Source organism: Musca autumnalis, unplaced genomic scaffold, assembly GCF_047663935.1.
Source record: "Musca autumnalis isolate F117 unplaced genomic scaffold, ASM4766393v1 scaffold_4, whole genome shotgun sequence".
Classification (NCBI taxonomy): domain Eukaryota; kingdom Metazoa; phylum Arthropoda; class Insecta; order Diptera; family Muscidae; genus Musca; species Musca autumnalis.
In genome coordinates this window covers 50,698,688-50,770,776 of record NW_027411977.1, presented here as the reverse complement: position 1 = coordinate 50,770,776, position 72,089 = coordinate 50,698,688, and the positions used below count along the sequence as shown (strand labels likewise).

Below are 72,089 nucleotides of genomic sequence, written 5' to 3'. Positions count from 1 at the left end.
ATAATGTGACCATCAATTCTTCAGAACATTCTGAGACTCTAAAATGGTTATTTCACGTTGTTTAAGGGGTGTTTCATAAATACCTTTTACAAAACTTATTTCAAACAATGTTCACACAGGCTGTTTATTCTCATGTTGGGGATTTCAATGAATATTTACCAAATTGTTCTTGAAAAAGTTGCTATAAACAAGGCGATAGAGGCATTTTACAACAATATAATGTTCTGAAGAGTTGTGTATTACATTCCAGAGAATATTTTCCCAAAAGGTAACATTAAGAAGAATTTAACATTTTGGGAGATACGCTGCGAAATATACACAAATTATAGAATTTTTAGATATATTATAAAATTTCAGGCAATAAATGCAGTTTTTCGAGTTCACTATTCCTCCAAATATTTTCTTCTTGCTCTTATCTACAAGTTTGCTGCAGATGTCAAAACGAGATTCTTATGGGTTTCAGAGATACAGCCCCGATTTGTTTTAAAAAATCGATCTTTAACCATGTTTAGATGAGGCCATAACAACCGAACCCGATCTCAGAAAACAAAACCCAAATATGGGTTTTGCCTATTGGTCCTCTACTTTCATAAAATTCCTGACAGAAGTTGTTTGCACCCGATTGGCTCAAAAATGTTGCACAGTGTTATACAAACCCGCTCCTAAAGTTTCCAAAGCATCAAAATATAAGCACCACCAAAGAATGCATGAAGATTGTATGAAATTTACACTGTTAACTAGTATGCTCTGGTATTATGACCATTCAAGTGACCCTGAAGCGCTATAAATGTCGGATATTTTTACATTGCTGATTCAATGGATGCTCGAGGATTGTACCAGACCTTATTACAAGGTAATTCGAGGCTTCTACATGTAATTTGCCCCTTGGAATGTTGTGAAAACTATAAAATTTATGAGAAAACTCAGGAATTCGTATATTTATCGAAGCTCAGGAGCATATATTATCCACAAGAAAAACTTCATAGCGCTCTTGGATCCCAAAATTATTAGTCCCACTGTATTTTCTGGGGTTTCATAAACTACCAGACTGAAAAACTCAAAGAAATCTGCAAGGATCCGCCTTAACAAGCTATACGCGAAGTCTGACATTAAATAACGGTAATTAAAGCACAAATATGTATGTTCCTATTTTGTCTAAAATATATCATAGACAACCAGAGACATTCGATAACGCAATAAAATGTAAAATTTGTATTGCTTATTCCAAACATTTTATATAATAATTATAATTGTTCCACAAACATCCCAGGCGGGACAGGGGAGACTTCTCTCTCAACAATTTTATAGTACTCTTAATATTTCGTTGGGTGTATGTACACTTTTTCCCTATTAATTTTTCAATTTTTACATTATTTACCGTTATTCGTATTATGGAATATATTTTTGTTGTATGTAGTATTGTTTATTAGAGATATGAGGTAGAACTATGTACTTGGATTAAAACCCGAGATTTGTAGGGTGTATGTAGATTGGCTTGGTTGACTGTATATATTTCTTTAAAAAATTAAAAATTTGTATTAAGAAAGAAAAAATACCAAATGCATTTAGAAATAGTTTTTGGTGACTTTATCCGATTCGATCAATGAAAGAGATCAATATTTCGCGGGATTACATTACTTCTAATCAAAGGTAGCATAAAAACCCCGTACTGCATCGTATTTTGCATCAATTAATAAAACCTTGGAATTCTTCTATCATGATTCTAATACCTTTCGATCGTGGTTGCGAAATTTTGTAGCATGGAAGGTAAACAAAAACTATAAAGGAAAACACACTTATATATCACAGCGCTCCTGAACCAACTTTAAATGAAATGTGCTTACACCTAGAAAGTTTTTGCGGATTCTGAAACTACAATGTTCATTGATGAGAAAAATGAAAAAATCGCCGGAGCACTTTTTAAATTAATAGCGATTAAGGATCACATGTTTTAGAGTTTTTTCGGTTTTCACGACTTTGTTTGGAAACCGCATGATCTATTGAAATAGGATTAGAGCAAATGTTGTAGCTGCGAAAATTATCTACAAGAGTAACTTTTATGACTTTTTCCCAGGTTTTACCATTTTTATAAGAAATTGGGAGAATGAGCTGACTGTACGCCTCCTCACAAAACATATAGCAAAATATTATAGTGGATTTTAAAGGTGGAGATAATAGCTTAATTTTCATTAAAAAATAGTGTTTTAGGATGTTGTGGATTTCTAGTTAGCTGCATATTTTCTTAGTGCAATTTGTAATGCCAGTTCGGTCATATACTTGAAGTTGACCTAAGGTTTTAGTCATGATGCCCACCAGTGCCCACCTCGGGAATAATTTTCCAAAGTAGGTCATTGGTATAAGATTATTCAGTATTAAAATCAGCTGCCATCTAGTGCCAGACTATAAATGGTGGGTCGCTGACTACACCTGCCCTAGAATAGGGTTCCTATGGATATATTAGCGTATAACTCTGTTATCTGACCTTGTACATTAACATAATTGGCATTAGTGGCAAGACGAAGAAATCTTCTTCCAAATTTGATTTTTTAATCCGCTAAATTGGTTGGATTTTATGTTGTTTTGGAGATTGTTTTGTTTCCCCAAGCCTATTTTTGCATCATAAGATAATCGGGACCTTTGTTAATGTCATTTTGTGTTAACAGCATAAAACAATTCATACCGTCTACCCCCTCCAGAGGGAAAGGGGAGATAATGTTACGCTCGTGGTTTCTTAAAACACTCTTCGCAGCAGCACAAAGCTGTAACCGGCGCATTGGCTTGATTTTTACACTCTAAATATTTTTGGCCCCTTACTCCATACAAGTGGATCCACTGTGCATTTGGGTAAATACTCGAAATCGGGGGTGGCTACCCCCAAACGTGGAACTACGTTGACAAATTTTTGAGAGTATATTTTGTGATTGTAAAATTGGGATAATTTGGGAAAAATACCTTAAATCGGGAGGTACCGTTATAGGGGGCTATATCGAAACATGGACCCCATTTTCGATTCCTAAAGTTCTGTTGGTATAAAAATCATTTGAACCAAATGTTGGCACCCTACGTCATTTAGTTTGACAGTTAAATAGTTTTTACCCAACATTTGGGTTAATACTCCAAATTGGGGGTTATATGGGGGCTACCCCCAAATGTGTCCAAGGATATTTTGTGTATATTGAGAACTTACTGCGCCAAATTACAGCCAATATAATTGTAAAATGTGGCTAATTTGGGAAAAATACGTTAAATCTGGACGTACGGTTATATGGAGGCTATATCAAAATATGGGCCCATAACCTCCATTTTCAACTCCATAAGTTCCGCTGATATAAAAACCAAATTTTAATTTAATTAATTTAATTTTAATTTAAGCCAAATTTTGTCATCCTACGTCAATTAATTTGGCAGTTAAATAGTTTTTATCCACCATTTGGATAAATACCCGAAATCGGAGCTCATATGGGGACCATCCCCATACGTGGACCTAAGTTGACAAAAAATTGCAAGGATATTTTCTACTGATTGAGAATTCACTGTGCAAATTACAGCCAATATGATTGTAATATGTGGCTAATTGGGGAAAAAATCATAAATCGGGAGGTATGGTTATATGGGGGCTATATCAAAACATGGATTCAAAACCCCCATTTTCTATTCCTAAAGTTCTATTGGTATAAAAATCATTTGAACCAAATTTTGGCAACCTACGTCATTTAGTTTGGCAGTTAAATAGTTTTTACCCACCATTTGGGTAAATACTCGAAATCGGGGGTTATATGGGGGCTACCCCCAAACGTGGTACTACGTTGACAAATTTTTGCGAGCATATTTTGTGTATATTGAGATCTCGCTGTGTCAAATCACTGCCAATATGATTTTAAAATGTGGCTATTGGCAAAAACTACTTGAAGTCGGGAGGTACGGCTATATGGCGGCTATATAAAAAATGGACCCAAAACCCGCATTTACAATTCCTAAAGTTCTATTGGTATAAAAAACATTTGAGGAATATTTTGGCGCCCTACGTCAATTGGTTCGACAGTTAAATAGTTTTTACCCACCATTTGGGTAAATACTCAGGTATTTACCCAAGTATTTACCCACGTGTTCAGAATACTATAAAACTGCCAATTTTGAAACGATTTCACAACCGAAATCCAAGAAAAAGTTGTAAGATGCTGTGTTTGTCATTCAATATACAACTACTCAAATAAATACCCACACATTTGTATTTACCCGGTATTTACCCAATTTACCGGGTATTTACCCACTGTCCATCTCTAACTTAACTTAGCTTAACTTAAAATGGAAGGTGCTTACATCTGCGAAGTTTTTGTAGATTCTGAATCTACAATGTTCAAAGATGAGAAAAATAAAAAACAAAAAATCGATATTTAAACAAGTCCTATCAAGTCCGCAAGTCCTATCGAAATGGGACTAAGAAACTGTTGTAAAAAACTCTAAAAAAGTGAACTTTGACGGCGATTCATTTTAAGGAGGTGATACAGTCAGTGCAGTCTATATCTCAACAAGTAAAAAGTATCACTCGGCTCTGCCGACAGAGATAAACCTTAGCCTGTGTGAATGAAAATACTTTTTTCACGTATGTATTTAGGGGGGTTTCAAAATGTTGGGCGTATGAAATTCCTGACAACAATATGGACTAGGATAAAAGCTCAAAGCTTCGAGAGTTGCCATGCTCTCCAGCCACTACATATGGCGTCATAGGGATTTTTTACACTTTTCGGCCTGTTTTCTCAAGAAGTATGGACTAGCCCCTGATTAGAGAGCAGGCATTAAAGTAAATTTATCCGAAATTTTGTGTGGGAGGTACCCGAAGGAGTTGACAAATACAGTCCATATTCGGACATGATCTATACTTGGTCACTCCCTTCAAGAGTTATACAGCGCACAATTTTTCCGAACATTTTTGAACTTTTGTGGGTGAGATACCTGAAGGAGTGGACCGATATGGCTTATCTTTGAACTTAAACCAAATCGGCAGATCCTTTCGAGAGTTATCTTGAGCTTCAACAATTACACACGGCGTCACAGGGTTTTTTTGTACCTTCAGGCTATTTTCTCAGGAAGTATGGACCTGACCCTGATGAAACTTGTACCGTCGTATGGGAGGAAGTGAATACAAGTTGCTACAACAAAAAACGAAGCGATTCAAGGACAGGTCCTAAACTGAAGTTATCCAAAATTTTGTGTGGGAGGTACCCGAACCTCATCTAAGTCTAGTAAAATTTTCACGATGTGCAAAGCATGGACCAAATCCGTTTTTCCCTTCTAGATTAATCGGGCGCACAAATTTCCCGAACATTTCCAGAGGGAGTGGACCGATATAACTCATCTTCGAACTTAAACTAAGTTTGGGCGAAATATTGCGAAATCCAAATTTTGGACCGAAACGGTGTGGTGTACGTTTTACCAAGAAAAAAACTAAAAAAGACCTTGTCACTCACATACCTTGTCACTCAATATAGCAGATAACCTTTTGAAGTCTCTGAAACTTTAACAAAAAAAGACAATAAAATTCCACCATCCGAAATATCTTATCTGAAAATAGTTCCAAAAGTAGCTGGACGTATTGTGAAGTGCATTAATCCTCGTCAATGGGGTATGTAAATACCCTTTAAATTCATTACCTTATACATCGGGTTTCACAATCACTTATTCCAAGGTAGAACTATGCAGATTTACTCTTATTCTAAACCTGCCCAAAACACCCCCACCCTCTCTCAACTTTTTAAAATCTTCTCCAATTTCACTTGATTTTAGATTATGTCTTCGAGGTCGTCGCTTGGTCAATTAAAGGATTTGAACAAATACTAACAATCTATTCCTTTGGCCACATAAATCTAAACCTTGAAAAACAGATAATACAAACCGAGATAATAGTGTAAACGACCGTGATTTATTGGCAACATAGAGTTTTAATTTTGTTTGTTTCATTTTAATTGTTCGAATTAAGGTATGGAATACTCTAAATCATTAATTTATGCCTTCTTTATGATCATATTTCATTTGTAAACAAACATCATTGGAACTCCAGAAGTCGATAAATCTTGACAAATTCCAACAATAGCAATCTGTGGCCTATAACATTCATCAATTCGGCTTCAGCAAAATGTTCCTCCTATTGGCATTGATAAACAAAGAAACGATGGCACGTCTCGTTCATGCTCCACTGGGATTCTCAGCACAAAGTATTTCAATTTATAGATTTTGCATCCATTTAGCCTGTAATCAGGGAAACACTGAATTAAGAGAAAGTCAATATCACTTTCACTACACTCACTTTTTTCTGCTTTTTAAATGAGCATTTTCTATTTAAAATTCACTAGACTTGAATTTTGCTTTTTTTTCTCCTCACTCCATATCACTTATAGTGTTTTGTTTTGTTTTTGTCGTTTATCACTCCATGCTCATTCATATGTTCTATTCATGGTATGTCTTGATCTCTCATCTTTCGTATTCACCACTGAAGTAGATAAAAGGTGTATGTCTTGGATACATGGAATCACAGTGTAGAACATTTAATTAATTGCATTTAATTTCTTAAATACACTGGAAAAATCAATTTAATGGCGATTTTCAAAATCTACGCAATTTATTTCGTAGATTCAAACATTTTTTCAATTTAATTTATAAATTATTTTTCGATAAAAATATCGATAACAAATAGATATTGAAGTGGCAACTTCACTCACTGACATGACGTTTCTATATACGATATTTCATATTTTCCTTTGCACAGACTTTTAACTACAGCCAACATTGCTTTGGTATTACATTAAAAATTTTAATTCTTTCTTTCTTTTGGAAACACTTAATCAAATCACATCTAGAGTGCGAAAAAATTCTAAAAATCGTCAAAGTCTTAAACATAACCTGAATTTCAAGTGATAAATTGTGATATTATCATCCAACAATTATTCAATATTTTACACCTGAAGGTAAATTTCTTATTTCGGCCCAGAAAGAATCCTATTGTTAATCAAAGTGAATTTTAGGGAATCCATTAACGTAACAGTGAGCATAACCTGTACAAAACCAGACGTATTGAAAAAAAAACGTGTGTGGTAATAATTGCCTGATCCTGAATATTTTTCTGTCCGACTGTGGGAAAAGCAATTATATTAAATATAATTTCCAAAAACCTCCAAAACTCGACTGAAGATCACACTACCCGCCGGGTAGCTGTGGATCTGAAAATATTTATAGGGTGCCTTTTCCGACGCACTTTAAAAAATTCTGCCGCCTTTTGGCATATATTGGAGTCTCCGATAAGAATTTCACGTTATAACTTAAACATTGGAAGTTGCATAACCACATAACCTACATTCGATCCGCCATCATATTACTTTAACCTTGAAGTGATCTAATCAAAACCTAACCTTATTTGAAAAGGTTCAAAATATTTGGTCTGCTACGAAGTCCAAGTCCAAGCCTTTTGGTTATTGCCTATTCGGAAGACAGAAGTGCAAATAAATCGCCATTCTACTATTCCAATGTACTCATATCTGCCTGGAAACATATTCTAAGTCGGCTGATTTCCGTTTGAACTCCCAACAAAGTTTGCCAAATATGTCCCAAAGGAGTGAAGGTTTACTCTGACATAACCCCATAACCATCTCTGAAGTCCCACTTCTATACATGCTGCTTTGAGGAACGAAGACTATAAACCTGCAACTAAACTGAGCATGCATCAAAAATTGGAAAAATTCCATTCAACTATCAATAATTAGCAACCCCAATGACCATTAGGCAAATGGTATAGCGATGATGGAATATATGCACTTATTTAAATAAGGCTGATCAAATTCATAACCATAAAACAAGTATCGTTTAAATATTTTTCATTAAGTTAAAGTTGAACATGATATGCAAATTAGTAATATTTGATTATTTAAGCGTAAATATCTTTTAAAAAGTGTTTTACTGAATTCTTTATAAAACACTTGAATTTATCATATATAAATGTATAAAATTAAACATATTTAATATATGATTAAATATCTTTCATAAATGTAAATTTTATTTCTCTAAAGATTGCATATCAAGTTCAATTATTTTCAATTTCGATGATTAATTTAAATTTAATTCATTTATTTGCACGATAGATAAATTTAATGACATATCGCATGATAGAAAAACATCACCCAATCTAGAGTAATATTTTCACCTTCCACCATAATTACCTAGCAAACTGTACGAGCATCCAGAACTTGAGAAGGCCTTCATCAATTCCGGAGATTGTGGTAAGTCGTACAAACCAACGTATTTGTATTGTATAGATTAATGAGAGCAATTATGCAAATAAGAGATATTTCATTGTCGAAACTCAGTGTGCTCTCTTCAATCAGTGAGAACCCACTATAGTTTTTTTATCTCTTAATCAATAATTTAACATAATGCACTCATTTTATGCTCTTGTGTGGTGATTTCTATCGTTGTTTTCTTTTATTCCAACCTAAGTATCAATTAATTAGACATTAGGGGTATTCACTCTTAAAGATCTTTTTTTCCGTGCATAATTTTTAAATTTTAAAATCATTATTATGTATGCTAGTATTTTTCTTTTCTTCTAAATTTTCTTTAATATTAATATAACATATTGTCTACCTAACTATGAATTGAATAAAATCATGATAAATTTCAAAATGAATTGGTAATTGAATTATAAGACGTTTTCTTACATAAAGGGATGATTGTCTAGTTTTGGAGTGACATATAATAGGGGTCCATATAAATGTAGCCATTATGGACATAGGATGGAGTGGGTTTTGAGGCAATTTCTCAACACCATCAGAGAAATTGAATCTTCTATAGCTTTTATTTTAACAACCAAAGTTCATTTAACCATAACTTCCATTTCATTTTCTTTTATGGGGGTCATAGTTTACAGAATTATTTCTTGCATATATTATAATTGGTCCACCTTTAGATTATTCGATTTTTTCTTGTTAGTTTGTTTATGAGGGAGTCTAAAATAATATCTGTTTTGTCAAAATACATTGATCCTAGAAGGACAAGAACCCCCCTATCCCGACTGCAGCTACCTATAATGGCTCCCGCTGTCCTATCCTAGATCAAAGGTCCTGATGCATTGTGTACAATAAAATTGCATCCTAACGAAGGTTCCCTTCGGTACACTACAACGGCCAGACAGACAGACATGAAAGATTTTTGTTACATAGATTGGGAAAAAAATTTCATTCTTAAATCTGTTCGTGATACTAATTTTGGTTGTTGCGCGCAAAAGTTATGGCGGTTTCAATTCTGATAAAAAGAAAAAATCTTTAAAAGACTCTAATCATTATATTGAGAAACTCTCTTAATTAGGGGCTCCCTACATACTATATGTTTACTGAGGTCCCATAACTTTAGTGAAAAAGTTGTGCATTTTCGCGGAAATTAGGAAAGAATTCCAAACAATTGGTAGTTTGCAACTTGTTTTAATAAAATCCAACCTGCTTATGCCTCTGACAAATATATAAAAAATATGTACGTAATCTATACATCGCGAAGATTCAAATAAACCAAAACTATACAAATCCGTTTAGTGGTTTTCATATTATAGCGAAAACAAAAAAAAAAATTATTGAGGAAATTTATAAAATTTTTGTAAGAGAAAATATTTATTAAAATTTATTTTGTGAGTTAGTTGAACAAAATGTAAGAAAAATAGGTCGGAGTTTTTCTTCTATTTTAGTTAAATTTCACGCAATAAATCACATTTTTTATTCTAATCACTTCTCGAAAACACGCTAACATCTAGCAGAAGATATGGATATCTTTCAAATAAATGTTGGGTTCCTTTAAATGGGGTATAATCTTGAAATAAAATTGTGTCGGGTAATGTTCATTTTGAAATGCGTGTAAATCGCGAAATCCTCAAAATCACTTGATGCGCATGCGGCCGCTAAGATGTAGCATCGTCTGCAGTTTAGTGTGCAACAAACTGTATAACGCTTATATTTTGCACAAAGTACATACACTTTTTATGCGCATCCAATTTCACTATCAACCGTAAAAAAATACATCGATCTAAACATATTTCAATAAAATCCATCAAGAACCGTGGATGTAGCATCACACAGTATTTTTTGGATAAATCGGATACAGCTCCCATGCCACTAAATTTTTCAAACCGCTGTTTTCGCACAAACGCGAGTGATGATTCACTTTCTTCATTGAAATGGAAACGATCCACATAAAACGCGAATTAGTCAGCGATATTTTGAAAAACATTTTTCGCATTTTTCTGTGATTCATATGATCCGGATCGTCGAAAAACAAAAATATCGCGGGGTACCAGCACACTCAAAACGATATTGTAAATACTGTACCCAAAAAATAGGTTTTTTAGAAAAAATATCACACTAAATTTTGGCCTTTGGCAGTAAATTACTCTGCTGCTGTGTGGGCTACATACTCAATATACATATCAGATTATGCGAAATCGCGTGTTCTTTAATCCTATAATTGGTTTTTCGAAATATCCGAATGCGCGTCCCAGTTACATAAAAAATACAAAAAACACCTGAAATCCGGCTTCAAAATGTCAGCATCCATAAAAGGTGGATGCAGTGGAAATTTTGGAAAGTGATACATTAGAAGTGTAATCTTCATTTTGTATTCTCCTACTTTTACTTTGGACAGATGTCCGTCATTTGAATGGTTTAATCAGAAACCGAATAGCAATGTAAAAAACCTGTTTAGCTTCAACGTGTTTTTACCTATGTTTTTTCCTTTACGCGGTCGTAACTACCACGTAAATTAAATTTGTTTGCTAAATTTTTGAGCTTTGTACAAAAACATCTAAAATAATCCAGCAATAGTCATAGTTACTGGTAAACTACAATAGTTCGCGTATTATAATAGTGCAAACCTTGGCTTCATGGAAACTAAAAAATTTTGACTTTTCCTCATATACCCTCGTTAGCATAAATGCTGAGGTTATAAAAATGTTAAAACCCACAAAAATCTTGTGGAGAATATTCACAGCTACACCATTTACTCAAATCTATTTTTAATAGGACTTGCAGTTTCCAAGCAAAATCGTGAAAACCCTAAAAATGTGAACTTTGATCGCGATTAATTTAAAAAGCGCTCGGGAGATTTTTTTTTTGTTTTTTTTTTTATTTTCTCATCTATGAACATTGTAGTTTCAGAATCCGCAAAAAAATTCTCATGGGTAAGCACCTTCCATGTAAAGTTAGTTCAGGCGCACCGCGATGTTGAAAATGAGTTCCTTTATCTAAATGCTACATTGAAATAATTTGAGAGAGGTCAGGAGTTTGAATTACTGATTAAAAATTTAATTTAGATATTTTTTCAATTTTACACGCCTAGTACTATCCGATGATTACCAACAATTATTGGCACTATCCTTGACCAAAAGTATTACCTCGTGCAAACTTTTGTCAGCATTGAACTATACTGCGTCCTCTAGCGTGATTAGGTTTACACTAGCTACAATTAAAACTGAGGTATCCCAGTATTTACTACGCTCTAACTATGTTATCTGACCACGTACATCAACATAATTAGCATCAATGGAAATGTCCAGCGTTCCACTCCTAAATACAACCTACATTGGTTTAATAGTTTTCAGGAATAAAGATAACGTAATTTCATTAACAACTTTACCAATTATCACACAAATACCACCCAACCAAAATGGTTAAAATTTTACATTTAGTCTCCGCTGGTTTAATTTTCGAAAATTTAGTATTCCTACCAAACTGTCATTTCACAACAATGTAGCAAATAAATTAAGACATACAAAACATAAATGTGTCTACCGTTTCGTTCGCATTAATAAAGTAATCGAAAATGTACCCATAAATAAGAAAGACAAACGTGAACGAGAATTCGCGTGAACTTTTTTTTCGTCCAACGGAATACAAATAATAATTATTGGACAAATTTGCCATAATAAAATCCAGTAACTGATGGCTGTCAGCGTTTATCATGGTTTATGTTATTGCTGGCTCTTGAAGTTTTCCCCACACGCTTTCAGGCACACACGCCCCTTGGCTATATATTTGGTCAGTTATATTTTGCACTCATTTAAATTAATAAGCAGCAAATTTATGTTTATATTAACAATCGTTTATCAGATAATAAATATTTCTATTCAATGGAATATTTAATAATTTCAAAAGAACCAAAGAACACAACAACAATAACTATCAAATTAAAAAATTCTACACGCCAAAACATCTATGAAAAGCATATTAAAACAATTTTTCAAAATGCAAAATACATATGAAGACAGGCACTCTCAAAAGAACGATATGCTGGTGGTAGCTCTTAAACATTTTGAATTAAATCGATGAAATTCTTAACATGACAACATGAAATGGTAAAGTTTTTGAACATTTAAGGAAATCATTATTAAATATTCCAAAATGATACTTGAAACTTGTGTCTGGAGTTGGACGAATGTGAGGTGTCAAAATTAAATCAATGTGTTGTTTGTGGCATTTAAATACTTTTTATTGGTAACAATGGGTTGGGAAAAATAAAATGAAAACAATGCATAAAATATATAATTTATAACATATAAAATAATAGTAAGACCTGATGGGAAAGTTAAATGATGACCAGTAATTGGACGAAGATATTATTGCTTTATGGTACAAGGCATTATGTGTAAGTGCTTTATTCATTTAACACGGAGACAAGGAAAAAGAACAGATACATATATGGTAAATTTCAAATTTCCTTGTCAATACCATTGACAAAAAAAATTAAAATTTTTTTACGAGCACATCCGCGATTTTTGGGTCTTAGGTTAAGAAAAAAATTGTGGTTTCAAATATGTTCGCGTTCACAAAATTGGATTCTGTACCCAAAAGTTATAGGGGGTTTTATTCCCCTATAAAGAAAAATTATTTAAAAATTCCCTTTGGGTTTTAATAAGAAAATATATGTATAAATCGTTTACAGAATGTTATATCTATCCGCTGATGTTAAAATATTTCTAAATTTGTTTTTATTTTTGCGAAAAGCAACAAATAATGAAAAAATCTTAGAGTAAATTTAATTTATTCTAACTCAGAGCTCATATAAATCTCAAAAAAAAAAAAATAAATTTAAAATTTCTACAGCATCTAGACAACGCATAGAAATATGTGAGACAAAATTATAAAGATTGCGTTCATAAGATGCATATTGCAGCAACAACAAAAGACAAAAACTTATTGTGGAAATATTATTACAAAAATATATTTTTTGGTTTAATACGAAAAATTGAAGAAACATTTTTAGGAGTTATTCTACTATTTAACTAAATTTCCATACAAAAACCTTAAGTATTTTGCTAAAACTTCTTCGAGGAAAATAGTTTGTCATCGTGAAAGTATATTTACTAAGAATGATAAGCAATAAAGTTAAGAAGTACAGAGTAATATTGAAATCACAATCAAAGAAAAAACACAAAAGATAAAAAGCGTGTAATTCGCGAATCCGTTTAAATCAGTTGAGGTGCATGTGCTTTTCGGATACAGGGTGTCCATGTCTATCAATATGCGTGGATTTTCCCATGTTTCATTCAGCGGCCAAAGTGTGCCATCAGGTGCATCTTACTATTCAAAAAACATTCAAGTGGGCAAAAATTGCGCGATGTGCATATGATTATAAGGTGCATCCGATTTCAATGGCCGCCTATTAAAAATAGGTCAATATAAATAATTTTAGACAGATTCGTCAAGAACTGCGGATGTGCCATCACATCCTATTTTGGGATAAATAGGGATATTACTCCCGAATCTTTGTAATTTGTGACACCTCTTTTTGGCAATTATTATAATCGCGTATAAAGGATTACATTTATGTCAAAATAATCAAAGAAAATCGCGGTTCAATCCGCGGAATTGTTAAAATATATTTATTTTAAAGCCAAAAAATAAGTTTTTTCAGAAAATTTTGGCCTTTGGACTCCTATTACTAGGAAGCTGTACGGAGAACACTCATGAGATATACATACATCGAACGACGTGGAATCGCGAGTTCTACAATCCTGTAACTAGTTTGAAAATATTATCCAGTTGCACCATCTAATTATAAGAAAAATTCGAAAAACACTGAAATCAAAACTTCAAAATGTCAGCATCGATTTTAGTGGGATGTAGTGTATATGGCAAATAACAAAATTCCTTTGCAATTCCATTTGAAAAAAATTAAAAAAAATGTTCGCGAGCACATCTACGATTTTTGGCCGATGCGCGCAAAAGTTATAGCGGTTTTTATCCTCTTATAAAGAAAAAATATTTTAAAATTTCTTATTTTTTATATTGAGAAAATGTAAGCATATATCAGTAACAGCATTTGATATCCATCCGTAGATGCACCAAAATTTCCAAAATCTGTTTTTATTTTCGCGGAAAATCAAAAAAATTAAAAAAATCTGGCAATAAATTTAAATTATACTAACTCAGAGTCCGTATAAACCTCTAAAAACTAAATTAAAAATACGTACAGAAACTAGACAACGCGTAAAAAAATGTGAAACCAAAATTATAAACATTGGCTTTATAAATTGCATATTATAACAACAACAAAAGAGAAACAACTCATTGTTGGAAAATATTGTTACAAATATATTTTTCGGTTTGTTTCGAAAAATTAAAAAAAAATATTTGAGAGTTATCCAAGTATTTCGCTAAAATCTAATACATAAATTAAAGTATTCTGCTAAAACTTTATCAAAATATATGGTTTACCATCGTGAAAGCTTAACTGCTTACTGTGATAACTTATAAGGATAGGAAATTAAGAGTAATATTGAAATTACTATCATTTAAAAGATATGAAAATTAAAAAGCCTGTAATTCGCGCACTAGTTAAAATCACTTGATGCGCATCCGATTTTGGATAAAGCGAATCAATTTCTTTCAATATTTATGCATATTTCGATGTTTCACTCAGCGGCCATTGTGTGCCGCCAGTTGCATCAGGCACTGCAAAAAACCTTAAAGTTGGTAAAAGTCGCGCAATGTGCATACGATTTTGATGCGCATCCGGTTTCATCAGCGCCCATCAAAAATACGTCAATATACACCTATTTCAAATAGATTCTTCAAAAACCGCGGTTGTGCCTCCACATTCAATTTTTGGCGAAATACCCATATTACTCGCGTATCTCTGTTTTTTTATGAAACGTGTTTTCGCAAATATTATAATCGAGAGTAAAGGATTCCATTTATGTAAAAAATTTTAAAGAAAATCGCGGTTTAGTACGCGGATTTGTTAAAATATATTTTTGCTGATTTTCCGATCGCGGAAGGCTTCATTAGAACCGCCGCGTAAAAAAACTAAATTCACGCGGTTTTCAAAGGAAATTGAATGACAGTTGTAAATTTTGCACGCAAAAAATATGTTTTGTAAGAAAATTCCCGCATGAAATGTTGGCCTTTCGACTCCAATTACTAGGATGCTGTAAGGAGCACACTCATGAGATATGCACCAAACGACGTAAAATCACGATTTCTATAATCGTGTTATGAGTTTGGAATATTATCTTCTTGCGCGTCCGGATTATTAAAAAAATTCAAAAAACCCCGAAATTCCGGCTTCAAAATGTCAGCATCAATTTTAGGTGGATGCAGTGGATATATCGAAAAAACATACACAGCTATCTTATTGCCCATGGAGTATTCTGTGATTCATTCTTTGGGAATAGGTCTATAAAATGTAAGGTTAAGCCAGAATTCGCATGGGAACATAAAAAAACTTGTTGGCTTCAACCCATTTTTACCCATTTTTCTACATTGATGTCAACACAGCTTCCACGAAAATTAATTTTAATGGTCGACATTATGGTATTCCCCCTAAAACACTTCATTTTAAAGAATTGTAGTCATACTTTATAGAATATGTTAACAGTTCGCGAATTCTGAAAGGGTAAAACTCGGATTCATCGATTGCAAAACATTTTTGTTTTTCGCCATATATCGAAAAGTCATGCACTAGAACCATGTTTCCCAAGGGGTATTCTTTAGTTCTTTTTTTTGAGCACAGGTTTGAATTTTGCGTGGTTTGGCCAGAAATCAAGAAAGAACACAAAAAAACTTGTTTACTTCAACACATTTTTCCTATTTTTTATATTACCACCAACGCAGCTTCCACGAAAATTATTTGTTATGGTCCATATTATGAGATCTTAGCTAAAACACTTCAATTAATATAAATATATCCATATTTTATAAAATATATTAACAGTTCGCGACTTATTAAATGGTGAACCCAGGGTTTCGGAGTCGGAGTCGGAGTCGAGCAATTTTGCTGGAGTCGGAGTCGGAGTCGAAAAAAATAACTCGACTCCGACTCCGGGCAAAATTTTTTCCACGTTATAGAAATATAACATTAAATTTGGAACAAGGACAATTCATAGGATATTTACTATCCTCTGAAGTGTAGTCTATTCATCCCTATTTTGTTGATCCAATTGATTCGTTACATTTTTGCAAACAAAAGTAAAGTTCTATGACAATCGAATTAATATTGGACCTTTAACCTCTTTCGTCAGAAGTCTTAATGGTCTTCTCACAAAGGTTTATTTGTATTCTCATCTTATTTTTTTATGATAAATCATCCTTGTCTTCTATTAAGGACATTGTGGTCTCTATAGAAAATCTTACTAAATGGAAGTCAAGATTTGGGGGTGCAAAAATTCCTTTTCGGAAAGAAAGCATAAATTGAAAACCCCAAAGGATCCCATAGCTGAAATTTCTGAGTTATAAAACATTGAATTTTTTGATTGACCCCCGTCAATCATTGAGAAAATAGCTTTATGTCTCTGTTTGGAGATATTGTTTCATGTCGTATATGCTGTCCTTCTAGCTCAGTTCCTTCCATGTCCTTTTTGTTCTTGAACTCAAAAAGTAAAACAAAATGAAACTTTCTACAAAAATGTTATACCGAAAATTATATGTAGGTTTCCCATATCCAAGAAATCGATATTTTCAAGTTGTCATTGTCCTTTATCAGTTTTAACCTTTACATTCTCAAAAAACCCGTATGTTTATGGATTTCGGTAAATTTCGCATAATCTGTTAACCATATATGGAATGCGGATGGTAATGCTTCTGAATTAGGGCATCATAAATTCGATGTTTGTCAACGACAGATTCATAACACAGAAGTCTGACAAACGGCGAATTTTTCTTCTAGGATTCATTATTACTCAATGAGGGCTTTAGCTGTAGACATTCAAATAACCGGATCTGTCCGCCAGGAACAGACATAGTTCATGTGTATCCGAGTTTTCTATACAATCAATAGCTTATACGAAATTCAATGTAATACATAATCATAGAGTTTTCATGAGAAAGGATCGGGTAAAAGTGATAAAGGACAATGAAAACATGACAATATCGATTTCTTGTCCTAGTGGGCCGACCCTACATAAAATTTGCCTAGCAACAGTTTTGTAGAATATTTTCATGCACGAAATCCCATCGTGTGCAAATTTTTCAGTTCCAGAAAACATCCATCTGCCTACGTTCTGGGTGGTGTACACAATATATCTCAAATATTTCAATAAAATTATCCACTCCACACCAAAGTTCAAAATGTGAGCGCTGAATTTTAGTTTAAGGGGTGATCCCTAGTTAAAAATTGCAGAAAAAAGTAGAAAGTATAAGTAGCATAGAATATGTGGTCAAAATTGTAAGTCGATCGGAACAATATTGCCTCAGTATGAGCGTTGGATGGGAACAATTTATTTTATTTTGTATGCAGCATGTAAACTGAATTTTTTCGAAATCGGTCATAAAAATATATGACAATTGGTTTATTAGCTTTCGAGCTAGAGTTGGCACCGCAAAATGCTTTAATAAAAAAGTGTTTCGTAGACGGCCTCAAAACTTGGTAATATTTTTCTGTTTCAGATGAAGGAAAACAGAGAACAGAACAGAAACAATATTGATATGTTCGAATATATTTGAACGAATGCCTCTTCTGATGAATATGTAAGGAATAACTAACACATTAGCCTATATAGATCAATATATAGGAAAAAGTTAAACAATTGTGCACATTTTAGTCATATTTATTGGTATAGGAATTTACTCTCGGTGTCGACCCGGAGTCGGAGTCGGAGCCGGAGTCGTGAAAAAAACTCGTCTGGAGTCGGAGTCGAGCCAAAAATACCTCGACTCCGAAACCCTGGGTGAACCTCAACTTCAACGATTGTAAAACTTTTTTGAATATTACCATATGCTCTAAATATATCTTAATTTTAAGTAGATTTTGGTAACTACGAATTTCGTCTGCCCAGGTTCTCTTGCATTAAGAGTAGATGCAGCATTAGAAAACATTGTATCGAAACAGTTTTTTCAATCAAGGACAAACATTCAGATGTAGATATTAGGGTGATGACTTTTCAACTTTTTTCTCATATTATTTTCTGTAGCAGGAATGAATGAACATTAATTTCTAAAATTACGTTTATTCAATTTACAAGGTCTTTATAGCCTACACCACACTGTGGTAAGGGGTATTATGTCTTTGTGCATTTGTATGAAACATACAAAAGGAAACGAAATAGACCCATAGTTCTTTTTGGGGATATACATATAATCACTTTCTGAGTCGATTTATGCATGTCCGTCCGTCGGTCCGTCTGTCCATGTGTTATTGTTCGCAACGTACAGGTCGCATTTTTTGTCCGATTCAGCTGAAAATTGGGCTACAATTTTTTTAGCCATAGGAAGAACGCTATTGCTTTTGGTGAAAATCGGTTCAGATTTTGATATAGCTCGCATATATATATTCGCCCGAGTTTACGTATTTTCTGTACCAAACACGCTATATACGTCCAATTTTGAAGAAATTTTGAATGTGTTACTGAATTTGGTCTAGAAATAAGTGTGCCATGTTATATAGACATCGGTTCAGATTTGGATATAGCTCCCATATATATTTTCGGCCGATTTAACGTATTTTCTGTACCAAACACGCTATATACGTCCGATTTCAATGAAATTTGGAATATATGACTGAATTCGGTCTGGAAATAAATGTGCCAAATTATATCGAAATCGGTGAAGATTTGAATATAGTTCCCATATATATTTTACCTATTCACAGTGGTGTAGGGTACCATATAGTCGGCCCCGCCCGACTTTGATCCTTTCCTTACTGGTTTTTCTTTTTAAAAGTGTGACTTTTTATAAATTATTTCATTTACTTACTTACTTACTTAGCTGGCCCATTACAGAACATTTGTTCTATAGGCCGAACTAAGAAGAGATCTCCATTCCTCTCTATTTGTTGCTTTGCACACTGGAATACCGCACCTTGTCATCTCATCATCCACTTGTTTGCGCCATCTATTCCTTGGCCTGCCAATTCTGCGTGCACCGCCATGTGGCATGTATTCATACGCCTTTTTAGCTGGTTCATCATCGCTCATTCTTATGATATGGCCTAGCCAACGCAATCGCTGCATCTCGATACGTTTAACAATATTCATGTCGTTGTATAGCAGATACAGCTCGTGGTTCATGCGACGTCGATATTCACCGTCAACGCAGATTGGTCCATAGATCTTTCGAAGAATTTTTCTCTCAAACACACCAAGCACTGCCATGTCTGCTTGCGCAAGTACCCAGGCTTCGGAGCCATACATCAGCACGGGTAGTATCAGTGTTTTGTAGAGCGTTATTTTTGTTTGACGAGATGTGGCTTTGTTTTTAAACTGCTTACTTAATCCAAAGTAGCATCTGTTGGCCAATACAATTCTTCTTTTTATTTCACAACTGATGTCGTTTGTTGTGTTGACGGAGGTGCCGAGGTAGACGAAGTCTTTTACTACCTCAATATTATAGGAACCAACTTCCACAGTCGGTCCGAGCTCAATGGACGCATTGCGCGTCGACACCATCAACTTGGTCTTCTCACCGTTTACCGCCAGACCCACTTTAGCAGATTCTCCTTCGACCTTTATAAAGGTATCAGTTACTTCTTTTACTGATCGACCCATGATGTCTATATCATCAGCATAAGCAAGTAAGTAAGTAACATGTGACTGTTGGTGTAGATTTATTTTATTTCATTTAGTTTTTCTTTTATTAAAGTCTGTTATGCATTTCTATGGAATTTTTTATGTACCTATGTGTCTGTTGTTGCTTTTGTGTTTGGTATTTTTATGCCTTTTAATAAACCACCACGATTTATAAATGTTTGTATATGTTAGAGATAGCCAGTGAGCGCTTACAGAGAGTAAGTGAGCCTACATTTCAATGTGTTTTACATTGAAATTTACGCTCCCTTGCTCCAATAAGCGCCCACTGGTGCATGTGTTTGTTTTTTTGTGGCTTTTGGGTTTGTGTTGATATTATATCCTAACAAGTATTTGTTGCACCCAAACATAACGTTGTTTGCAGGACCCACACATAAGTTATGTTTGGGACTGACTGCAAACAAATATGTGTTTGCTGCAAAATATGTTTGGGACATATGTTAGGGAGGCCTTTTTTCCTCCGTGCGGAGACAAGGAAAAGAACAGATGTATGTTCTAAATGTATCTACATTTTAAGTAGATTTTGGTAACTCCGAATTTCGTCTGCCCAGGTTCTCTTGCATTAAGAATAGATGCAGCATTAGAAAACATTGTAGCGAAACAGTTTTTTAAATCAAGGACAAACATTCAGATGTAGATTTTAGGGAGATGACTTTTCAACTTTTTTCCTCATATCTATTTTCCTGTACCAGGAATGAATGAACATTAATGTATAAAATTACATTTATTCAATTTACAAGGTTACGCACAAAGTGCTCAAATTTTATTTTTGCGAAAAAATAAAATTTTCATCTTTTTTTAATGATATAAACTCGAAAAGGAAAGAAGTGGAAAAATGTTGAACATTTTTTTAATTCTCACAATTAAAAAAATAGTGAAAAACGAAAGGAAATGCTATTTTTATAATTATGGTAGCAAAGTAATAAACCATCCTAAATTATATGCTGAATTGTACTACACGCAAAAAAAAAAACGGCCTCTCTAACATATGTCCCAAACATATTTTGCAGCAAACATATATATGTTTGCAACAGTCCCAAACATAATATATGTTTGGGTCTGCAAACAAATATATGTTTGGGTGGAAACAAATATATGTTTGGGTGCAAACATATATATGTTTGGGTGCAAAGATATGTTTGTTTGGGTGCAAAGATATATATGTTTGGGTGCAAACATTTTATATGTTTGGGTGAAAAAAAATACAAACCCAAAAGGCACAAAAAAACAAACACATTCACCAGTGGGCGCTTACTGAGAGCAAGGGAGCGTAAAATTCAATGTAAAACACTTTGAAATTTGTGCTCACTTGCTCTCAGTAAGAACTCACTGGCTATCTCTATAGTATACACACAAATGTTGTGGTTTTTTATTGAAAGGCAAAAGAACAACAAACACATAGGTACATACGAAATTCCAAAGAAATACATACCACACTTTAATAAAAGAAAAACTGATTGAAATAATTTTTAAATAGTCACACTTTTAAAAAGGAAAAATATATAGAAACGTAGCTGAACGCTTCTCCTTAGTTGTGAAATAAAACAAATTGTCCTCATAGTTGAAATCATCAGCGGGGAATCGGCATCTAGAATCAAATGATTATGTAATGTAATAAATAAATATGGATATGCCATATTCCAAATATACATAAGTATGTATGTAATTACCAATATTAAATGCGAGTTCTTCCTTGTGCAATAAAATATTTCCATTCTCCTTATTGATTCAATAGTAAAATTTCCAATTATAAAATGTATTGGGCATTTAATTTACTAAAAAGCACAATTTCTTTAAGAAAACACAAAACACTGATTTATTCACTCACTTTACCGTCTTGACTCTACAAAGGCAACTAAAACACTGAAGAAAGAAAAAAATATAATTCATATCATTTCTTCTTTTCTTCTTCGCCAGCTAGGTTGGTTAACAACAACAAAACAAGAAACACACGAGTTTGACGCATACATGCCACCAAAGCCCCCTTCTTCGCTTCTACGTCTTCTATTATACAATACACACAACTCTTTATTATAAAACAGCATTCCACACCCGCAAGAGCACTGTTATTACTCTCGTTGACAAACATCCCCTCTCCACCATGAAAAAAATGTTCTAACATAAAAAATATGTTTTACCCAAACATATCAATTTGAGATATGTTACAAAATGTTGCAAACATATATTTGTTTGGACCCAAACATATTATGTTTGTATCCAAACATATATTTGCTTGGAACCTGTCCCAAACATATATTGGTTTGGATCCAAACATATTTCTAACATAAATTTTTCTGCGTGTACCTTTATGGTACCTACTTTTATAGTAGCTTCTCCGTTTATATTCAATTTAAGGGGGAAAAGGGAAGTGATTCAAAATATCGCGAAACTAATACGTATAGCAAAATATTAAAGTGGTATAAAAAAATTAAAATCAGCTGCCATCTAGTGCCAGACTATAAATGGTGGGCCGCTGACTAAAGCTGCCCAGAATAGTGTTTCTATGGATATATTAGCCCATAACTCTGTTATCTGACCACGTACATTAACATAATTGGCATCAGTGGCAAGATGAAGAAATCTTCTTCTACATTTACGTTGGCGGTACTTGCCTTCCTGGAAAAACGCTATAAGATCTATATTAAAAATTGTACCAATTTTCAGACAAAAATGTTGATTTTTTAATTCGCTAAATTGGTTGGTTTTTTTTGGAGATTGTTTTGTTTCCCCAAGCATAGTTTTGCATCATAAGATAATCGGGACCGTTGTTCATGTAATTTCGTATCAACAGCATAAAACAATTTTTACCGTATACCCCCTTCCAGAGGGGAAAGGGGGGAGAATTTTACGCTCGTGGTTTCTTAAAACACTCTTCGCAGCAGCACAAAGCTGTAACCGGCGTATTGGGTTGATTTTTACACTCTAAATATTTTTGGCCACTTTCTCCATACAAGTGGATCCACTGTGCCACGGGCTGAAAAATTATTCTTTAAAAAATCCAAGAAGGGCTGAAAAAATATTCTTCAAAAAAACCCTCGACGTGCTGAAAAAATATTCTTCAAAAAAACCCTCGACGTGCTGAAAAAATATTTATTAAAAAATCCACTACGGGCTGAACAAATATTCTTTAAAAAATCCACGAAGGGCTCAACAAATATTCTTTAAAAAATTCCACGACGGGCCGAAAAAATATTCTTAAAAAAATCCACGATGGGCTGAAAAATATTCTTTAAAAAATCCACGGCGAGCTCAAAAAATATTCTTTAAAAAAATCCACGACGGCCTAACAAAAATATTTTTTAAAAATATCCAAGACGGAATGAAAAATTATTCTTTAAAAATCCATGACGGGCTGAAAAAATATTTTAAAAAAAATTGAAGACGGGCTGAAAAAATATTCTTTAAAAAATCCACGACGGCCTGAAAAAATATTTTTTTTTTAAATCCATGACGGGCTGACAAAATATTCTTTAAAAAATCCACTATTATTGGTCTGGAAAAAATATTTCTTTAAAAAATCCACGATTATTGGTCTGGAAAAATATTTCTTTAAAAAATCCAATATTATTGGTCTGGAAAAATATTCCTTAAAAAATCCACTATTATTGGTCTGGAAAAAACATTCCTTAAAAAATCCACTATTATTGGTCTGAATAAAATATTCTTTAAAAATCCACGATTATTGGTCTGGAAAAAATATTCTATAAAAAATCCACTATAATTGGCCTGGAAAAATATTCCTTAAAAAATCCACTATTATTGGTCTGGAAAAAACATTCCTTAAAAAATCCACTATTATTGGTCTGAATAAAATATTCTTTAAAAATCCACGATTATTGGTCTGGAAAAAATATTCTATAAAAAATCCACTATAATTGGCCTGGAAAAATATTCTTTAAATAATCCACGATTATTGGTGTGGAAAAAATGTTCTTTAAAAAATCCACGATTATTGGGGTGGAAAAATATTCTTTAAATAATCCACGATTATTGGTGTGGAAAAAATATTCTTTAAAAAATCCACGATTATTCGTCTGGAAAAATATTCTCTAAGAAATCCACGATTATTGGTGTGGACAAAATATTCTTTAAAATATCTACGATTATTCGTCTGGAAAAAATATTTTTTAAAAAATCCATGATTATTGGTCTGGAAAATATTCTTTAAAAAAATCCACGATTATTGATCTGAATGTCGATGAAAAAATATTCTTCAAAAAAATTTACGTTTATTGGTCTGAATGTGGATGAAAAATATCCTTTAAAAAATCCACGTCCATTGGTCTGAAGGTAGATGAAAAAATATACTACGACCGTTATTTCCATATGTTACAAACTTTGGAGCCAAAACAAACTCATAACATCTTCCCACATAATTGTGAAGGATATAATTTTTTGTTTTAATCCGTTTGTAAAAACAAACCCAAAATTATCCTTTAATCTGCCTGAGGTACTGTATTTACGTGTATGTACGTGAAGTGTTGTTGATGAAAATGCTCTAAATTGTGGTCAATGTAAACTAGCTTATAACGCCAAAAAATGTAATTTCCCATGTAATCAACATGTGAACATACAAACATACATTTCAAAAAATTCTTAATGATAGTTTAAATGCTGACTTGGTATGCCATCAGAACTAAAGGCGATTAACCAACACTGTAAAATAAGACGCCTAAACAAGTGCTTAGCAAAGCAAGCAAATGCAACAGTGGAGTACATTCTAAATTAAACAGAGCTTAACTTGACAAGTAAACGTAGCGATTTTTGTTGATTTAGTAGAATAACAGAACAAAAAACAAAAACACTCACAAAACAAATTGCAATCTTATTTTAAATCGCATTTATTCAATGCAAATTACAATGAATTCTTACGAGTTTGAATACAAATTCTCATCGCGCTTGTTTCAATTCGTAACAGAAAACAAAAACACATTTCATCAAATTGAAGCGACAACAACAGGCTGTCCAACAAACAGTCCAACAAAAAACAACACATAGCATTTACGAGAAGTTAAAATGTGCGCATGCGTAACATCTTCGCGCTTCAACCAACACCAACAATGGTGATGGTGTTTACAGCAAAAATCTATCCAAAGAAACGAGGAATTGCGAGCACTCACCAACACCAGCGTAACCCGTGCACACGCTGCCAATGGAAGAGCAGATGGAAACGAAGCACAACAACAACAAGAGGAAAATATTCGTAAAGCATCACATCAAGAAGCTTTTGGCGGCTGCTGCTGCTGATGATTTGGGGAGAATACCACAACAAAATAACTGCTCCACAAAAGAAATAAATACAGCAACAACTTGTGTCAAGACTGTTATTTGATGTGATCAGACGGACGAGTGAACGTCGTCGTCGTTTTCGTCGTTAACTCCCGATAAAAAAGAACAGAAATCGAGAAGGAAAAGAAAATTCTAAAGAATTGAATATTTGAAAACCATAAAGTGGGTTCTAAGTGGATTCTTGTGAACAAAAACACAAAAAATTAAAAAAAAATAATTTTACAAATTTACAAATTTTACAATAAAAAATTTCTGATTCTAGGTTTTTCAAATTAACGTATAAAGTGCAGCTAGAAAATTGAAAATTTCAAGGTCTAACATATTGCTGTGTGTGGAAAAATCTTTAAAAATATATTTTTGAAAATGGTGAGTGTGACAAACGAAGAACTGAGGAATTATAAAATAAATTGTGCTAAGTATGAATATAAGAAAAAACATTTGTGTGGATCAAAGTGACCTTAAGTGGTTTTCAATACCAATTACATCTGTCTTCTGATCACAATGAACTCTTGAACTCAAAACAAATACCCATCATTGTAATATGTCCTTGCTTTCGCTGTGTTAACAAGTACTCAGCTCTTCTGTCGGCTTAACCAGCTTTGCATCATCGATTGTGTTAATGACTTTTTTGTAGACATTACAAAATCCAGTGCATCGAACTGACATTGAATGTTGCCATAAAAATGTGTGAAGCTTAAATTACATGACAGCATTTATGATAATCAATATTGGTTTGATATTCGATACTTCTGTGTGTTTTTGTTGTTGTTGGAGAAATCGTCTTCAATTTTTTTTTCGTTTGGAGTACTAGATGTAAGTTAAGTGGCAGTGACAGAACTGGTGTGATCTCAACGAATATTTGTCATAATTAAAATTCACATGAATATCAACTTTCCAATTTTGGTGATATTTAACAAATACATCGGCATTTAAGTGGGCGATTTAAAAAGTAATGTGTAAATTTGTAATCTCGATTTTTTTTGAAATATTTAAAATTCAAGTTGAATGTTCTATGACATGTCTAAAGTATGAACGATTTCTGATATTGGTTGTGGAAAATATGTTCGAGAAATGTTTTTTTTTTCAAAAAAGTGAATTTATAAGTTTAAGTTTATTATATGATCTACCAAATTTGGTGATGGCATGAACCACAACTCTGGAATTCTCTTGGGACTAATGTTTAACTTTAAGTACCCTACACTACTAAGTAGAGAGTATATTATAAGCTTGTTTTCGCAAAATACGTTGAATACCACCAAATATTGGCCCGTGACCCAAATTTTGATGTACCAATATTTATAACTCGTGATGAATCGGTCTTGTTATGAGGGTCCGTCTGTCATTATACCCTAGTCCACAAAGTGGGAAGTTTGTTTTAATAAAAATTCATGTAAAACCGGGAAATATTCGTCATATACCCCACCCCCAATGTTATACACCATTTTTATATTTCGACGAGATAAAACGATATAACGGTGTGTGTCCGTCCATTTGTCCGTCTATCCTTTATAAATTGTAATCAATCTCCAGGCCGCAATTATCGACCGATCGTCACGAAATTTGGTATGGAGGTCGGTTTCACATCAGAATAGAACATTTGTTTGTTTGTTTGTAATTTATGGACTCTAAAACCGCCTAACCGATCTTCATGAAAATTTGAGGGTATATTGCAATATCGCCTGAGAGTAGAATAGGCTATATGGATTTTTGAAATTCCGCGTCGATCTGGAGATATAGCCCCAGGATCGGAGGTACCTCCAAAAAATGTAGATTTTGTATGCTGATATATAACGAACGGTTACAGTCTATAAATTTATGATAAGTAACGGAATTTGGTATAGAAATAAATTTGCCAAACTATATTGAAATCGGTTCAGATTTGGATATAGCTCCGATATATATTTTCGGTCGATTTCATGGGTTTTATGCACCAAACACGCTATGTATGTTCAATTTCAATGATTGGTAGCTATCATATATATTTTCGATCCATTTTATGTAATTGATGCACCAAACACGCTACGTATGTCCAATTTCAATGAAATATCGAATGTGTGGCGGAATTTGGTGTAAAAGTTAGTATGCCAAATTAGTCGGGGTAGCGAAGCGCACCGGGTTCAGCTAGCATCTTATATATTAACTCCTGGAAGACACGTTCCGCCCACGTGATTTGTTTTTGAAAGACCTTTCCATAGATGCCAATTATGTTGATGCACGTGCTCAGATAACAGAGTTACAGTTGTAAGTATAGTAACCATAACCACGCTTGAGTTCGCAGTTATAGTTTAATACTGACAAAATTTTTACACGAGGTAAGAATTTTTTGCCAAGGAAGATGCCAACAATTTTGGATCATGAGCGGATATTTCTTAGCGGTTGAACTTTTGTGGGAAAAAATTCCAAATTAAATTTTTGGTCTATATTTTATTTCTAGGAGACATATTTCGGCAATATACGAAAATAAATTTGAAAACCAACATGAATATAGCGGTTAGTTAACTGAACTACTGCTTAACATATAAGTGTTTTTATACCCTACACCACTATGTGGAAAGTTTGTTTTGGGAAAAATTCATGTAACACCGCGAAATATTAGTCGGAGACCCCCAATGTGGTATACCAATCTTCATATCTCGACGAGATAAAGCGATTTTGAGATGTGAATTGAATTGTATCAAACTCCAGGCCGCAATTATGGACCGATCGTCACGAAATTGTGTATGGAGGTCGTGTTCAGACCGAATAGACAGACAGAATATTTTTATTGGTGATGATCGTGAAATATTTAGTGGGTGAAATGGACCAAAAACAAAATTTTTATCCGAAAATGTATCTGCTCTGTAGGTCGCAACGAAATTTTACATAAGGTAAGAGTATATGACAAAGAAGATGCTTGCAATTGAGATGGCGATCAGATAATATTTAGACGGTTACAACTTTTAATATACGGCTTATATCTTTGTTCCTGAAAGACTCATTCGATTCAAGACGATCTCTTGACCTTTCCATTGATGTCATTTATGTTGATGTACGTGATCAGATAACAGAGTTACATCCTAATATATTCAGTTTTTTGTTTGTAGTGTAATCATAAACACGCTAGAGGTCGCAATTAGAGTTTAGGCTGGGGAATATGCCTATAATTAACAGTACCTCTAAATATTGGTTTTTTAATTAATCGATTCAATAAAAATCATCGAGAACTATTTCTAAAATTCTTTTAATATTTGTTTATACCCTCAACATTTAGGGTACCCTTTCCGTTAATTACCCCTACAAAAGTTCAAAAATTGTCGCTAAGATTATTCGCACGATAGTTTCAGAAGGGACGTCACAACCTTCAGAGTTACGAAAATCGGGAGGTACTGTTCTATTGGGGCTATATCAAATGTCAGCCATTTCGGTGTGATAATGAGGCTAAAACCTTAAAAATACCGAAAATAGGGAGGTACCGTTTTATGGGGGCTATATGAAGGCCTGGATATATACCGACAATTTTCTGGGAGAAAGTTTTAAACCACCTACGAAGACTAAGTACCAAATTTAGCCATTTCGGTGTGATAATGAGGCCAAAACCTTCAAAATACCGAAAATCGGGAGGTATCTTTCTATGGGGGCTATATGAAGGCGTGTACCTATACCAAAAAATGTCATATGGAACGTTTAATACCCCAAAGGAAGACCAAATAACAAATTTCAACCATTTCGCTGGAATATTGAGGCCACAACCGTCAATATACCGAATATAGGGAGGTATCGTTCTATGGGGGCTATACTAAGGCGTGGACCTGAACCTACAAGTTTCTGGGGGGGGAAGTTGAATACCCCTAACCAAGACTAAATACCAAATTTCCGTCATTTCTGAGAAATATTGAGGCCACAACCTTCAAAACACCGAAAATCGGGTGGTACGTTTTATGGGGCTATATGAAGGCGTGGACCTATACCGAAAATTTTCATATGGAACGTCTAATACCCCAAATGAAGACCAAATACCAAATTAGAGCCATTACGGTGGATTATTGTGGCCACAACCTTCAAAATACCGAAAACCGGGAGATATGGGGGCTATATGAAGGCGTGGACTTATACCGAAAAATTTCTGGGAGAAAGTTTTGTACCCCCACCGAAGACTTAGTACCAAATTTCAGCCATTTTGGTGTTATAATAAGGCTAAAACCTTCAAAATACTGAAAATCGGTTGGTACCGTTCTTTGGGAGCTATATCAAAACATGGACCGATATAGCCCACTTGCAAAAAGAAACATCCTAGGAGTATACCAAATTACTGAGCTCTATCCTAAAAATTGCGAGCTGTATCTTGATTTCAACAGACGGACGGACAGAACGACATGGTTATATCGACTTAGAATTTTACCCTGATCAAGAATATATGAGGAAAAGTCAAAATTTTTTAGTTTCCATGAAGCCAAGGTTTGCACTATTATAATACGCGAACTATTGTAGTTTACCAGTAAGTATGACTATTGCTGGATTATTTTAGATGTTTTTGTACAAAGCTCAAAAATTTAGCAAAAAAATTTAATTTACGTGGTAGTTACGACCGCGTAAAGGAAAAAACATAGGTAAAAACACGTTGAAGCTAAACAGGTTTTTTACATTGCTATTCGATTTCTGATTAAACCATTCAAATGATGGACATCTGTCCAAAGTAAAAGTAGGAGAATACAAAATGAAGATTACACTTCTAATGTATCACTTTCCAAAATTTCCACTGCATCCACCTTTTATGGATGCTGACATTTTGAAGCCGGATTTCAGGTGTTTTTTGTATTTTTTATGTAACTGGGACGCGCATTCGGATATTTCGAAAAACCAATTACAGGATTAAAGAACTCGCGATTTCGCATAATCTGATATGTATATTGAGTATGTAGCCCACACAGCAGCAGAGTAATCTACTGCCAAAGGCCAAAATTTAGTGTGATATTTTTTTCTAAAAAACCTATTTTTTGGGTACAGTACTTACAATATCGTTTTGAGTGTGCTGGTACCCCGCGATATATTAGTTTTTCGACGATCCGGATCATATGAATCACAGATCATAAAAATCCATCTACTAGAACGGCGGAAATGGCTACTGCAAAAATTGAAAAATTTGCGAAAAATGTTTTTCAAAATATCGCTGACTAATTCGCGTTTTATGTGGATCGTTTCCATTTCAATGAAGAAAGTGAATCATCACTCGCGTTTGTGCGAAAACAGCGGTTTGAAAAATTTAGTGGCGTGGGAGCTGTATCCGATTTATCCAAAAAATGCTGTGTGATGCTACATCCACGGTTCTTGATGGATTTTATTGAAATATGTTTAGATCGACGTATTTTTTCAGGGTTGATAGTGAAATCGGATGCGCATAAAAAGTGTATGCACTTTGTGCAAAATATAAGCGTTATACAGTTTGTTGCACTCTAAACTGCAGACGATGCTACATCTTAGCGGCCAAAGTAAATCCTGGCAAATGTGTACAAATTAAAAGAGAAGAATTCGCTGTATTGGTAAACCGCATGCGCATCAAGTGATTTTGAGGATTTCGCGATTTACACGCATTTCAAAATGAACATTACCCGATACAATTTTATTTCAAGAGCATACCCCATTTAAAGGAACCCAACATTTATTTGAAAGATATCCATATCTTCTGCTAGATGTTAGCGTTGTTTCGAGAAGTGATTAGAATAAAAAATGTGATTTATTGCGTGAAATTTAACTAAAATAAAAGAAAAACTCCGACCTATTTTTCTTACATTTTGTTCAACTAACTCACAAAATAAATTTTAATAAATATTTTCTCTTACAAAAATTTTATAAATTTCCTCAATATATTTTTTGTTTTTTGCTATAATATGCAAACCGCTAAACGGATTTGTATAGTTTTGGTTTCATTTGAATCTTCGCGATGTTTAGATTACGTACATATTTTTTATATATTTTTCAGAGGCATAAGCAGGTTGAATTTTATTAAAACAAGTTGCAAACTACCAATTGTTTGGAATTCTTTCCTAATTTCCGCGAAAATTCACAACTTTTTCACTAAAGTTATGGGACCTCAGTAAACATATAGTATGTAGGGAGCCCCTAATTAAGATAGGTTCACAATATAATGATTAGAGTCTTTTAAAGATTTTTTTCTTTTTATCAGAATTGAACCCGCCATAACTTTTGCGCGCAACAACCAAAATTAGTATCACGAACAGATTTAAGAATGGCATGTTTTTCCCAATCTATGCACCAAAAATCTTTCATGTAGCTTAAAAAAAAATTTTAATATTTTTTTTATGGAAAACTAACAAATTTTGTCTTTTCTTCATATATACTTTATAGCAGAGAAGGGCTTCTTTGCACTTACAGTGCACGTGAAAAAAAAAACAAGTAAAAAAGTATCATTCAGCTTTGCTGACAGACATATACCCTCAGCCTGTGTATAGGGGGTTTTAAAAATTTTGGATGTATGTACCGACAAAAATGTTGATTAGGATTAAAGATAAAAAGTTTTGCGGAGGAGATACTTAAGGGAATGGATCGACAATGACCATTATGGAAGTGGATCTCCAGCCACTACATACGGTGCCATAGGGGGTTTTTACACACTTCGGGCTGACTGCTCAAGAAGTATGGACTTGCCCCTGAAAAATATTTTACCATCGTAAATGAGGCAGCGAATTCAAGTTGCTTCAACAAAAATCAACGTTACAAGTTTGCAGGTCTTAAAGTTATCCTAAATTTTGTGTGGGAGGTACCGGATGGAGTGGACAAATATAGTCCATATTTCAACCTGATCTATATCTGGTAGATATATTAGGATGTGTAAAGTATGGACCAATTCGGCCATTCCCTTCAAAAGTTACCGTACGAACAATTTTTCCGAACATTTTTGAACTTTTTTTGGGGAGTTACCTGAAGGAGTATACCGATATGGCTTATTTTCGAACTTAAACTATGTTTGGGCAAAATATTACTAAGGCCAAATTTTGGACCGAATCGGCAGATCCGTTCGAGAGTTATCTCGCGCTCCAACCACCTCACACGGTGTCATTGGGTTATTTTGCAACTTTAGGCTATTTTCTCAGGAAGTGTGGACTCGCCCCTGATGAAATTTGTACCGTCGTATAGGGGGCAGTGAATACAAGTTGCTAAAATCAAAGCGATTCGAGAGCAGGTCCTAAACTGACCTTATCCCAAATTTTGTGTGGGAGGTACCCGAAGGAGTGGACCGATTGAGTCCATTTCACGATTTGCAAAGTATGGATCGGTTACTCCCTTCAAGAGTTATCGTCAGATCCCAGACTTTCTCCCCTTTCTCCCCGAAATTCTGGCTTCAAAATGTCAGCATTAATTTTAGGTGGATGCAGTGGATATATCGAAAAATCATACACTAGTATCATGTTGCCCATGGAGTATTCTGTCATTCTTTCTTTAGACATAGGTCTATAAAACGTATGGTTAAGCCAGAAATCGGAAGGGAACATAAAAAATCTTGTTGACTTCAACCCATTTTTCTACATTGAGGCCAACACAGCTTCAACGAAAATTAATTTTAATGGTCGACATTATGGGATCCCTCCTAAAACACTTCATTTCAAAGAATTTCAGTCATACTATAGAGAATATGTTAACATTTCTCGAATTCTGAATGGGTAAAACTCGGATTCATTGATTGTAAAACATTTTTGGTTTTTACCATATTCACTTTCATATCTGAGGTCAGATTTTTTTTTATTGATAAGATGAACTACTTGTTTGTACTTTTTCCTCAAAAGGGTTCCGGAGAACTATTCATCATTAAAAATATTATTAATGTACTTAATTTTGTGGGTGAGAGTTTTCACTATTTTTATAAAATTTAAAATAAATACATGGTATTGGTCAAAAAATTAAATTTAACAAAAATTCTGACATTGATACCAACCAGTCAGTTTTAATTACAGAATAACGCCCCCACTATGAAGTATAAAAATAACTTTTATATCTTCATATTAAAAATATTTCAAATATTAATTGCAATTAGAGAATGACATTGATTTTGGAATTATACAATAAAAACGTCATTGTACTGCTGCTGCACAGGGGATTCCAATGTGATTGAGAAATATCTTCCGCATTTTGACTTAATTTTTTTAACATCAAAAAATGTATTTTCTCCTTTTTAATACAACTCAAAACATTTATTATAAATCCAAACTAGTATTGAAAAACAACAACGCGGGATTCATCATAATCTTTTATGCAACTTTCATCTTATTAAATTGCAAATATTTATTTTTAAAGAATTAATAATATTTTGAATGACATGGTCAAGAAACTATGTGACACCTGAGTTGAGATGAAACACATGTCGATGACATCTGATGACATCAATGATAATTAACCCTTTTTTATTGATAATTAAAACAATTTAATATTAATATTTGCTTTGTTTTTTATAGCAGAATTTAATTATTTTTAGAAAGTATTTCTCTTGCATATGTTTTCCATATACCGTGATTTAATGAATATTTAAATGAATAGAAATTTTCACCAACCAACTAATTTAAAACTACAATAAAATTTAATGGCCTAAAATTTTATTAATATTGGCAATGGCAAAATTTTAAATTTTATTGATACAAGTTCTTATATGTTATTCAATGTTTATGTTGGTTGATTCGCATCAAACATTCTATAAACTTTAAGTTGTCACGTTGTTTCTAATTTCACTAATAAATTAATCCACAGCACACCGTTGATGTTTTCATGTGTCAAAACATAGTACTACCCATTGGATGATATTGAATGGAATGTGTTAATTAAAACGGAAGAATTTTTTGATTTGACCATTATAAATCCCACACATAACTGGTTTTATGGTTAATCTATCACACGTTGATGTTGGTGTTATTTTTTGTTCATAGCAAATTTGTTCTTTTCGCTTTGATTGTTTACAAATTGTAAAGTTATGTTAAGCTATTTGACGGCTTGTCAAAAACATTGTTATAAAATTCTTATAAAACGTTGTGTTATTTTAATCTTTTTGTTATTATTTGATATTTAACTAATAGAAAGATTGATGTTGGCATATCGAAATTAAATATTTGCCTTAATAAAGATTGACATTAAGAACTTCCCATGCTGTTGATATCTTTGATGCCATTATGCCAACAAAATAATATAAATAAAAATACTTGAAATGTTACACAAATTAATTTAATCTACTACCAGCACAAACAATATATGGCGAAAAACAAAAATTTTTTACAATCGATGAATCCGAGTTTCACCCTTTCAGAATTCGCGAACTGTTAACATATTCTATAAAGTATGACTACAATTCTTTAAAATGAAGTGTTTTAGGAGGGATCCCATAATGTCGACCATTAAAATTAATTTTCGTGGAAGCTGTGTTGGCATCAATGTAGAAAAATGGGTAAAAATGGGTTGAAGCTAACAAGTTTTTTTACGTTCCCATGCGATTTCTGGCTTAACCTTACATTTTATAGACCTATTCCCAAAAAATGAATCACAGAATACTCCATGGGCAATAAGATACCTGTGTATGATTTTTCGATATATCCACTGCATCCACCTAAAATTGATGCTGACATTTTGAAGCCGGAATTTCGAGGTTTTTTGAATTTTTTAATTATCCGGACGCGCAAGAAGATTATATTCCAAACTCATAACACGATTATAACACTCGTGATTTTACGTCGTTTGGTGCATATCTCATGAGTGTGCTCCTTACAGCACCTTAGTAATTGGAGTCGAAAGGCCAAAATTTCATGCGTGAATTTTCTTACAAGACATATTTTTTGCGTGTAAAATTTACAACTGTCATTCAATTTCCTTTGAAACCCGCGTGAATTTAGTTTTTTTACGCGACGGTTCTAATGAAGCCTTCCGAGATCGAATTCATCTACTAAAACCGCGGATATAGATACCTTGAAAATCGTAAAATCAGCAAAAATATATTTTGACAAATCCGCGTACTAAACCGCTATTTTCTTTAAATTTTTTTACATAAATGGAATCCTTTACTCGCGATTATAATATTTGCGAAAACACGTGTCATAAAAAAACAGAGATACGCGAGTAATATGGGTATTTCGCCAAAAATTGAATGTGGAGGCACATCCGCGGTTTTTGAAGAATCTATTTGAAATAGGTATATATTGACGTATTTTTAATGGGCGCTGATGAAGCCGGATGCGCATCAAAATCGTATGCACATTGCGCGACTTTTACCAATTTTGAGGTTTTTTTGCAGTGCATGATGCACCTGCCGGCACACAATGGCCGCTGAGTGAAACATCGAAATATGCATAAATATTGAAAGAGATTGATTCGCTTTATCCAAAATCGGATGCGCATCAACCGACTTTAACTAATTCGCGAATTACAAGCTTTTTAATTTTCATATCTTTTAAATGATAGTAATTTCAATATTACTCTTAATTTCCTATCCCTATAAGTAATCACAGTAAGCAGGTAAGCTTTCACGATGGTAAACCATATATTTTGAAAAAGTTTTATCAGAATACTTTAATTTATGTATTAGATTTTAGGGAAATAGTTGGATAACTCTCAAATATTTTTTTCTAATTTTTCGAAACAAACCAAAAAATACATTTGTAACAATATTTTCCAACAATGAGTTGCTTCTCTTTTGTTGTTGTTATAATATGCAATTTATAAAGCCAATGTTTATAATTTTGGTTTCACATTTTTTTACGCGTTGTCTAGTTTCTGTACGTATTTTTAATTTAGTTTTTTAGAGGTTTATACGGACTCTGAGTTAGTATAATTTAAATTTATTGCCAGATTTTTTTAATTTTTTTGATTTTCCGCGAAAATAAAAACACATTTTGGAAATTTTGGTGCATCTACGGATGGATATCAAATGCTGTTACTGATATATGCTTACATTTTCTCAATACAAAAAATAAGAAATTTTAAAATATTTTTTCTTTATAAGAAGATAAAAACCGCTATATCTTTTGCGCGCATCGGCCAATTTCGTGAACGCGAGCAGATTTGAAACCAGATTTTTTTCTTTTAACTCTATACCAAAAATAGTAGATGTGCTCGCGAAAAAATTTTTTAATTTTTTTCAAATGGAATTGCAAAGGAATTTTGTTATTTGCCATATGCCTTTGATGTTAAGACTTTTTAATGAAGTTAAAATGTTTTTATATACACTTTGATACGACCAAAAATGTGCCTCATCGAAATAACAGTTTTAGACCCCAAATATGTTTGGACGAAATGCAGATGGCTGCTGCACGCTATATCTCTCAAACGGATCAACTAATTCTATTTTTTGTTTCCCAAAATTAGTCTAAGTTCGAAGATGGGCCACATCGGTCCACTCCTTCGGGTACCTCTCCCACAAAAGTTCAAAAAATGGTGTGAACGATAACTTTCGAAGTAAAAATCGATTTGGTCCAAAATTGGCACATCATATCATTCCTTCCAGATATATATGGGGTTCGAATATGTACTATATCTGTTCACTGCTTTGGGTACATCCCACACAACACTCGAAAAACTTGAATTTTAAGAGCTTCTCCCGGATTGTTTTGACAATTTTTTCCGCAGTTTGTCCTTGCGGCCATCTTTACAACAGCATGTCCATACGTCCTGGGATAATGACCTAAAAGCTTGAAGAAAGCAGGACGGCACCAACTGAAATGGAATACACATCGTATCCATTTGTTTATCAGGTTGGAATATGTACCATATCCGACCCGTGGAGTTCGAGGACTCGTCTCTGATCTCACGATCTGCCTTAACCAAATTTAAATGGAAGGTGCTTACACCTGGGAAGTTTTTGCAGATTTTGAAGCTACAATGCTCATAGATGAGAAATATCAAGAAACAAAAAAAAACCGCCGGAGGGATTTTCAAATAAATCGCGATTTAAGTTCACATTTTTAGGGGTTCTTTAGGTTTAAATGAGGCGATACAGTCAGTGTATTGTCTCAATTTGAACTGCTATATCTCAAAAACGGTAAAACCTACGAAAATATAATAAAGGTCAATCTTGTGTAGAATTTTTACAGTTACAACTTTTATTTAGCCCCATTTACATAGAACCCGCGATTTCCAAGCAAAATCGTGAAAAGCTAAAGAACCCCTAAAAATGTGAACTTAAATCACGATTTATTTGAAAATCCTTCCGGCGATTTTTTTTGTTTCTTGATATTTCTTATCTATGAGCATTGTAGTCTCAGGTTCCTTCCCAGGTGTAAGCACCATTCATTTAAAATTAGTTAAGGCGCACCGTGATCTATTTGAAATTTTTTGCAAAAGGTAGTTTTCACGCTCCATATTATGGTACAATTTTTTCCAGAGTAAGTCCATAATTCCTGAGAACTACAAAACCCTGCCTGCTCATGGTAAACTTGATATTTTCAAAAATTTCTTCCAAACTTAGCACGGTGCGCCTTAACTAACTTTTAATGAAATGTGCTTGCACCTGAGAAGTTTTGGCGGATTATGAAACTACAATGTCCATAGATGAGAAAAAAAAAAACAAGTAAAAAGTCGTTAAGTTCGGCCGGGCCGAACTTTTTATACCCTCCACCATAAAATAGTCTTAATTTAAATGGAATAATTAGGTCCTTTTACAATTTTAGGTGGAACAACTTTTCGACAATGGATATACTCCTACTGCCTCCCACTATTGCTTAAATAACACTGTGAACACAAATACTGGGGCAGAGATAATTCCTTTTGGAGATGAAAGCCCTTGGTGTGTGTATATTAAAAACCCCGAAGGACAGATGCGCCGGGAGTCGAACTTCCGCGTTATGGCGTGATGAAGTTTTTGCAAGAGACCCTGTAGGCCATCATGACTTAGCATTATATCTTTGTTTGTTGTTTTTGTAGAGCACTTAAGCAACAGTGAACAAAGATATAAAGCTAATTCCTGATGGCCCACAGGGTCTCTAACAAAAATTTAATCACGCCATAACGCGGAAGTTCGGCTCACGGCGGATCTGTCCTTCGGGGTACGTAATATACTCACCAAGGCCTTTCTTCCCCAAGAGGAATTTTCCGTGCCCCAGACTTTCACTTCCATTTTGTTGCACAGTGTTATCTAATCTAATCTAAATAATGTGTACAGCTAGGTGAAAGGTACCACCTATGGGGCTATATCAAAGAGTCAACCTATCTTTAAATTTTTTGGCGGAAAAGTTTTATAGCTGCAGGGAACTTCAAGAGCCAATTTGACCAAATTGAGTGCAGTTTCATCAAAACAATGTAGACCCTCAAAAATGGACCCATGTCGACGAATTTTAGTGAAGAAATTTCGTGACCACTGAAAATTCCCGAAAATCGGGAGGTACAGTTATATGGGGGGATATACCAAAACATGGACCTATATTGACGATTATTTTTGAATAGACAAAATTATAGCTAAAATTCTCAAAATACCGATCATTACAGCTAGTTCGGTTAAAAATTGCAGCTAAAATTCTCAAAATACCGAAAATCGGGAGATACCGTTATAGGGGGGCTAAACCAAAACATGGACCTATGTTGACGATGTTTGGTGGGGATGTTTCATGACCACTGAGAACCTCAAATGTCAAATTCCAGATAGTTCGGTTACAAATTGTGGCTAAAATTCTCAAAATACCGAAAATCGGGAGGTACCGTTATATGGGGGCTATACCAAAACATGGACCTATGTTGACGATGTTTGGTGGAGATGTTTCATGATCACTGAGAACCTCAAATGTCAAATTGCAGATTGTTCGGTTAAAAATTGTGGCTAAAATTCTCAAAATACCGAAAATCGGGAGGTACCGTTATATGGGGACTATACCAAAACATGGACCTATGCCCATATCCTTTGGGATATAAGTTTGTTGATCACTAGGAACCCTAAGTGCCAAATTGTAGCTAATTCGGTCTGCAAATGTGGCGAAGAACGTCAAAATACCTCAAATCCCGAGGTACCGTTATATGGGGGCTATACCAAAGAGTGGACCGATATAGCCCATCTTCGAACTTGACCTGCCTATGGAAAAAAGACCCTCGCGTGCAAAACTTCAGCACTCTATCTCAATTATTGGGGACGCTAGAGTGATTACAACAGACGGACAGACGGACATGGCTAGATCGTCTTAGAATTTTATCCTGATCAAGAATATATACACTTTAAAGGGTCGCAAATGATTAGTTCGACGTGTTACAAACAGAATGACAAACTTAATATACCCTCCATACTATGGTGGAGGGTATAATAAAAAAGTATCAGTCGGCTTTGCCGATAGAGAATTTTGTTAGACTTTTTTGGACATTTGAAATTGCCGACAAAAATGTGGATTAGGATTAAAGTTCAACAGTTTTGCGGAGGAGGGAATGGACCGACATAGTGCATTACGGAAGTGGATCTTATTTTGAGAGTCATATCTTTTCGATAGATATCGCGCCCACTAGTCATTTCAGTGGGTTATCGTAAACATGTTGGAAGAGTGCCAGGATGCATGGACTTGACCACGGAAAACATATATGACTGTAGACAGGACCACAAAAAACATCATCGGTATAAATTTGCAAAGGATCTCCGAACAGACCCTAAATGACACTTGGACACTAACTATTGTGGGTTAGGTATCCTAAGGAGAGAACCGATATGGGCCATTTTAGAAGTTAAACTAAGTTTGGACAAAGTATGACGAAGGCCAAATTTTGGACCAAATCGGTTTATCAGTTCGAGAGTTATTGTGCTCTCCACCTCCTATATATGGTGCCATAGGGGTTTTTTACAACTTTCGGGCTGTTTTCCTAAGAAGTATGGACTTGCACTGAAAAAACTTTTACCGTTGTAATTGAGACAGCGATAGCAAGTTGATTCAACAGAAATCAAAGTTAGTCAAGAGCAGGTCTTAAAGTGGACTTATCCGAAATTTTGTGTGGGAGGTACCCGATAGAATGGGCAAATATATCAGTCTATATTCAAACCTGATCTATAGCTGGTAGATATAGTAGGATGTGTAAAGTATGAACCAAATCGGTAACTTCCATCAAGAGTTATCGTGCGCACAATTTTTCAGAACATTTTTGAACTTTTTGGGGAGGTACCTGAAGGAGTGAACCGATATAGCTTATCTTCGAACTTAAACTAAGTTGGGACAAAATATTGTGAATGTCACAATCGAATCGGTAGATCCGTTCGAGAGTTATCTTGCGCTCCAACCACTACACACGCTGTCATAGGGTTTTTTGAACCTTTCAGGCTATTTTTCCAGGAAGTACGGTCTTGCCCCTGATGAAACTTGTACCGCCGTATGGTGGGCACTGAATACAAGTTGTTTCAAGAAAAATCGAAACGATTCGAGAGTTGGTCCTAAACTCAACTTTTCCGAAATTTTGTGTGGGAGGCACCCGAAGGAGTAGACCGATTGAGTCCATATTGGAACCTCATCTAAGTTTGGTAGAAATTTCACGATTTGCAAAGTATGGATCAAATCGGTTAAAAAAAACATTGTTCCACAACATCCCGCACGGGACAAGGGAGACTTCTCTCATATCAATGAGTGCACCCCGATTCATATTTAGCTCAATGATATGGGACCTAATGTTTATCGCCGAGTCCGAACGGCGTGTCTTAAGACACCACTTGTGGAGAAGTTTTTCAAGGCTGAAATACTCAGGAAATGTCGCCAACATTACTGAGGGGTATTTTGCCACCGTTGAAAAATGTTTGATGTTGCCTGGCCGGGGAATCGAACCCCCGAACTTCTGCGTGCAAGGCGGGCGTGCATACCATTGCACCACGGTGGCACCCCGGTTACTCCCTTCAAAATTTTCCGAACATTTTCGAAATTTTGTGGGAGAGGTACCGGAAGTAGTGGACCGATATAACCCATCTTCAAACTTAAACTAAGTTTGGACAGAATATTACGAAAGCCAAATTTTGGGCCAAATCGGTTCATCCGTTCGAGAGTTATCGTGCGCACCAGCCAGACAGACAGACAGACGGGCGGACATTGCTAAATCGACTCCATATTGTCTGAAACACATTTCGTCCAAACATACTTGGGTCTAAAACCATTATTTCGATGAGGCACATTTTGCCCGTATGAAAGTGTATATACCCTCGTTAGCATAAATGCTGAGGGTATAATAATAATATGTAAAGAAAATGTCCACAGACTGCTGTTTCCCAACACGGGAACGTAGGTATCTGTTTTCTATAAAATTAGACAGACATTTTGATGAAATTTGGAAGATATGACGGAAATTAGACGAGAAAAAATGTCACCAAATTATATTAAAATCGTTGTGGTGTAGGGTATCATATATTCGGACCAGCCCGACTTAGATCCTGGTTGAATATTTCATTTGTTGAGTTATATATTTAAAAACATTGTCGTAAATATTTTTATTTCAAATACAAATAAAAATATACATTCACTTTTTCTATATTATGATATTAAATGTCATATCAATTCAATTCTATTCCAGTAATATTGAATAAATTTAAATCAAAACTTGAGTCGTGTCGTCAGCAAGTGTAAATTCGATGAAGAAATTAAATAATTTATTTTGGGATTTATATTCAATAATAACATCGGAAACAAGTATGTGTCTTAAGTCTTTTGATTATTGAACCATAGAATTGCTCTCAAATAATTAGATTTAATTAAATGCGCCATTTAAAAGAATACTGTTATTTGTGACACATAAAAAGTGCAAAATAAAACAAGAACAATTCGCTTTATAAATCAGCAATTTAATCTTGATCTCATTTGAGTAGCAATTAAATCTAGATTAAAATGCTGACACAAAATCTAAAAACAATCACAGTCTTATTTATTGTAATCTAAATGTATAAACAATCATACCATACCATATTTGTGAAACAAATATATCTTCAAAACATACCAATCAGAAAAAAACAATTGAGTTAAAACAGGAACGCTAAATCAAACTGATTCTAAGAAAGCGTAATAATGTCAAGATAACAATTGTTGAAAAAAACAACAATGGCAATAATTTTTGTTATTGCCAATGAAAAGCAAAAGTATTCTGAATTCAATGACATTGAAATGTACAAATACAAAAAACAACAACAACATAAACACCGTCTTGGTAAAGATGTCAAACATTTTGTTGACTCATTTGAACCATAGTTTAATAAGATGAAATAGTTTTTTAATCAATTAAATTGTAAATATCTAGTCAGTGTTCTAAATCTTTCGTAAAACCAAGAGACAAACAATGACTTACATTTGACAAGACTACTGTTTGAAAGAAGAAAAACAAAATGAAACGTTTATAAAACAAATATGATGACAATACAAAAATTCCGGTTATTTCAAGAATTGAATTTTTGTTGGTTATGTTGTGTGGGTTGAAAAACAATAAGATTGTAGCCCATTAAAATGTTCCATTAATATTGCTTCTTTAGGCTGTTAAATTTACAAGTTTAATTAAAAATAAACAAGTAAGAAAATATCAGTCAGCTGTGCCGTCAAAGATATACCCTCAGCCTCGGATCTAAATAAAAGAAGCCAACACAATACTTCTGACGTCTATATGCCAATTTCACAGGAAGTATGGATTTGCTCCCCCAAAAATTGTACCGCCTTAACTAGGGCCGCACACCCAACTTGTTGACAAAAATCTAAAAACGATCCCAGAGGAGTCATTAATCTACACGCTTTCCAAACTTTGTGCGGGAGGTACCCGTAAGAGTGTTCCGATGTAGTTAATATTCGGACATAATACGATGTAAAACGTTTGGACCAAGTCTGCTTCTCCCTTAGAGGGTACCTTAAGTACTACCCAGTTTAGATGGTGCCAGCAGGATTTTTTTATGATTTTGGGCCATTATCTCATACTTCCTGAGATAATGGCCCAAAATCATAAAAAAACCCTGCCGGCACCATCTAAACTTGGTAAAACTTGTCCCCAAATAAAAAAAATCCGCCGTCAAAACGATCCCAGACGAGCTGTTTAACTACAGTTTTCCTAAATTTTGTGGGGGTGGTGGATGGGATGGGACCGATATAGTCCATATTCCAACTTGATACATGACCATGTCATTTGGCATTTGGGATTTCCAATGATACAGACATTCCCCACCCAAAATTGTGAACATAGGTCCAGGTTTTTGTATAGTCCCTCATAGCGGTACCACCCTATTTCAAGTATTATGAGTATTTTATCCTAATTTTTGGGCCGAATTGGCTGTAATTTAGCATTTAGGATTCCCAATGTGCTGAAACTTCCTCACCAAAAATTGTGGACATAGGTCCAGGTTTTGGTATAGCCCCCATATTGCGGTACGGCCCGATTTGAAGCGTTTTAAGAATTTTTTCTTAATTCTTAGGCTGAATTGGCTGTAACTTGGCATTTGGAGTCCCCAATGGTACTGAAACTTCTCCACCAAAAATTGTTGACATAGGTGCAGATTTTGGTATAGCCCCCATATTGTGGTACCGACCGATTTCAAGTGTTTTAAGGATTTTATCTTCATTTTTAGCCAGAATTGGCTGTAACTTGGCATTTTTAGTTCCCAATGGTACAGAAACTTTCCCACCAAAAATTATGGACGTAAGTCCAAGTTTTGGTATTGCCTTTATATAACGGTACTATACGGTTTCAGGCATTTTAAAGTTTTTATCTAAATGTTCGGCCTAAATTGACTATAATTTTGTTCTCAGTGGTCAAAAAATGTATTTACTAAAAAGTTAAAAATAAAAAATAATTTAAAAAAATTAAGTTTCAGTGTTTTATTTAGTAATGGAATTTAAACTAGAAAATAATTTGTCGCTTAGCCTCAATAAATATATTCTTTCTCATGATGGAATCTCTCAAATAAAACGCTTGCATTTAAATTATAAATGGTGGCAAAATTAAATGGCAAGCGTTTTATTTGAGAGATTCCATCATGAGAAAGAATATATTTATTGAGGCTAAGCGACAAATTATTTTCTAGTTTTAAGTGCATTTCTAAATAAAACACTGAAACTGAATTTTTTGAAATTATTTATTATGGTCGTATCAAAGTGTAAATATCTTCTTTAACCTAAAGGCTGAGGGTATAAAAATAATATGAAAGTCATATTCGCTAGGGTTGTGTAGCATGTGGCACCGTCTAGTTGAAACCACATATTCTCCGAATCGAATTCTTCAATATCAGGCAAAAAAGTCGGTTATCATACAAGGGCTGTACGAAAACTATCTGGCCTAGGCAACACCCTGTGTTGAAAAAATCACTTAATGAATTCAATCGTGGCCGACACTAGCCAAAAAACGAAGGTCGTGATGGTAGCCCAAAATCGGCCGATGTGCCAGAAAAAAAAATTAAGCCATGCGTGAACGTATAATGCAAGATTGCCATGTTATATATCGTGAGATAGGGGCATCCTTGGGCATTTCTTCCACCAACTAACATTTGATATTGCATGAACACCTGACAACAAAAATGGATTTTTTTCGTTAGATCCAGAAAAATTTGACAATAGCTCAAGAAGAGGCTTTTGTGGATTGGTGCAAAGAAATACTAAACAACTTCGAACAACGTTTATAAATTTACCACAGACGAATCTTGGATCTATACTTAGGATCCCCAAAACAAAACAGGAATCGTCCGATTAGGTCTTCGAAAGCGGGCCAAATCCAACGAAAGTTGTTCATGTAAGAAGCACTTCGAAGCAAATGGTCGCCTGTTTCATCGGTAAAACTGACCGTGTGGCGACTATACGGCTTCAGAAATGTAGGACGGTTAATTGTGAGTGGTACACTATAATTTGTTTGCCAGAAGTCTTCTGAGAAATTCGAAAAACGAACAAGAAAAGGCGAATCATTGTGCATCATGACAATTCGAGCTCTCACACATCGATTCAAACCAGCGCCTGTTTCACCGGACAAAACGTGGAATTGATGGGTCATCAGTCGTACAGCCCTAACTGGAGATCCAATGACTTTATTTGTTTCCAGTATATCAAAAAAAGGCGTGGTCAACGATTTTCGAAGCCAGAAGATGCTGTAAAAGCATTCAAAAACCATGTTTAGGAGTTGTCTAAATCGAAGTGGGAAAAGGGATTCAACAATTGGTTTGAGCGCATGAGAAAGCGTATAAATCATGCTGGAGACTGCTTAAGAAAACAATAAATCTATTTTTGATGTTAAATATTCACGTTTTCATTGTTAGGCCAGATAGTTATCGTTCAGCCCTCGTATGATCATAACGCTCCGAATTGATGGTGATAGTTGTTCCATCGTCGTTTTCGAAGAAGTAAGTTCCAATCACCGTGGTGTAATGGTGTGCATACCCGCCTTGCACGCAGAGGGTCGTGGGTTCGATTCCCCTGCTGGGCGACATCAAATTTTCAACAGTGGCAAAATACTCCTCAGTAATATCGGCGACATTTCCTGAGTATTTCAACCATGTAAAACTTCTCTACAAGTGGTTTGAAGGACACGCCGTTCGGACTCGGGTGCACTCATTGATATGAGAGAAGTCTCCCCTGTCCCGTCTGGGATGTTTGTGGAACAATTATTAACATACCCACCGAGTGAGAAATGTGTTTCATCGCTGAAGAAAATTTGTCCAAAAATCACGAAAAATCAACGAAGAAAAAGTCACAATTTTTGTAGTAGGTTTTGATCATTTTTATGCATTGAGTGATAGTTAGGCGATCCATTTTCGTCAATATCTGGACTTCCCAGTCCCATACGTTTGAAACGACCACTTTTTTCAAACTACTTGGCTGTAATTTTGCACTCCGTCTTCTCACTGCGTGTAAAATCTTCTTAGGCCATGTTTATATTGTAGCCTATTGCAGGGTTAACCTTCTTAATGAGGATTTATTTGACGTGTACGCAAAGCAATTGACATTTAAAACTCAGTGGGTTTGTTAAATCCTTTTATATATAAACGTACTATTACAAAACATTTTCAATACGGATTTATGTTTCGATGTAGCCCCCTTTATGGTACCCCCGATTCCACGATGGGGCCAATGACAGGTTTTCGAGGCAGCAAATCAATGGGGCAAGCTAGACCTTCCAAATTTTGTACAGATGTTTATAATGGGCTTAGAAACTAATATGCCAAATTTGGTTCATATCGGTTCATACATACATATAGCTCCCGTATATATGTTCGTCCGATTTCAAGCAATTGATGGACTAAACACGCAAATTCGGCCCAATTTTTATGCGATTTGGGAAATACCTCGGAATTGGGACTACAAATAAGTTTGCCAAGTTATATTGAAATCGGTTCAGATTTTGATATTGCTCCCATATATATTTTCGCCCGATTTTAGGTATTTGGTCACCAATCCAAAATTTGAAATGTGTGACGGATTTTGGTCTAGAAACATTTTTGACAAATCATATTGAAATCGGTTCAGAATTGAATATAGCTCCCATATATATGTTCGCCCGATTTCAGGCAAATGATTGACCAAGCATGCAAATTCCATCAAATTACAATGAAATTTGGAAAATGTTACGGAATTCGGACTACAAATAAGTTTTTCAAGTTATATTGAAATCGGTTCAGATATAGAAATAGCTCCCCTATATACATATGTTCAAATTTCATGGTTTTGTCCGTGGTTTGTTATAAGTTAAAAAAACAAGGTTCCAAATTTAGTAAAAATCGGCTAAGATTCCGCCACAAAAGCCAAATTTTGTCTGCGATATCTTGGAAATTATATATTATTATTATATACATCTATTAAATTTTTCCGAAATCCAATTGATAACATTAATGGGTTTCAATTATTCTCCAACCAAAACATAAAAATGTCCATATTTTTAAGTATTACGACATCTGAAATCAGATTTTTATGAAAAGGCGCAGCTGGGCGCAGCTAATTTTTTCACAAAATGATAGTACACATTAATACCTTTCACCACATATATATAATATCCTAGATCTACCTAGATCTCAAAAGTTATACTCCAGAGAACACATGGATAACAAAGCAAAATACTCCAAAAAAGACATAACATCTTAACTCAAAAATACATTTAACACACATAACATTTTTATTATTTGTTAACACTATCTTTTTTTACATACCCATTGAAGAGCTTTCCATGTTTAAAAAATATAAAAATGTTGAAATGTTCTTTTTGGCGCCTAAAATGCTTTCACTACTTATTTATAATGAATGTCGGAAAATGATGCATAAGAAAATATGTCACCATTGCCAGATCAGTATGTCGCTATGTGATGTTACCAGATTAATTTATTTTTTTATTTTTAGTGATTCAGAGTGTTGGCAATCGAAATCCGTTATTATTTTTTTCAAATTGTTCACTTCAAAAATTGACTTTTTGCCTCGAAAACCTGCTATTGGCCCCATCGTGGATTCGTTGAATTTTTAGTTGTTATCCTATATTTATTAACAGATTTAGATATAATATGGTATTTTAGTGTCTCCGGGGGTAGATCTCCTACTTGCAAAAAATTCTCAAGATAGGTCCATATTTTTAACCTCAGCATTTATGCTAACAAGGGTATATACACTTTCATACGAGAAAAAGTGCCTCATCGAAATACTGGTTTTAGACCCCAAGTATGTTTCGACGAAATCCGTTTCAGACAATTTGGAGTTGATTTAGCTGTGTCCGACCGTCTGTCTGCCTGGTGCACACGATAACTCCCGAACGGATCAACCGATTCGGACCCACATTTTGCATTCGTAATATTTTGTCTAAACATAGTTTAAGTGCGAAGATGGGTTATTTCGGTCCACTCCTTCCGATACCTCCCCCATAAAAATATTCGGAAATGTTCGGAAATTTTGTGCGCACGATAACTCTTGAAGGAAGTAACCGATTTGGCCCATACTTTGCATATGGTGAAATTTCAACCAGACTTAGATGAGGTTTCTATATGGACTCAATCGATCCACTCCTTCGGGTACCTCCCACATAAAATTTCGGAGAAGTTCAGTTTAGGACCAGCTTTTGAATCGCTTTATTTTTGTTGTAGCAAGTTGTACTCGCTGCCCCCCATACGAAGGTACAAGTTTCATCAGGGGCGAGTCCATACTTCCTGAAAAAATAGCCTGAAAGCTGCAAAAAAACCCCTATGTTACCGTGTGTAGTGGTTGGAGCGCAAGATAACTCCCGAATAGATCTGTCGATTCGGTCCAAAATTTGGCATTCACAAAAGTACAAAAATGTTCGAAAAAAATACTTTACACATCCTAACATATCTGACACATATAGATCTGGTTTGAATATGGACTATATTTGTTCACTCCTGCGGGTACCTCACACACAAAATTCCGATAAGTTTATTTTAAGACCTGCTCTCGAATCACTTTAATTTTTTTTTTTTTTTTTGCATTCGCTGCGTCAATTACGGCTGTAAACGTTTTTTCAGGGGCAAGTCCATACGTCTTGAGAAAACAACCTGAAATGTGTAAAAATCCCTACGGCACCATATGTAGTGGTTGGAGAGCATGATTTGGTCCAAAATTGTACAGAATTTTCACTGCTACAACATTTTTTTAGTCCCATTTCGATAGAACTTACAATTTCCAAGCAAAATCGTGAAAACCTAAAAAAACCTAAAAATGTGAATTTTTACCGCGATAAATAAATCGCGATTTTTTCTTGTTTTTGGATTTTTCTCACATACGAACATTGCTGTTTCAAAATCCTCAAAAACTTCCCAGGTGTAAGCGGTTTTCTCTTAAAGATAGTTAAGCATTGTCCCAATTTGAACTTCCATATCTCAATAACGGTAACACCTACGAACTTTTCATAAAGTTCAATCATTAGTCCGGTCAAAATAGACATTGAAATAGCAAAAATTCCCACAAAGCTGAATTTTGGTGGAGAGCTAGGGTTTGCCATTAGAATCAACGTCTTAAAAGTCCCCATCGATCCCATGTGTGCAAAAAAAATTATTCGGGGTCAAAGGTCAAATTTTAAGGGTTTTTATGTTTTCGGATTTATTTTTTTAATAACGGTTGATCTGATCAAAATGTGACTAAAGTAAATATTGTAGACAGAAAAATTATCTACAAGTTTGACCTTTATAATTTTTTCCTAGAAGGAACCGTTCTTGAGATATAGCTGTTCTAAAAAACACATGATTTTTATGCACTTATAAGGGAAATATGCACATATTCAGACAAACCGGCTAAAATAAGCGAAGTAATCGGGTCTGTCCCCAAAAAAAATATATATTTTCTTGAAGAGCGAAATTATAGCTATCTTCTAAAAAAAATTCCAACAAAATCGGAGCGTGTTTAGTAGAGTTATTCAATGTTAGAGTCATTTTATGCAAAAATAGCCCATGTGGGTTAACATGTATAATCGAAAGCCCAACGGGAACGACCCCAACGAAAACTCTCCGATTTTTTTCACGTTTTGTCCGAAGATAGGGTGTGTTGCGCTGATTACGGAAATGTATAATTTTCAACGGTTGCTGATCCGGTTCGACGGTTATTCGACCCGAAAGGCCAAATTTAAAAACCGGGTTAGACCCGGTTCTACAGAACCGATTACTGCAAAGTGGATATCGTTTGAAAGCTTACGGAAGTATCTAACACATAGTGTCGTTACTTTAACCGGTTCACCTCATAATACACTTAGGCGGCTAATTTTTTATTTGACTTTTAGATCGCGATATCTCGAAAATGGTAAGTCTTTTTTAAGAACCATAAAGACCACTCTTGTAGACAATTATTAAATCTACAACTTTTACTTTAGCCGGCTTTTGCTAAGTCTTACCGTGTTTGAGAAAAATTAAAAAAACTGAATAATGCCTCCAAAAATGACCTTTGACCCCGAATAACTTGTTTTGCACACATGGGATCGATGGGGACTTTTAGGACGTTGCTTCTAATGGCCAACCCTAGCTCTCCACCAAAATTCAGCTTTGTGGGAATTTTTGCTATTTCCCCCTTATACGCATGTCTATTTTGACCGGACTACATGTAGACAATTTTCATTGCAACAAAATTTTTTTGTCCCATTTCCATAGGACTTGCGGTTTCCAAGCAAAAATGTGAAAACCTAAAAAAACCCCTAAAAATGTCAACTTGAATCGCGATTTATTCATAAAGCGCTCCGGCGATTTTTTTTGTTTCTTGATTTTTCTCATCTATGAACTTTTTAGTTTCAGAATCCGCAAAAACTTCCCAGGTGTAAGCACTTTCCATTTAAAGTTGCTTCAAGAGCGCCGCGCCCTTTTAGTACCTATTCCGCAACACTCTAATCCTAATACACATTTTTGTCGGCACGTTCTAAGGTTCAAAAAGCCACAAATTTCTCTAAATACATTTGATCTGTGCGTAGATAAAAGATTCAATTCACATAGGCTGAGGGTATATCTCTGTCGACAAAGCCGACTGACACTTTTTTGCTTGTTTGATATAGCTCCCATACAAATGCACAGCTAAATTTGTATTAATTTCAAGCAAATCCCATATTATAAAAGTGCAGTTATCAGAAGATTTGCAAATATTTGCATCCTTAATGTGGTTATTCTGTATCCAGAGAGTCTAATTTTATTCCCCAAGAAATAATCGGCCAAGTTTACAAGAAGCAATGTATGGAACAAGACCCAGATCCAGACCCCAAACTATTTTTTATAACTTAAATCACCTTAAATCACACCCTTCGCTATCATTTAAAAATAAATGTTGTTCAGTTTTATTACGAACTTATTTAACATTTAAACAAATGTGAAGATAATTTTTAGCAACAATTTTTTTTAAGTCTGCTGCAGCAAAATTTCTTGTATTTGATAGTGAATAGTTGAGTGAATATTTACAACAACAAAAATGAAAAAAAAAAAAAAACAAAATTTTTGGCAGCAAAGTTCTATAATCGATATTACTAATTTATTTGACATTTAAACACATGTGAAGTTAATTTTTTTAGCATTTTTTTAATCAAATGCAGCAAAATTTCTTGTATTTGATAGTGAATAGCTGAGTGAATATTTAAAACAACAAAAACGAAAAACAAAATTTTTGTCAGCAAAGTGCCTGTAATCTTTTTGTATTTTGTTTGTTTTTTTTTTTTTTGAAATTCGCGCCGCGAGATCTGTGTTTTCGACCAGTGTGCTCTGCTCCAAACGTTGGGAGGCATAAAGTTATTAAACTGACAATGTATTATTTGACAGTTGTTGGACATTTTATTCCCACATTTCTTAAGTAATAATATCATTTTTTTGGGTCCATTGAAAGATAATTTCCAAAAATGTTTAAATTATGAATAAAATGCGTATACCACTTCTCCTCTTCCACTTCTTCTTTTTCAAGAATTTAAAATATTATCTTCATAATTATGTATACCACTTTATACTGTGGAATCATTTTCCACACTAAAATTAGTAAATTTGCTAACAATTTGTGAAATTCATATAATTTTTGTTTCTGTTTGGCCTTTGGAATTTTTCTACGGATTACTACCACTTTGAGGGAGGGAAGCCAAAGGTCTGAGTCATGCAAGAGTGCGTGTTAACCATCATGCTCATCTCAGACTTAAATGATAACAAACAGTTATGCTAATTATATTAAGTAAAGGTGTTTAAAACAAGCCTTTGCTTAATATACATATGAATACTAACATGTGTCATAAAAATTACCAAAAAAAAAGAGATAAAATACGTGTAAACATGCAAATTTCATCACCAAAGAATACGGAACAAATCGAAATAATTGTGATTATTTCTCTCTTGCTTGCTTTTTGATGTTTGAATGCTTTTTGATGTTTATTTTTAAATAAAATTCGCACTGTTGCTTTTGACAGAATGTATCCGCTTTACATTTTATTTAAAATTCATCAAAACAACATCGAAAAATATGGAAGTGGAAAACAAATTTTGATTGTCATAAATTTAAATGTACGTCATTTGGTTGGTGTATTTCCTTATAAGTATAAAGAAACGATATGTTAAATATTCATTAATGTTGTTTTTAATTTTTGTTACTCTTGTCATATCCAAATTAAAACGTATTTTATTACACCTGTTATTTATTATGCTATTCTTTTGCTTAAAATGGATAGATAGTGTAAATAAAATAATAGTTATTGTCTCGCTTAAGGCTGAAAAAGAATGGTTTGGCGTTTATATCAACAAAAAAGTGTGTCAAAATGAATAGAAACTAATAAATTAAAAAGGAAAAGCAAATGTTCTAATTAAAGCGTTACTCCCACGTGCAAATTTCCAAAAATCTAAAATTTTTATAGGCGTCTTTTTTAATTATAAGTGGCAGTAAAATTTCAAGTCGATCAGAACAAAATTGGCTGCGATATGAGAGTTTAAGGGAAAGAATCGATTGTGTCTTGTGAGTAAAATCAAAACTTTAAACGCTTTTTCCTCGAAATTACATCTTGCAATCTGTGTCCAATCTAGTTAGAAAAGGAAAAACCAAACCATTTTTGTAGAAATTTTATACCATTTTTGTAGGGTATTATATGTTGGTTTTGGCAAAAATTCATGTAACACCGCGAAATATTCGTCGGAGACCCCCAATGTGGTATACCAATCTTCATATCTCGACGACATAAAGCGATTTTGAGATGTGTGTCCGTCCGTCTGTATAAAGTAATGTATAGACCCTTTAAAGGAGGTGTGGAATTTTTTTAAACAATCTTTAGACTCTTTAAAGGAGGCGTGGATTTTTTTAATATTTTTAGACCCTTTAACGGCAGCGTGGAAATTTTTTAAAATAATTTGTAGAACCTTTAAAGAAGGCTTTGAATATTTTGAAATAATTTTCAGACCCTTTAAAGGAGGCGTTGAATATTTTGAAATAATTTTCAGACCCTTTAAAGGAGGCGCGGATTTTTTATTTAATTTTCGGACCCTCTTAATAGGCGTTGATTTTTTAAATAATTGTCAGACCCTTTAAAGGAGGCGTTGCATTTTTATACCCTGCACCACTATGTGGGGAGGGTATTATAAGTTGGTTGTGCATCGATAAAATGGTCGTAGACCCATACTTATATATACCAAAATGAATGTCCCGACGAGCTGAGTCGATCTGGCTATGTTTGTTCGTCCGTCCTTCTCTCCATCTAAACTCTGTAATCACACTACAGGTGGCAATTTAGATCGGATCGTCGCCAAATTTTGGGTGTTGATGGGGGTTCTGGAGGATAAAAAAACTACTGATTTTGGTGATGGCCGGACAATATTACGGGGTTTGAATGGACAAAAAAATTATTTAGAGAAGAAGTGAAGGTTTCTTCCAAAGCAAATATCTCAGCGTCTATAAGTGGTATACCAAAACCAAACCTGACAATGAAAATAGAAAATACCATCTTCCTAACTATGTTAAGTATGTTGTCAAACAACGAATATATCGCAATAGTCGCTAATTAAACCCAACTCTTCATTTTTGCGATTTTAGTTATAATGATGAATATTACAGCTTTGTTTGGGGACCATCCAAAAACAATGCCTGACTATGAAAGTAGAAAATCCCATCCGCTTCTAGTAGGCGTATTTCAAAAGAAAAGCCCGTGAATGGAAGGAGATACGATTTCCTTTACATTGTTGCAAAGTAGGTTGGCGTAGAAGGTCAAAAAATGGAGATATCGCAAAAGTCCATCTCTTTTTTTTTGCAATCACCTAATTCTGATAGGATCGTAACGGTGGTTAGTAGGAGTTTGATGATTTTAAGTTTGCGCACATCTCCCTTTTTTCATTTTTTTATTTGAATTCACACATCTCTATTTGGTGTATTAAAGACATGTAAAATGCTAATCAAGAAGACAAGCAACGCTTTCAATCAGTACCATTCGACAGTAGTCAAATATTTTTATACCCTCCACCATAGTATGGAGGGTATATTAAGTTTGTTTTTCCGTTGTAACGCATTGAAATACTCATTTCCGACCCTATAAAGTATATATATTCTTGATCAGGGTAAAATTCTAAGTCGATCTGAGCACGTCCGTCCGTCCGTCCGTCCGTCCGTCCCGTCAGTCTGTGGTAATCACTCTAGCATCCACAAAAATAGAGATAGGACGCTGAAATTTTGGGAAAATGCGTCTTTTGTTTGCAGGCAGGTCAAGTTCGATGATGGGCTATATCGGTCCACGTTTTGGTATAGCCCCCATATAACGGTACCCCCCGATTTGCGGTATTTTGACGTTTTTAGCTACATTTTAGACCGATTTAGCTATAATTTGAAATTTAGGGGTTCTTAAGTATCAATCAACTTTTATAACAAAAGTTGTGGACATAGGTCCACGTTTTGGTATAGCCCCCATATAACGGTACCCCCCGATATACGGTATTTTGACGTTTTTAGCTACATTATCAGACCGATGTAGCTATAATTTGACATTTAGGGTTCTTAAGTGTTAATAAACTTATAAATTAGAAGTTGTGGACATAGGTCCACGTTTTGTATAGCCCCATATAACGGTACCCCCCGATTTGCGGTATTTTGACGTTTTTAGCTACATTTTCAGACCGATGTAGCTATAATTTGACATTTGGGGGTTCTTAAAAGTCAATAAATTTATATAACAAAATCTGTGGACATAGGTCCACGTATTGGTATAGCCCCCGTATAACGGTACCCCCCGATTTACGGTATTTTGACGGGTTTAGCTACATTTTCACACCGATTTAGCTATAATTTGACATTTGAAGTTGTTAAATTGTCAATAAACTTATGTGACAAAACTTGTGGACATAGGTCCACGTTTTGGTATAGCCCCCATATAACGGTACCCCCCGATTCACGGTATTTTGACGTTTTTAGCTACATTTTCAGACATTTAGGGTTCTTAAGTGTAACTAAACTTATATAACAAAAGTTGTGGACCTAGGTCCAAGTTTTGGTATAGCCCCCATATAACGGTACCCCGATTTACGGCATTTTGACGTTTTTATCTACATTTTCAGACCGATTTAGCTATCAATTGACATTTAGGGTTCTTAAATGTCAATAAACTTATATAACTAGTGGACATAGGTCCATGTTTTGGAATAGCCCCCATATAACGTTACCGCCCGACTTCAGGTATTTTGAGAATTTTACCAACAAGTTTTAACCGAATTATCTGTAATTTGAAACATTTGACATTTGAAATTCTTAGTGGTCACCACACCTCTCCACCAAAAATTGTCAAGAAAACCCCCATATAACGGTACCTCCCGATTTTCAGTAATTTGATGATTTTAGCTACAATATTAAACCGAACAAGCAGTAATTTGACATTTGAAGTTCTTAGTGGTCACAACACCTCTCCATCAAAAATTTTCAACATAGGTCCATGTTCGGATATAGCTCCCATGTAACGGTACCTCCCAATTTTCAGTAATTTGGCAATTTTAGCTACAATTTTTTAACAGAACTAACTGTAATTTGACATTTGAAGGTTGTAGTGGTCACCACACATCTGCATCAACAATTTTCAACATAGCCCCAATATAACGATACTTCCCTATTTTCGGTACTTTGAGGATTTTACTTAAAAACTTTAACCGAACGTAGGTCCATGTTTTTGTATAGCCCCAAAACAAACCTCCCGATTTTCCGTACCTTAGCTTTATTTTTTGGACGAACTTTCTGTAATTTGAAATTTAAAAGTCAACAAAAATTCTGCAACAAAAATTGTTCATTTAAATTCATATTTTCCTATAGCCCAGATACCTCCGAACTAGCAGTTAATGACATTTGAAGTTCCCACGTTATGTACCGATTTTCGATATTTTGAGGATTCTAGCTAAATTTTTTAACCGAATTAGGAGTTATTTGACATTAAAGGCTCCCATCAAAAACTGTCAACATAGGCCCATGTTTTATTATAACCCCTATATAACAGTACCTCCCAATTTCTAGCCCACCAAAAATTGTCAACAGTTAGATATAGGCACCATAAAAAAGGGCCTCCCGAATGAAGCATTTTATGTACATTATCTGACATTTTAACGTACTCACTTAAAGTTGGGGACAGGAATGAATATTTTATGGTGGAGGGTATGAAAAGTTCGGCCCGGCCGAACTTAATGCTTTTTTACTTGTTTTCCTTTATTTTTTCCACTTGGGAACATAGGGTATCTACACGTGTATTCCATTTTATTTTGTCGTGACATTTATTTTTAATATCATTATATGACCGGATTATTTTTGCGACGTCTGTTGTTAGCGTTCTTCGCCATGTGTTCTTGGGACGTTCACGTCTTCTGTTGCATTGTGGATTCCATTCCAGAACATACCTTGCAATGCTGTTGGGGGTATTACGAAGAGTGTGCCCTCCCAGCTTCACTTTCTTTTCATTATTTGTTTGCCAATGGGTACTTCGTATGACTTCCTCCAGAGATCAATATTGGATATTGTGTTAGGCCAGAAGATCCGCCAAATTATTCGTAGGAATTTTCTTATTTGTGTTTGCATTGAGTTTGACGTCAACCATGCTTCGCTGCCATACAATAATCTTGTTTTGACGCATGCATTGAATATACGTAACTTGGTTTGGGCGGATATTTCTGGAGATCTCCCTATTTTAGATAATCGGCCTAAGGCCGTTATAGCTTTGCCCAGTTTATAATTCACATCGTCCTGAACTCCTCCTTGGGCTGACATAATACATCCTAGATAACAGAATTGTTCAACGAAATGATGTTGCCGTTTATTTGCATGGCTTTAGTCTTGCGGATGTTGACTTCAAGGCCGATGCGTTTGCAGAGGACTGTTAAGTCATTGATTTTGATTTGCATATCGCCATGTTTATGGGATATTATACATATATCGTCTGCAAAGTCCAAATCTTCAAGATGGTGCTGAAATCCCATGCAATTCCTCTCTTTCTCTTCCAGATTTCGGCCATTACAGTGTCAAGTAAAGGGTGTTTTTTTAAGCCCGATAGAACTTGAAATTGTAAAAAATAACACAAAAATTAAATTGTAATCAAATTTTTTTTATTCGAAAGATCAATACGTGACATTAACATTTGAAAATGATTTCGGGCATATGGGCACCGCGGCTGTTCTTGACGAAGTGCATTCTGGACGTCCAATTTTGGCCACTTTTTCGAGCACTGCTGGCCGTATGTTACGAATAACACGAACAATGCTGGCCTCCAAGGCATCAATTGTTGCTGGTTTATCAGCATAAACCAGTGACTTCACGTAGCCCCACAGGAAATAATCGAGAGGTGTCAAATCGCACGACCTTGAAGGCCAATTGACATTTTCACTTCTCGAAATCAACTTATCGCCAAATTTTGATTTTAATAAGTCGATGGTTGCGTTCGCCGTATGGCACGCAGCGCCATCCTGTTGAAACCACATCTCCTCCGGATCAATGTCATCCATATTTTCAAACAAAAAATCATTGATCATGGTGCGGTAACGATCTCCATTGACCGTTACGGGAGCTCCGGCCTCATTTTTGAAGAAATAAGGTCCGATGATGCCACCAGCGTGAAAACCGCACCATACGGTGCATTTTTCTGGATGTAATGGAGTCTTTAGGGTCTCTTGTGGATTGGTCTCACTCCATATGCGGCAATTTTGCTTATTAACAAACCCGTTAAGCCAAAAATGCGCCTCATCGCTGAACACAATTTTGCGATAAAACAACGTCTATAAGTTGCGCGAATCGACGACTGATTTTCAAAGTAAATTTGGATAATTTCGTAGCGTTGTTCATGCGTGAGTCTATTCATGATGATTTGTCAGAGTTTCTGAAACAAATAAAAAAAGTTTCATCAAAATTTAATTTTTTGTGTTACTTTTTACGATTTAAGGTTCTATCTAGCTTAAAAAAACTTGGCAACCCTATGGCTGAGTAAACGTTTGTTTATATCGCAGCTGATCGTGTGCTGATTTATTTACTTTTTCGCTGTTGTCTTGTGAAAATTTTTGCTGTAGTACATTCGGAAGTAAAATTTATGCTGTATAAAATTGGAGATTTGCTGAAACCTAGTTTATTTCTCGGATAATTCGGAAAAAACTTTTTGGCGTGGTGTTGCATCATCTTTTGCATTCTTCTTTTGACATTGGTAAAGAATACCGTTGACGTGAATATTTTGTTGGTGCCGCCTGTAAATTGCTGCTGTTGTTGTTGTTGAAATGCCGGCTTCTAAAGCTAATAAAACCGAATGATAAATGTGGATTGTGCTCAAATCCTATAACCAAACAAGGGAGCATAGAATGTAGAATATGCTGCAAGTGGATCCATGTGTCTTGTGCGAAACATACAGAAAAAGATCTGTCATACTTTAAATCATCTAGTGCAGCCTCTTTTATCTGTTCAGCTTATGAATGTAATCTCGGGAACATACGTGATAACAATGCTGTTGCCCGTGATATTCGAGATGTTAAAAAGCAACTAGAATCATTTGTTGGGAGTCCACCAATCTGAACTCAATACTATTACAAGTGCAATTCAGGGTATGAAAGCAGATTTGAGTTCTTGTTTGGCGGAGATCAAAGCTGACATCATTAAATGCAACGACCGTGTTCATGATGTTGAAGAGATGGCGAAATCCAAGATATCAAAATTGGAAGTTGAAAACAATATCCTGCATAGACGTAATTAATCGTGGTGATTTTGTTATTGGTGGTTTACCGGATGGTCTTCAGGATCTTATTCTGCCTGTTATTTCGCTGGCTTACATTCTACAAGGTCAGCTTAAATAGAAGTGATGTAAACCATGTTTGTTATATCCATGGAAGGAAGCAAATTCTGGTTAAACTAAATAATGTAGCACTGCGAGATGAATTAATGAAACAATATTTCAAAACCCGTTCCTTGCGTGTGTGTGATATCATTACTGATGGTCCTGGCAGTGACGTTATAAGCCGTGTGTATCTTAATGACCATTACACTCCAGCTGCTGCTAATCTGAGTGTGATATGCAGTAAACTTCGCAAGTTAAATATTATATCAAAGTTTAAAATTTTGAATAGAGACAATGTACTGGTTGAGATAACGATCCTAGTGGTGTAAAGTCCAAGCGAGATATGAACTACTGTAATTCATTGTTGCAGCAATCCGAAACTTCACCTGCTCAGTAGTATTTGCCATCACGTTAATTTTTTTTTATGAATTTAATTACTTTTATGATCTCAATAATCTCATGATCAGCTGTAAAGCAGTAAACAGTATTATAGATTGATTATATGTTTTTGTATACATTTTTATTGAATTTCATACTAATAATACATTTTCTTTGGTTCCCCATCACATATTTTTTTAAACATTTTGATGTCTTTTAATGACAACTTAGGTCCTATAGTTAGCAGCAGCACATATCTGAAATCGGCTTTAATGCCTTTCCAGAACCAATTAAAAATAGGGCACTGGAACTGCAGGAGTGTTAAACCATCCATGAAAATGGATGAGATAAGGTCTATTATAAATGACAATGTTTTAGATCTTTTTGCTGTATCTGAAACCTGGCTTACGGATGATATTCCTGACTCTGCTGTATCTATTCCAGGCTACAGACTAATTCGTAATGATCGCTCTACATCTAGGAGAGGAGGCGGTGTGGCCATTTATGTTTCGAATGGACTTCGATTTGAGCGTAGTTTTGCTGTCCCTGTTGCAAGTTGTGAGTCTCTTTTTGTGAAATTAGATCTGAATAATACTAAGATTATATTCGGTGTTGTCTACCTGCCTTTCGGCAGTATAGGTGATTTTGAGTCTTATCACCGGAATTATTTTTCACTTGAACCAAACATAATTACTGTGGGCGACTTCAATTACAATTTGTTTAACGTAGCAAGATCTGACACGTTTCGTTCTCTTTGCTCTCGATTCAATCTATCTGTTGTGCATAATTCCAAACCAACGCATTTTAACTTGAGAAGAAGGAGTACATCATTAATTGACTTTATACTCTGTAGTGATTCGTCATTTGTTAAATTTTCTGATCAAGTCCAAAGTCCTACAATTTCGGATCATTCTTTGATATTTGCTTCTCTTTCTTTTAACTATGATTACCTTCATCAAAATAATTTTTCCTTATTTGTCAAATGTTATAACAGATTTGGTAAATGGTATTCTAATGACATCATCTTTTCCTCAGGCTTGGAAGATAGGTCGGGTTGTTCCCATTCCAAAACCAAGAACGTAAGTGGACCTGATGATTTTCGGCCGATTTCGATTCTTCCGGCTATCTCTAAAATTATTGAGCACGTTATGAGAAATCAAATAGTTCAACACTGTTCCAGTTTGATTTGTCATTCACAATATGCTTTTAGACCTGGGCACAGCACAACACATTTGCTACTGAGTCTTACTGACAAAATTCGGGAAAATGCCAATGTTGGAAAACTAAGCATGCTGATTTCTCTGGACTTATCCAAAGCGTTTAATTCAATTAACTATAATCGATTGATTGCTAAGTTGAACCAACAGTTTGGGTTTTGCTATACTGCTTGTAAACTTATATATTCTTACCTGTCTGGAAGGACACAATATGTGACTTATAATGGACTTCAATCGGATTTTGTATCCATTTTCTCGGGAGTTCCCCAAGGATCAGTTTTGGGGCCCCTATTGTTTATATTATATGTAAATGACTTGCCAATTCACACAAGTTCTAATGATTGTGATACCTTTATGTTCGCAGATGACATGTTTCTGCTCTTTAGTGGTTGTCCGGATTTACCTGATGTATGTCAAACCAACATTAATGACTGCCTGAGGAATGTAGTTAGTTGGACCAGCTGCAACTCATTATCTATTAATTCTGCTAAGAGCAAAGCCATTTTGTTTCCTGCATCAAATCGCGTTATTCCACAGTTTGATATTTTTATACAGCATGACAGGGTGCAGGTTCTAGACCGACACAAATGTCTAGGCATAATAATCGACAGTGAACTTTCTTTCAAACATCACATTGATGCGTTATCAGGTAAAGTTGTATCTTCGTTGCGTAGGATTTATGGTTGCAACATGCACTTACCTTTCCATATAAAATATAAGATTGGCCATGCCTTACTTATGTCACACATTAACTATGGATTTGAAGTTTTTACAGGTACTGTGGGTATCCACCTGAATAGGATAAAGCGGCTAGTAAATACAATAACCCGGTTTGTCTACAACATTCCTAGAAGAAATCATGTGTCAAGTTATGTCATAAGATTTCTTGGATGTACGTTCAACAGATATGTGCATTTTAGGAATTTGATTTCATTCCATAAAATAATAAAGACTGCTAAACCAGTCTCTTTATATAGTGGTTTTAGCTTTGGTCGCTCGTTCAGAAACCCGCAAATTCCTATCCCAAGAATTTGGAAAAACGTATTTAGAAGATCATTTTTAGTACGAATAGCTCGAAGCTGGAATCGTTTACCGTCAGAGTTACGGGTTTTCTCTCATTCCAACAATCTTTTTAAGTTAAAACTTCTCCAGTTCTTTTGTGGCCAAACTAGCCGGGCTAGGCACTTTGATTTTTATGACTACTGCTGACTAGGACTTATTATTTCTTTCTTTCTTCTTTCTTTCTCAAATTTTATGGTTGGGGAACCATATTTTACTCATATTTACTTATATTCTTTGATGTTTAATTTTATTATCTTACTCTTTTATTTTATTATCTTACTCAGTTGAATTATACTTTGTAATGTTTTTGGCCTTGATGGCTTGTATTACAAAATGAATTAAATAAATAAAATAAATAAAAATAAATAAAATAAAAAAACACCCTGTACTAGCGCTAACAATAGCGGGGATAGAGGGCAACCTTGTTTCACTCCGATGTTTGTGGTGAATGTATCGCTGTATACATAGTTGTGTCGAACTTTAAGTGATACATTCTCTTACATTGCTTTTATTATGTGGATTATATCAATTATAAAATTAAATATTAATTATTTTGGTTCAGTTCGACTTCCCCCCGTTGACGTAATCACAATTTTTACAAGGTCCGTCGTATGTTTTCTATATTTTGTTGATATATATTTACCATAATTATTTCAAAAACTGTTTGTATCAAACGTACAGCATTTCCTTAATATATTAGTATCGAAAAATCCACAACAAATATTTGTTTGTTTCCGGAAATAACGATATTCTGGGTAAAACACGTAAAAACCGATTTTGAAAAAAAACCGACCGGATTTGAAAAACCCAGATTTTATTTAAAAATAATAATAATAATAATAATAGTAATAATAATAATAATAATAATAATAATAATAATAATAATAATAATAATAATAATAATAATAATAATAATAATAATAATAATAATAATAATAATAATAATAATAATAATAATAATAATAATAATAATAATAATAATAATAATAATAATAATAATAATAATAATAATAATAATAATAATAATAATAATAATAATAATAATAATAATAATAATAATAATAATAATAATAATAATAATAATAATAATAATAATAATAATAATAATAATAATAATAATAATAATAATAATAATAATAATAATAATAATAATAATAATAATAATAATAATAATAATAATAATAATAATAATAATAATAATAATAATAATAATTAATAATAATAATAATAATAATAATAATAATAATAATAATAATAATAATAATAATAATAATAATATAATAATAATAATAATAATAATAATAATAATAATAATAATAATAATAATAATAATAATAATAATAATAATAATAATAATAATAATTGTCAATATTGTGAATGTATTTATTCGTAAAATACCATACATATATTTATGTATGCATTATATGTACACACGTATGTTTATGTCTATACATAAAAAATTTTAAACATACAAATATCTGCAAGAAATTACCACATTACCACACACTTTCCACTTAAAGTTTAAGATCACGAAGGAACATGTCATAAACTATGAGTTTGTGTCTTAAGTCTTTTGTATTTTTCTAAAATTATTTTTGGTAATTACTATTTTTCTTAAAAAACATCATCACATTTGCACACAAAGCGTAGATCATTAACAATTTATTCAACAAATTATGCATATATTTTAATGCAAAAAAATTATATATTCTATGCTAAATTTGGCTTTGTTTCAATGTTTACAAAACTCCCCCATTGAGCCTATAATTTTAGTCATATGCCAACAACAACAACAGTTGTTGCAATTAAAAGCATGTGGGTACTAATGTATACACAAATTCAGACATTCATGTTTACAAAAAAAAAAGAAAAAACAGCAAACATAACAGAATGTCAGTACATTCGTTTATGATTGAAATTTTCACAGCTAGAAGAGGGGAAAAAATATTACCAAGTCATGAAACACCTACAACACGATTTTCCAAAAATGAAACAAAATAAAACAATAACACTTCATGGCATGCCATCATCACTTGAAGATATGTCATTGTTTTGTATGAAGCCAAAAGAACACATAAAGATACGCACAAAACTAGGTGCGTTTTTCGCTTTTTGTTTTATTTTTTGTTTATGAAAATTTTATGCTAAAATTATGATGGTGATTGGTGTAAGTGTTACAGTTTCCAAAACTTGTGAAGTTTGTCACTTTAAAGCAAATTGAGCTAGTTTTTGTTGTTGTTTCCTCCCATTGTTTACAAGTCAGTACAACTAACCTTGAGAGTAAGACATTAAGAGAGGAAATGACTAAAAAAAAATTATAAAAAATATTTTGTAAACTAAACAGTGATAGCAATCATATGTTGAAATATTGTATATTATGACAGATATTTGGCGTATATTTAAAGCGGCTAGAAGTGGAACTGTTAAATGGAAGTGACCAAAATTTGGAAGTATTGGATTTCAGGGCAAATTGAAATTTAATAAAACTTGAGGAATTCAAAACGACTCAGCCCTTTTTTCCCACAACTATTTTAACACCTCTAGCACCCTGGCAACTCAGCCGGCAATAATGAATGTTCTTAGTAGATTTATTTTAATTATGGTGTTATTACCGATTTTATTGCCATGCGAGACTAAGCTGTGTAGATTAAAAAAAAAAACACAAAAATATTATACTTAGAGCGTGAATATCATCTAAAGAAACTTAGAATACACCAAAAAGTAAACAAAACACTTCATACACAAGTTTGCGGTCAATCATCATCTTAGGTGCATAAGTCAAATAAAATGAATATCCGGTACAAAAACAAAACATCAGGTCACAAGGTATACAGACAGCTTTGTGGAAATATACAAACGTTTTTGTCTCATACAAAGTGTTTCAACTTGTATTAGCCATGTAGTGCTTGTGCCACACTTTTTATGCCAATGAAAAGTTCAATGTATGTCTTCAACGGAAAACCGCTAAAGGTTGCCATGATCCAACAAGAGAAAAAATTATTAGCACATTTTATACTTATTTACAAACTAAAATATTGTGGAAATTTACTTAATCATTTTTGTTGTTGTTTGTTTTTTTTTTCAGAAATTTATACATGTATCCCTGCTATTGCTGGGCATAAGCAGCTTAAGTGTGGCTCAATATTTTCCAAGTGGTTATTATGCACCGGTCTCAAATTATTTAGTTGCTGAAACTCAGGGAAATGGATACTCTTATCCACCTCCAAATGTACCATTTGATGAACGACAGAAACAAGGCTATTCCTATCCTGTACCAAAGGTACCATTCGAAGAGTCAACTAAGCCCGCTCCACAACCAACAAAAGGTTATTCATATCCCACACCGGCAGTGAAATTTGAATTGACACCAAAAACCACACAAAGACCAACCCCAGCTCCACAACCAACAAAAGGTTATTCATATCCCACACCGGCAGTGAAATTTGAATTGACACCAAAAACCACACAAAGACCAACCCCAGCTCCACAACCTACAAAGGGCTATTCGTACCCAACACCGGCTAACAAATTAGAATTGCCAACGAAAACTACACAACATCCTACCAAGGGTTATTCTTACCCAACACCGGCTGTGAAATTTACATTGCCAACCAAAACGACCCAGAGAACAACACAAGCTCCCCAGCCAACCAAGGGTTATTCTTATCCCACGCCAGCTGTGAAATTTGAGTTACCAACAAAAACAACACAAAGGCCAACACAACCTCCCCAACCAACCCAAGGGTTATTCATACCCCACACCAGCTGTTAAGTTTGAATTGCCAACTAAAAGTACAAAAAGGCCCACACAACCTCCTCAACCCACCAAGGCTACTCATATCCCACTCCTGCTGTGAAGTTGGAATTGCCAACCAAAACTACACAAAGAACCACACAACCTCCTCAACCCACCAAGGGCTACTCATATCCCACACCCGCCGAACCGTTTGTATATCCAACCAAAACTACACAAAGACCTACACAACCTCCCCAACCCTCCAAAGGTTACTCATATCCCACACCCGCTGAACCGTTTGTATATCCAACCAAAACTACACAAAGACCAACACAACCACCCCAACCCACCAAAGGTTACTCATATCCCACACCCGCTGAACCGTTTGTATATCCAACCAAACTACACAAAGACCAACACAACCTCCCCAACCCTCCAAAGGTTACTCATATCCCACACCCGCTGAACCGTTTGTATATCCAACCAAAACTACACAAAAGACCAACACAACCTCCCCAACCCTCCAAAGGTTACTCATATCCCACACCCGCTGAACCGTTTGTATATCCAACCAAAACTACACAAAGACCAACACAACCTCCCCAACCCACCAAAGGTTACTCATATCCCACACCCGCTGAACCGTTTGTATATCCAACCAAAACTACACAAAGACCAACACAACCTCCCCAACCCACAAAGGGTTACTCATATCCCACACCCGCTGAACCGTTTGTATATCCAACCAAAACTACACAAAGACCAACACAACCTCCCCAACCCACCAAAGGTTACTCATATCCCACACCCGCTGAACCGTTGTATATCCAACCAAAACTACACAAAGACCAACACAACCTCCCCAACCCACCAAAGGTTACTCATATCCCACACCCGCTGAACCGTTTGTATATCCAACCAAAACTACACAAAGACCAACACAACCTCCCCAACCCACCAAAGGTTACTCATATCCCACACCCGCTGAACCGTTTGTATATCCAACCAAAACTACACAAAGAACAACACAACGTCCCCAACCCACCAGAGGTTACTCATACCCCACACCCGTTGTGAAGTTGGAACTACCAACCAAAACTACACAAAGGCCTACACAACCTCCACAACCAACCAAACAAGGCTATTCCTATCCCACACCAGCTGTAAAATTGGAATTGCCAACAAAAACTACACAAAGGCCCACACAGCCTCCTCAGCCAACAAACAAGGGTTACTCATATCCCACACCTGCCATAAAATTTGAACTGCCCACAACCCAACGTGGTTATTCATATCCCCGTCCAGCTATACCATTCAACTTCTAAAATGCACTACCTAGGACCAAAAGCCCGACCCCAGGACCACATCAAAAAATTGTGATTATTTAGTCGAAAACAATTTGGATTCGCGAATTATATTGGCTAAATTATTATTACGAACTTAGTTTTAGGTTTGTTATTTGTTTGCCTAAACGTTACTGCTGTCGACTTAACACGAGTACAAATCTTTAGACTGTGCTCTCAGAGGACGAGGAACAGCCGAAACTCGTATAGCACCCTAAACGAATAAAACAATAGTCATTAAATATAAATTATATATACTAAATAAATAAATACGATATTTTTGTTATATACATACGTACATATGTATATGTTTAGTTGTAATTGAATGTCGTAAATTGTGTTCAGAATTTTTAGAATTTAAACCGATGACAAATTTAAAATATTCTTTATTGTAACATAAGTTTAGTTCCTAAGATGAAAACGAATAAATAAATTTTTTATAAATTTAAATTCTTATATCTATGTTTTATACCTTCTGCCATGGCAGGGAGGATATATTATGTTTGTATGTATATCAGGATAAAATTCTGAGTCGATCTACACATGTCCATCCGTTGTAGTATCTTAGAGCCTACAAAAATTGCACTACAGCTCTATATTTTTGCAGCCGAGTATTTTTTTTCGTAGGCAGGTCCACTTGGAAGATAGGCTAGATATCGGCCCATTTTTTGGTATAGCTCCCATATAACCTTCCGATGTTGGGTATTTTGAGGATTTTAGCCACGATTTTAAGCCGAAATAGCCGTAATTTTACACTTGAGGTTCGCAGGGGTATCCGCACTTCTTCAACAAAAATTCTCAACATAGACAAAGCCACCATAAAACAGTACCTCCCATTTTCGATATTTTAAGCGTTTCAGCTATATTTGTTGATCGAATTATCTATAATTTGACATTTGAGATTCCCAGTTGAAATTACCAGTAGTCACAAATCTTCTAAACCAAAAATTTTTAATATACTTTCACATTTTGGCATAACCCCTATGTAACGCTACCTCCCGATTTCCGGTATTTGAAGATTTTAGCTATCGTTTTTAACCGATTTAGCTGTACTTTGACAGTTGAGACTTCCAACAGGCACAAGTTTCTCAAGCAAAAATTGTCAACATAGGTCCATGTTTTAATATAGAACACATATGAAGGTACCTCCCGATTTTCGATATTCTCGAATTATATGTATTTGAGTTTCCCAGTGATCGCTAAATGTCTACTCCAAAAATTGTCAACATAGGTTCATGTTTTGGTATAGCCCCCATATGACGGCACCTGCAGATTTTCGGATTTATTGATTGCTACATTTTTTAACCGAACATTTTGTAATTTTGACATTTAAGATTCCTAGTGGCCTCAAATTTTTGCTACCAAAAATTGTTAACATAAGTCGTTATTTTTGGGTTGCCCCCATATAACGGTACATCCAGATTTGAGGTGTTTTTTGAAGTTTAGCTACATTTTTATACCCTCCACCATAGTATGGAGGGTATATTAAGTTTGTCATTCCGTTTGTAACACATCGAACTAATCATTTGCGACCCTATAAAGTATATATATTCTTGATCAGGATAAAATTCGAAGACGATCTATCCATGTCCGACTGTCCGTCTGTTGTAATCACTCTAGCGTCCGCAATAATTGAGATAGAGTGCTGAAATTTTGCACCCGAGGGTCTTTTTTCCATAGGCAGGTCAAGTTCGAAGATGGGCTATATCGGTCCACTCTTTGGTATAGCCCCCATATAACGGTACCTCCGGATTTGAGGTATTTTGACGTTATTCGCCACATTTGCAAACAGAATTAGCTATAATTTGGCACATAGGATTCCTAGTGATCAACAAACTTATATCCCAAAGGATATGGGCATAGGCCCATGTTTTGGTATAGTCCCCATATAACGGTACCTCCCGATTTTCGGTATTTTGAGAATTTTAGCCACAATGTTTAACCGAACTAGCTGTAATTTGCCATTTGAGGTTCTCAGTGGTCATGAAATATCTCCACCAAACATCGTCAACATAGGTCAATGTTTTGGTATAGCCCCCATATAACGGTACCTCCCGATTTTCGGTATTTTGAGAATTATAGCCACAATTTGTAACCGAACTATCTGCAATTTGACATTTGAGGTTCTCAGTGATCATGAAATATCTCCACCAAACATCGTCGACATAGGTCCATGTTTTGGTATGGCCCCCTTATAACCGTACCTCCCGATTTTCGGTATTTTGAGCATTTTAGTTAAAATTTTTAACCGAACTAGCTGTAATTTGACATTTGAGGTTCTCAGTGGTCATGAAACATCTCCACGAAACATCGTCAACATAGATCCATGTTTTGGTATAGCCCCCATATATCGGTACCTTCCGATTTTCGGTATCTTGAGAATTTTAGCTACAATTTTTAACCGAACTAGCTGTAATGTGCCATTTGAGGTTCTCAGTGGCCATAAAACATCTCCAATGAAACATCGTCAACATAGGTCCATGTTTTGGTATAGCCCCCATATAACGGTACCTCCGAATTTGAGGTATTTTGACGTTATTCGCCACATTTGCGGACAGAATTAGCTATAATTTGGCACATAGGGTTCCTAGTGATCAACAAACTTATATCCCAAAGGATATGGGCATAGATCCATGTTTTGGTATAGTCCCCATATAACGGTACCTCCCGATTTTCGGTATTTTGAGAATATTAGCCACAATTTTTAACCGAACTAGCTGTAATTTGCCATTTGAGGTTCTCAGTGGTCATGAAATATCTCCACCAAACATCGTCAACATAGGTCAATGTTTTGGTATAGCCCCCATATAACGGTATCTCCCGATTTTCGGGAATTTTCAGTGGTCACGAAATTTCTTCTGTTCTTCGGGGTTTTTAATATACACACATTAAGGGCTTTCATTTCCAAAGGAATTATCTCTGCCCCTAATTATTCCATTTTAATTAAGACTATTTTATGGTGGAGGGTATAAAAAGTTCGGCCCGGCCGAACTTAACGACTTTTTACTTGTTTAATGCATCATTTGTAATTTGACATTGGAAGTTCCCATTGGTCACAAAACTTCTCGACAAAAAATTGTCAACATAGGTCCACATTTTGATAAACATACATCCCATCTAAAGGCACCGCCCGATTTATGACATTTTTAATTAAATTTTCTTACCTGAATTATGAATGAATGAATATCTCCACCTAAAATTGTGGACAGGAAAGAAGACCACTTCTTTTTTATACCCTCCACCATAGCATGTACGGTATGTTAAGTTTCTGAGTCGATCTAGGCATGTCCGTCAGTCCGTGCATATGCGTTAATCACGTTGGCATCCAAAACATGGAGATTGGACTCTGAACGTTTTGGGAAGACGTTTCATTTGTTTGCAGGCAGGTCAAGTTCGATGATGGGCTATATTGGTTCACGTTTTGGTATAGCCCCATATAACGAAACCCCCCGATTTCCGGTATTTTGCCGTTTTAGCTATAGTTACAGACCGAATTAGCTACACTTTGACAGTAACGGTTCCCAAGTGTCATGAAACTTATGTAACAAAACTTGTGGACATAGATCAATGTTTTGAAATAGCCCCCATATAAGGATACCGACCGATTTCAGATATTTTTACGTTATTAGTCACATTCTTAAACCGAATTGGATATAGTTTGATATTTAGGCTTCCTAGTGACCACAGAACTTATATTCCCGAAAATTGTGGATATTGGTCCATGTTTTGGTATAGCCCCCATAAAACGGCTACAATTTTTAACCGAACTGGCTGTAATTTGACATTTAAGGCTCTCAGAGGTCACGAAATTTCTTCTTCAAAAAGCGTCAACATAGGTCCATGTTTTGGTATAGTCCCCATATAACGGTAACTCCCGATTTTCAGGATTTCAGCTACAATTTTTAACCGTACTAGTTGTAATTTAATATTTTAGGTTCTCAGTAGTCACGAAAGTTCTCCTTCAAAAATCGTCAACATAGGCCCATGTTTTGATATATCCCCATATAACGGTACCTTCGGATTTTCGATATTTTGAGGATTTTAGCTACAATTTTAAACCGAACTAGCTGTGATTTGGCATTTAAGGCTCCTAGAGGTCGCGAAAATTCTTCTCCAAAAAGTGTCAACAAAGGTCCATGTTTTGATATAACCCCCATATAACGGTACCTTCCGATTTTCGATATTTTAAAGATTTGCACGAAAGTTCTCCACTAGAAATCGTCAACATTGGGGTAGTTTGTGATTGGAATTCTTCAACCGTCGACCATGACATTCTCATGACTCTGTTCTCATCTATGCTGTCCATGTGGTGAACAGAGTGGCCGTAGATTTAGTGGCGGATGTATGCATATTACTCTCGGCGGCAAAAAGCCATACACGGTGCTCTTGAATCAAATTAAAAGGAAGGTGCTTACACCTGGGAAGTTTTTGCGGATTCTGAAAGAGCAATGTTCATAGATCGAATATATCGAGTTTCTCACACTCACGTTTTTTCTGCTCTTTAGTTTTTATTTTGAAAATTCTCTTCCATTTGACCCGATATTTTATATTTGTCAGTAGCCTTACGACACTCATGATCCAATTTTAGATTTTAGGAAATTTGAAGAGAGTGGGCTATTCACAAATTATCCGCATAAGTGGTTTTTCACCATATGGGTATGTTGAGAGAAATACGTATATATACGTAGAAATCGTATATCTAAGAGATATAGGTCAGGTTCGAACATGGACTACATGTGTCCACTCCTTCGGGTACCTCCCACACAAAATTTCGGATAAATTCACTTTAAGAGCTGTTCTCGAATCACTCATTTTTTGTTGAAGCAGCTTGCATTCGCTGGCTCAAATACGTCAGTAAAAGTTTTTTTCAGGGGCAAGTTCATACTTCTTGGCAAAAAAAAGCCAGACAGTTGTAAAAAACACATGTGGCACCATATGTAATCGCTGGAGAGCTCGAACCGAATAATGTGTTCATCCACAAATTGGATATCGTATTAATTCTTCGAATAGTAGATGAAATTCGAAGGTGGGGCTTATAGGTCCACTCCTTCCGTTACCTCCCCCACAAAAGTTAGAAAATATTCATAAACGCGCGATTTCCAAACTTTGGATCTCTAAATATTTTGTCCAAACTTAGTTTATGTTCAAATGTGAGCCCTATCGATCCAATCTTTGGGGTACGACCCACACAAATGTTCAAAATTTTTGTGTGGTAAAGAGTCTGTTCGAGGATCCTTTGGAAAATTGCGGATGCGTCTTTTTTGAACACCTGTTTCTATATGAAAGAGTTGCCAGATCGAAACAAAATTTAACATGTCTTCATAACAGAGATGGAAGTTTCCAAAACACTTAACTATTTTCTGTTTATACCGCGCCTTTTGTGCTAGGCTAAGAAGTTTCCGAACTGCTCTCGTACGCTTGTG

General features: G+C 34.7%; 2 protein-coding genes across 3 annotated transcripts; both read left to right on the top strand.

Moving 5' to 3' along the window:
• The first annotated feature begins 25,331 nt into the window (after nt 1–25,331).
• LOC141404375 (uncharacterized) lies at nt 25,332–67,116 on the top strand. 2 transcript variants are annotated; one of them, XM_073987934.1, is made up of 4 exons: nt 25,332–25,495; nt 25,596–25,699; nt 64,673–64,913; nt 65,001–65,517. In XM_073987934.1, exons 2-4 carry the CDS (start codon nt 25,697–25,699, stop codon nt 65,357–65,359), a joined length of 603 nt encoding a protein of 200 aa, XP_073844035.1. In that variant the 5' UTR covers nt 25,332–25,495; nt 25,596–25,696; the 3' UTR covers nt 65,360–65,517. The 2 variants fall into 2 exon arrangements, with proteins under 2 accessions (XP_073844035.1, XP_073844034.1); XM_073987933.1 differs by having other exon boundaries at nt 25,337–25,495; nt 64,673–67,116.
• LOC141402942 (uncharacterized) lies at nt 65,381–67,116 on the top strand (the record flags this gene model as incomplete). Its single annotated transcript, XM_073985069.1, has 1 exon — nt 65,381–67,116. A coding segment is annotated over one exon (1,020 nt), but the record flags the coding sequence as incomplete, so codon positions are not given.
• Nucleotides 67,117–72,089: the final 4,973 nt, after the last annotated feature.